This window comes from Delphinapterus leucas, unplaced genomic scaffold (genome assembly GCF_059928025.1).
Source record: "Delphinapterus leucas isolate spDelLeu-1000000601 "Yukka" unplaced genomic scaffold, BTC_Dleu_Yukka2 spDelLeu_asBTCV2_sq80, whole genome shotgun sequence".
In the NCBI taxonomy this organism is placed as follows: Eukaryota; Metazoa; Chordata; class Mammalia; order Artiodactyla; family Monodontidae; genus Delphinapterus; species Delphinapterus leucas.
Genome location: NW_028322289.1, coordinates 484769 through 556857, shown reverse-complemented (window position 1 = coordinate 556857; position 72089 = coordinate 484769). Strand labels below are relative to the sequence as shown.

Here is a 72089-nt window from a genome sequence, read left to right as displayed (position 1 = left end):
TCATGGTATAATAGTTTAATATTTAGATTGCTGAATACAATTTCACAGCATGGATACATCGCTCACTGTTTATCTGCTAATTTATGGAAGAACGTATTTGTGGCTTCCATTTTTTCTCTATTGTAAATGAAGAGACCACAATAATTCATGGGCAGTCAATGATGGAGCTCTAAGTATCAAGTCACTTATGTAAATATTACGAGCATGACCTCTGGGGTCTTACATTAAGCTCTGTCTAGGTGTGTAAGTGACTGCTCGGCCCACAGGGCCTGCACCCACTCACCCTGCTTACTCATGGGCAGCACTCCCGCCTCCCACCATCAGTCAGTGTTGGTCACAGAGAATGTGGTCATGACCAGGACCTGCAAACTCCACCCAAATGAATGAGGTTCCCCAGGGAGCTCTGTGTGGACGTGAAAACCACCCCCAAGTCGTATGTACTGTTTATGACTACAGAACTTTGACTCCAATTTGCATGCTGTTCTTCTGATCCTGGTGAGTTCAGCTGGACCCGAGCTGTTGGGTGGACTCCCTTTTGTTCTCTGTGACTTAGAAGCCTAGCCTGAAGGCAGCCAGGCTGTTTTCTTGGCCGTTTTTCTCCTGGCTCACTGCCTAACCTTTAATGCCTTACCACTCTTATGGTAAGAAAACAAAACGAAAATGAAAACAAAACACAAAAGTCAAATCCAACCAGGAAAAGATAGCTTATGAGAGAGATAACCTTGAGATCTCAGAAAGATCCAGTGTAGCCAGGCCAACCTGCTACTCATTGCTACTCACCACTACCCCCTCCCCGCCCCCCCCCCGCCTTCTGATTGCCTCTTGACCTTTGATTGGAGGCTGTTTTCATTGATTTCTTATGGTGAGGATGCTGGAGAAGAGATGCTTCTCTCACTCAGAAGGAGATCCTGGGCCCATATTTTCACTTCAGCTGCTCAAATGACAGGTTTAAATAAGGATAAAGAATCCAAAAGAGGAATTCAGGTGGGTACATTATACAGAGACAAGATTATTTTTATATCCTCTTCACTCTTCATGCTTCAGAAGTCGACCCATTAGCACTTTGGCTCAGTGTTCTCCTGCTCCTTGTCCCAAACCTGCCCCCATCTTAGGAGGGAGTGGGTGCGAGGGTGGGAAAACCCAGCTTCTTCGATAGGTACTGTAACACAAAGCCAGTGAATTGCAGGCAAAAACCACTTCATCATAATTTGCAGGAAGCTCTGTCCTGGTGTTTTTTTTTTTTTTTTGGTACGCGGGCCTCTCACTGCTGTGGCCTCTCCCGCTGCGGAGCACAGGCTCCAGACGCGCAGGCTCAGCGGCCATGGCTTACGGGCCCAGCCGCTCGGCGGCATGTGGGATCTTCCCGGACTGGGGCACGAACCCGCGTCCCCTGCATCGGCAGGCGGACTCTCAACCACTGCGCCACCAGGGAAGCCCTACCTTTGACTTTTAAATGAACACTGAAATCAGCCTCTCTGGGGTATCTCGCTATTTTCTTCTTTCAGGTGCTATGGGACACCTTCAATCCTTTTTAGAGAAGGAGGACTGGAGCAGTGCCCTGCGCCCTTCCGGCAGGAGAGAAGCTCATGCACTTTATCGTTTCTCTCTCCCATCTTTTGTCTGAGGGAATCCCAGAAATAGCTATGATGGTAAAATATGTGAACGGCTTACTATTTATATCTGGTCTTCAGGTGCCATAATAATCATAATACATATAATTAAATATGTCCAACTAAGTTGGTGGTAAGTCTTATCTCATTTCAATGTTACTGTTCGTATTTGAAAATCCAGGATAGTTTCATCTGGAACCGGCCGTTCTGTCATTCATCAGAACTGGCTTTCTGGAGAACTGTGTTGTGCCTCCGTGATCATGCTGTGCACCCCATGCTGGAAGCTTCACTCCCCTCCCAGTGGGAGCGCAGCTTCTCATTTCCTCAGCCTTCTGTTCATGATTTATGGATCAGATGGAGGATGATGTTGGCTCCATCTGGAAAGTGGGTCAGGCAGTCTTTGAGGAGACACATTGGAGGTCTTGAAATAGTGCTCTGGATACAGACTCCATAAGTAGAGAGACTGATATGGAAGAGGAGAAAGGGCTGGACTCTCCGGAAGTGAAATCAGATTTCTCCTAGAGTGGACTTCGTCAAAGACAGAGGCTCAGCACAGTTGAAGGCAGGCATTAAAAACCCTTTCTGATCTCAGATACCTCCCTCAGAGCCCTGTCTGAGCACCGAAACTGGCCACAAGTAGACTGTTGGCCATTGGGCTAAGTCAGTCAGAAAAGCTGACTGTGTTACCGAGGAGGAGTAATATCTTGGCACCTACTGGAACAGTTACACCATTTCTTTGCCAGACTTGTCAGTCCAATGAATTGTAAAGGGTGAGGGGTACCCTATCCCATGCTCATACCTCCCCCCAACCCAAGGAGGTCAGCCATCTCCCTGAATCCTGTGTTCATAATTTCCTTGTTTTTATTTTCATCTGTGTGAGGATAACACAGTTCATTCATCTGTTCTCCTGTGGACAGGCATTCAGGATTTCCAGGTTTGTGCTGTTTAAACAGTGATGTTATTAACATTCTTGTATATATTATAGGGTATACATGGGACAGAGTTTCTTAGGTGTATATATCAAGAGTGAAAGTGCTAGACCATAGAGTAGGTGAATGTTTGGCATTACTAGATAATCCAAAATTATTTTCTAAAACGATCATACTAATTTACATTTCTACCAGCAGGGCATAAGAGATTTTGTGAATCCACATCTCCTCCATCCTTCCCACAACCAGTGCCAACAACTTGGCATTATTGGACTTTTTAATTTTTGCCAATCATATAGATACAACTCATATGTCTCGTGTTTTGATTTGCATTTCCACGCTCACTAATGAGGTTGAACATTTGCTTTATGTGTTTACTGGCCATATGTGTTTCTTCTGTTTTGAAATTTCTGTTCATGTCTTGTGCTCATTTTTCAGTTGGGATATAAGTACTTTAAACTGATACATAGGAACAGTGATTTTTCTAAGCAATAGAATTAAGTTTTATTCTAAAATTAGGATTCTACTCCCAAATGAAGTTGGCACACATTATTTTATATATTAATATTATTCTTACTCTAGGAAAACCTTAATTGCATCTGAAATTCAGAGGGTATGAATGGGCAGCCACATTCACGACCTTTGGAATATTACAATCCTGAATTCAACAATTTTCAACCATCTCAACCATTATCATCCTGCTTTCCCCATCCACTTCTAGTCTAAACCACCCTTGTCTCTCACTTTGACTAATGCAACAGCTTCCTAACTGGTCTCTCTGCTTCTATTCTTGCCCTCCTCAGTCAGTCTCTATAGCAGCCCCCATGATTTTGTTACTCCTGTCAAAACCCTCCCATGACTTTCAATTGCCCTTGTAATAAAACCAAAACTCACTGCCACACTGCAAAAAGCTCTATGTGATTTGATTGTTGCCTTCTCTCTCCATCCACCTTTCCTTGACCTCTATCCACACAGAAATTTTTGCTGTTCCTGGGACAGACCAGGCTTGATACTCTCTCAGGGGTTTTATGATCATTATCTTCTGCTGGGAAAGTTGTTCTCCTGAGTCTTCCCATGTATCGGTCTTTCACACCGTTCACTCTCCTACTCAATGCCACTTAACCAGAGGTGCTTTCCCTGACCTCCAATCTTGATATATCTTCTTATCCCACTTTATTTTTCCTCACAGGACATATTACATCTGAATGTAAGTGCCACAATGGCAGAAACTTGACTTGTTTCCTGCAGCATCACTTTTATATAGAATGGTGTCTGGCACATAGTGGACCCCCCAATAGGTATTTGTTAAATAAAATAAAATAATAAATAATGTAGATGAGAATGCTACCCAAAACTTCTTCGGTTGTTCACCTAGATGTTCACAGATAGCATTAAATCAGCATAGGTAAACCATTATCATACAGAATCGTTTCTAAGAACTAAGATGATTCTAGCTAGAATCAGGCTGATTCTAGAAAATCAAGTCAATCTTGGAGAATACCTAGAGTTGGTAGTTCTTTTTTTTTTTTTAACAAACTTTATTAGGTACATTTTACATATCGCCAGTTTCTAGTGTAAAACTCAAATGATTTTAAATAACTTTACTGAAAATAACTTTACTGAGTGGTACAGCTACCATCATCAGTTTTAGAACATTTTCATCCCCCTCAGTAAGATTCCCTTGTGCCCATTTATAGGTGATTCTTTTTTTTTTTTTTTTTCCTACAGTTGATTCTCATTCCCATTTCCAGCCCCAAGCAACCACTAGTCCACCTTTTGTCTCCATACATTTACCTTTTCTGGACATCGCATCTCAATACAACGTGTGGTCTCTGGGTCCAGCTTCTCTCACTTAGCATAACGTTTCTGAGCTTTATCCGTGACACGGCATGTGCGGGCAATTTGTTCATTGCTATGGCTGACTAGGATTCTGCCATATGGCTGTACCACACTGTGTCTATCCATTCCCCAGTTGATGGGCCTTGTCCGTGGTTTCTGGGCTCCGGCTACTGTGAGTAAAGCTGCCGTGAACATTCATGTGTGTGTCTTTGTGTGGACATGCTGCTTTCATTTCTCTTGGGCAAATGCCCAGGAGTAGAGTCGTTGGGTCACACGATAGTTTATGTTCAGCTCTTTTGAGAAACTGCTAATCTGTTTTCCAAAGTGACTGTGCCACTTTACACTCCCACCAGAAGTATATGAAGGCTCCTGTTTTTCCACATCCTCACCAGCATTTGTTATCATCTGTCTTGTTTATTATAGCCCTTCTAGCGGGTACGTAATGGTATCTTGTGGTTTTGATTTTCATTTCCCTAAAGGCTAATGACGTTGAGTATCTTTTCATGCGCTTATTAGCCAATCGTATATCTTCTTTGGAGAAATGTCTATTCAAAGTGTTGGCAGTTCTTAAAGGTCTTAAAGGAGAGGAAGCGTATTTGTGGAAGTTTTCTCAATACACAGAATTAACTTCTACAAAGGCAGATATAGGATGGGAGTGTGCAAATTACTTATAAAGGAAGAGTGTAAACAGCATAGCTTTGTTAGAATGGAGTATCTCCAAAATGTAGTGGAGGACTAGTGGGATGGGCAAAAAAAGTTAGTAAATGGCCTTGAATGCCAGGTTGAGTAATGCAGTGTGAGAGGAGTGGTAGCACAAAGAGATTGGATTTTGATGCCTAAAAGAAGTACTTGGGTTAAATATGCCTGCACTAGTTTTCTTGTTTGTAGGGACATAACAGGATATATTCCTCAGTCTATTATAGGACTGTAGGAGAAGAATAGATTCCAATGACCATTTGGTTCATTTGTCTATCCAGGCAGAATTAAATATAGCTCATTTCTGATACATGGATATAGTTTCTACTGGAGATCACAAATTATTCTTCAAGGAAAGATATTCTCTTCTGCTCTTGGCTAATCCATTTCAATTAAAAACAACCCTGACATTCAGAAAAGCCTTCTTATTGCTTTCTTCTTTCTTTCTTTTACTTTTCTTTATAAATTTATTTATTTATTTGGCTGTGTTGGGTCTTCGTGGCTGCACGCAGGCTTTCTCTAGTTGCGGTGAGCGGGGGCTACTCTTTGTTGCGGTGTGCAGGCTTCTCATTGTGGTGGCTTCTCTTGTTGCGGAGCATGGGCTCTAGGTGCGCGAGCTTCGGTAGTTATGGCTCGTGGGCTCAGTAGTTGTGGCTCACAGGCTCTAGAGTGCAGGCTCAGTAGTTGTGGCGCACGGGCTTAGTTGCTCTGCGGCATGTGGGATCTTCCCGGACCAGGGGTCAAACCTGTGTCCCCTGCATTGGCAGGTGGATTCTTAACCGTGGTGCCACCAGGGAAGTCCCTCTTACTTCTTTCTTCACTTTTAGTTACATTTTAATTTTTTACTCTAAAATATCTGATTTGGGATATAAAAACGAACAATTGAGATAGCTACTTTTCGTCACATTCGGTCTTCATGATACTGCAGATTCTTGAAAACTGTTTCTCTTTTTAGCCTTTGTTCCCTAGTCTGCTTTTTCTATGCTCATGAAGAACCCATCCCTCCGCACACACTGTGATAAGTGATGGCCATATAGACTGGAAGCCAGCCCCATCACCCAAGAACATTCACTGACACAGTGAACAAAAGGAACTGAAAGCTTCCTGTGCCAAAACTTCTCTAAAATTCTCCTGTGTTTGAATAGGGAGTTGTTGGTAAAGACCAGGCAAAATTTTCCCTGAAACTATTGATTCCCAAGGGTAAATCAAAAGGACAAGTGGAAATGATTTATATATGCCACAGGACTCAGGCTTCTGCCTCAGACCTACTTAAATGCTAGTACCGAAAGCAATCAAAAGAAGACACTTCTAAGTAAACGTCAATAACTGTCTCACAGGTATGGACGTTCTCTCTTCCCTTTCCCTGGGGACAACCCAGACTTACAGCTAATCTGTCATTGAGCACTTACTGTCTGTAAGAGGAGGAGAAAGAGGAGGAAGAGGAGGAGAGACCAACTGACCACAGATTAGATAGGAAATCTTAAAGTAAATTTCTTTGCCTCCTTTTTTTTTTTTTTTTCTTTAGGGATAGCAGCAGAGGTCTGGAGGAAACTTTTTTTTTTTTTTAAGTAGGCATACATAATATTACTGTTAAAATAAAACGATAGATTTGCAGAACTGTTTTGTACCTGGATTCATATTTAGGTTTGTCATTTTCTTAGCCTGCGGCTATTCCTGAAACATGTGCAGTGATTGTCTTCTTTCACATTTTGTTGGCATATATTTCCATGTTATGTTTCTTTGTTTTCCTTTTCCATACAATCCTGATGTTAAGATGATGTCTGCAATTTCAACAATATCAACGTTACTGGATTAATTTCCTTCAAGTTTTTTAAAATAACAGCAAAAAGTTTATAAGCAGCTTACTACTCTAAACTTGTTCTTTATAAGTTTGTTTGGATTTACAAGTTTCTGCTCTTCATCAATGAGGAACTGTCATTAGTTAGTGTATCCTATGTGTGCATGATCCTGGGCACTTGAAGATCTCAACTTGCAGAAGCTCCTGTGTTCGGATGGAGAGACGAGTCCTAAACTGATCATGAAGTAAACCCCCATTATGCCCAAGGTACTATGCTGATGAAAGCTATATCATGAATTATAACAACATATGGGTACACATGGTGTGAGGGGCTTCCCTCCAGCAAGGGAAGCAGGCAAAATCGAGCAGAGACAAAATAATCCATTTCCCATCTTTTGCTATCCACAAAGTCCATATTTCGGTAAACTTTGTTTCAAATTTTTTGGTTGTTCTTATTTCTTAATAAGAAAAAGAGACGATCCTTGCGTTGAATGGAGTTGAGCTTTGAATAATTAATTTGGTGTAATTTTTTTGTGAAGGTCGTATTGGTCCTTTCCTGCACTGCTGAATGTCAGGTCAGTGTCATGGGACATTGTTTGGAGACATACTTCGCCTCAGCACATTCAGGATTCTCCTAACATAAGTGCCATTTCCTGGCGTTTTCTTCCCTTGTGATCAGGAAGTTCTTCAAGTGTCTTTAGTTTACAGAACCATTTTGTGTGCATGGGGGTAAGGGGATTAGGGAAACTAGCAATTTGGGTCAAAGCCCTAGTGACTCTATAGATGATACTGCGTTTGCACTTCACTGGGAATGCAAGAACAGCCCAAGTCATGACTTCACAGTGAAAAACAGAGGAGACGACTCTGGAAAGAGCAGGAGTGTTGTTAGAAGCGATGCTGACAGGGAGTAAGAGTTTTAAGGGTAAACTGGAGGCAGATGAGAATAAACTGCTAAGTAAAAAACATAAACATCTTGAGTAAGCTTTCTCAGTTAGAAATAGTTTTTTTTTCTTGCTAGATTTCAGGCATATTTTCATCCCTTAATTTGACTTTCTCCTCTTTCCACATTAAATGGATGGAAAAGTGTTACCAAAAAGTCAGGGGTTATAATGATGAAAAGCACATCTCAGAGCAGTGGTTCTCAAAGTGTGTTCCCTGGACCAGCAGTTTTAACATCACAGGGGAATTTGTTAGGAATGCAAATTCTCAGGCCTTATTCTAGACCTACCAAGTCAGCAGTTTGGGGGCTAAGGCCACTAATTTGTGCTTTGACAAAAGTTCTCCAGGTATATCTAGTGTGTATCAACATTTGAGAACCACTGGTGTAGTGATTAAGGGTATGACATCTGGAGCCAGATAGCTGTAGTACTTAGGGCAATTCATTTGTTTGTTTGTTTCCCATCTGTAAAATGGTAGCTGTACCAAACTCACAGTGTGGTAATGGAGACTAAATGAGCTAAAGTGTGTAAAATCCTTAGAGCAATGCCTGGCCACTGTAAGTGCTATATAAATGATTAGGTGATGATGATAATCTCTTTATAGGTGTTATTTTCATTTTTTCCCCCCACAGGGTACATTTCACAATTTACAGCACAGCTTTTTGTTTACCAGGAGAGCTTCTCCCCTATTATCTTAGAGTTATTTTCCATGGCTCAAAGCAGCATTTCTCAGCATGTGCTCCATGGCTTATTTGCATCAAAACCACCTGTGGTGCTTATTAAAATGCAGATTCTTAACTTCCCCCCAGACCTACAGCAGTGATCAGAATTCTCTAGTGACTCTTCTTCACCCAGAAATTTCAAAACCACCACCCTTGGATAACAAAGACTATGATCTTCATTTTGCAAATGGGAACGTGAGGCACGGGGGGTAGCATAAGCTCAGGGAAATCCAGAATCTCAGTAAGACCACGAATAAGAACTGGATTTCTGATTTTGTGTTATATTGACAGATTATGCTGCTTCTTTGTGGCTTTATTTGCTTTATCAAGAATTTGATTCGGGTTGTGCCACTTTGTTTACTGAGACCTAGCATTATTTAACCTAAAAATAACATTTACATTATAAATCTAGAACTATCAAAAATGATGAGTTCCGAAAAATATACCTGGACCATTATCCATCACTCATCTAAAACTGTTTCAGTTGTGGCTGTATCTAATACATCACTATTTTATTTTTTTTAATTTAAGTATTCTTAAAAATTAATTAAATTTTTTTGGCTGCGCTGGGTCTTCGTTGCTGTGCCTGGGCTTTCTCTAGTTGCGGACAGTGGGGGCTACTCTTCGTTGCGGTGTGTGGGCTTCTCATTGCGGTGGCTTCTCTTGTTGCGGAGCATGGGCTGTAGGCGCACAGGCTTCAGTAGTTGTGCCTCGTGGGCTCTAGAGCGCAGGCTCAGTAGTTGTAGCGCACGGGCTTAGTTGCTCCGCAGCAGGTGGGATCTTCCTGGACCAGGGCTCGAACCCATGGGCCCTACGCTGGCAGGTGGATTCTTTTTTTTTTTTGCGGTATGCGGGCCTCTCACTGTTGTGGCCTCTTCCGTTGCGGAGCACAGGCTCCGGACGCGCAGGCTCAGTGGCCATGGCTCACGGGCCTAGCCGCTCGGCAGCATGTGGGATCTTCCCAGACCGGGGCACGAACCTGTGTCCCCTGCATCGGCAGGTGGACTCTCAACCACTGTGCCACCAGGGAAGCCCTGGCAGGTGGATTCTTAACCACTGCACCACCAGGGAAGTCCCTAATACATCACTCTTATGTTAAAGATGAACTAAAAGGGCTCAGAGAGGTTGAGGAAACTGTCAAAAGTCACATGACTAGACATCAGCAGTGTGGAAATCAGAGCTTGGTCTCCCAACTGCCAATCCAGTGTCCTTTCGCCATATCCCACTGTCCTAATCCTTGCTGATTTAAATGATTTAAAGGAGCACTTAAATTTTAGAAACAACTTTACCTATACTGCTCACATAAAATCTGGTCTCAGCAGTTTTTTTTAACCTCCTTTAATTCCTTTTACTTAAAGATATGCTAATATCACATCTTCCTTTTTACAGTAATGATAAATCAATAATATACTGACAACTAATAACTCAAAGCTCCACTGCATAATGCTTTTTCATCAGTGCAAATTTGACTGTTCTAAAGCAGTTAGATTGACTTTTCAGGCTGTGATGAAAACCCTTTGGGCCTTGTCACACAGGGCCTACAGGTCTTGTATACACTGACCTATTACAGTCAAGCTCCCACACAGTATTAATATGCATTTAGATAACTTAGCTCTTAACTTGAGGCTACACAGGGATATTTATCTCCTCTACAAATCACGCTCGTGTAATTGGTGGGACAGAGGTGCTATTCATGCCAGGATCACTTGATTATCCTATAAAATGATTTTCTTTTTGTCTCAATTGTTTGTATTTTTATATTATATATGAACTTCATCTTAATGCAGTCATCTTTTCCCACTTCTCTTTCCTGCTAAGTTTCTTTTCATCTTACCCTTAGCTAGTTCACTACTACTTACTACCTAGTTAACTACTCCTCATTTTTACATCTTAGCTCAACTGTTACCTCCTCATAGAAGTCTTCCTTTTCTTTCTCTCTCTCTATAAGAATCTCCCTGCCCCCATACCATGCACTCTTTGTAACTTTACAGCGTTTATTTCTTCATGGCACTGATCACAATATGTAATTTTAAAATTTATTTGTTTGCTTTTTTATTGTTTCTCTCTCTATACACTTGACTGTGAGGTCCATGTGTCCATCATGCAGGTGTCTGCCCGAGTACTAAGCATGATGCCTGATACACAGCAGAGGCTAAGCCAACATTTGTTGAATGAATATGTCTGTGAGTTGCTGTGGAATTTTGTAGTCTGCTTAGAGGGGTATGAGTATGTGTTATATCTTGGTCCCCTATGATAACTTCTTTTGGATGATCTCCTTCAGTGACAGACACTAACATAGACGTAGGGTTGTCTATCTACTCAGTTAGTTTCCTTGACTCCAGATCTATTAAATGGACAGGCCTCCTAGACCATTTGGACCATGGTACCTTATCGTGAGTAAACCTAGGTTTTCTAGATCATTCTAGACCACGATGTACTATCTTCCAGAGCTTGTATTCTATGGTAGCCTCTGGTCACAGGTGGTTATTGAGCACTTGAAATGTAGCTAGTATGAAGTTCCATATGCTGTGAGTGTAAAATACACATTGGATTCTGAGGATTTAGTATAAAAATGTAGAATATCTCATTAATACCTGTCATACTGTTTACTTATTGAATAACATTTTGGGTCTATTGGGCTAAATAAAATATATTATTACATTTAATTTCACTTTTTTTCTTTTTACTCTTAAAAAGTGCTACTGGAACATTTGAGATTATATATGTGGATCACATTTGTGACTCACATTATATTTCTATTGGGCAGTGTTGTTCTAGACCTAACTAGTTCACCTCTGTTGTTTGGCAGTGTGGACTGAAGGTGATCCCCTGAAGGGAATGCCCAAATTGCAAGAGCCTCTCATAGCCTGCTCCATTCTTGTTAGCTGTGCACTAGGGGAAGAACTGGCACTCCAGGAGAGTGGCTCAGGTGTCATTTCAGTACTCCCTCAGTGTCAAATCACGAGGCCCACATACAGTTTGCATCCCGAGACACAGAAACTTCAAATATATTGTTAGTGTCCATATATCTTGCTTAAAATAATGATAGGACCAGAACCCAGATCTTTCAATTATGCTAAGTCATTGAATTACTTATAGAAGGACTGACTAATAAAATTATATCTTCCTTTTAAAATGCAATACTAGAAAATTTTAAAGGATTGTTAATTAGTTATACAGGTTTTCTTTAAAAAAATCAATTAATGATGAAATTACACCAGTCTTTAGACAACTAAATAGAAAATCATATTGTATACTCTGATAAATTAAACAAACAGAAACTCCTATTATTGCCACGTGTGCTATAGTAGAGGATTAAACTGGGATGACCTTTATTTGGCAAAAGCATATACACTGCAAAGCAAAATTTAAACAAGTCAGATATGAACATGAACTCTACTTGTAAATAAACACAAATCTAATAACCATTCTTTGCAAAGCTATAAAAACTCCCTTGGAGACCATACACTGCAGTTTGGAAAACTGGTTGCTATGTCTTATTCCAAAAGCCCTCACCACTGACACATCAGGCAGACTTCTCTTCTTAGGTAAGGAGATGGATTCCTAAATAATTAGCTTCATCATCATTATCTTCTGGTTCATTCATTAGTTTAGCAAATATTTAGTGGGAACCAACTATGTGCCAGGCATCTGTGTGTTCTAGGTGCTCAAGATGCTACAGTGACCAATGCAGACAAACTTTTGCTCTTTGGAGCTTAAATTTTTGTGCTTAGGTATTTTCTCAACAGGAAGAATAAAATGAAAGGATAAAGCAAATCTAAGCAGTGCTACCTTAGAATGCCACAGGTAACTTTTTTTTTTTTTTTAAGTTGGGAATCGAAATGAATTTGAGACTTTCTATCCTGTGTCTTTCTTGGGGAATTTGAAAGTGGAGGTGCATATGGAAGGTGGAGGTGCATAAAACCATACCTATCCAAAGTACTAATTAGTATTTTCAGAATGAAAATGTCAGAAGACCCTATTAAAGCTTCAAATAAAACCATTAGACTGTGTTAAGGGATTTTCCAATCATTCTGGGGGGTCTTGGCATACTTATTCAGTTCTTCTTTCTTCTGCTGGGACATCCCAACCTATAGTTAACCAGATGTCTTAGTTCTTACATCCATTAATTCTAGGAACTCCCAGTCAGAATGGCTTCCCTTCCCGCCCAACAGACTCATTCTCATTCTCTCACAGTCCGAGTCCTGCCCCGGCACATATTCTCTCCCTTCCACATATTCACTTGCTTACACTTCCACAGGTTCCCCTTCATCCCTTTCAAGCAGAGAGGCTCCTTTAATATGGCATTTTCCCCTTAAAGTTCAGCCGGTAGATGTCTCCATTACTCCCTTATAGCGAAGACCTCGGCAAGTAGGGTTTAATCATTTCTTTAACCGACAACAAGGAAGAAGATTTGATAATTTGCCCAAAATGAGCAGATGCTCGGGAGGACACGTCTCCATCCTACGTCCCTTCCCTCCGATTTAAGCCACAAATGAAAACTACTTTCTCCCTCTTTACCAGGCAAAAGGAAAGGCTGATTTAACTAAGCATGCAAGATGCCAACACCCTCCTCCTCGGTACATCCAAGTTTCCTTCGCTCTGAGCCACCACAAGTCTGCTTCTCCCTTCACTCCGCCCACCCCACCTCTCACCCCCTCAGGTTCCCGAGTCATCAGGGAACGCGAGCGGGTGAAAGGACTCAGCGAAGCTGCATTCCGCGCCACCGCCTCCTCCTGCGCCTCGGGTTCAGCACTGGACAGCTCCCGCACCAGCCCAACAAAGGGCAGTCGGCTGATTGACAGAGGAGCCGGCCAAACAGGGCACAAGACGACTTGAAGCCGCCCTACCAGGGTTTGGTTGCGGCCAAGCCGCCTCTTTAAACCGGCTTTCCTCCCGAGAGCAGGGAGAGGCAGGAGTGTGGTTTGTGGCCAAACTTAAAGACTCCAATTAACCAGCTGCCTAGCCCTCGTGGTTCCGGAAAGACAAACGCCTTAAAAGAAACCCTAGCTGCTACGCTCGCGGTGCGGGTCTGGGCGCGCGCGCTCCGCGCCTCGGGGCGAAGCGGACGAGGAGGAGCCTGAGCCGGGAGGCGGGAACGACCTGCCACGGGCGAGACGATGGAGCAGTGTCTTTGGCGGCCGCGGCGGCGGCGGCAGCAGCAGCAGCAGCAGCAGCAGCAGCTCCTGAACACACCTCAATGAGAGCGGCGGTGGAAGCTGCTAAGCAGAAAGACGTAAGCAGGCCAACTATAGCTGCCGGCGGCGAGAGGGGATGTAAGGTGCCGGGCTCCAGGCTGCGAGGTGCGCAATCCCGAGCAGACCCATGGTGGAGCAGGAGCAGCCGGCGTTGCCACAGGTGATCTGATCTCCTGCGACGGTAGCTCAGTCAGCCGCGCGTATGTCAGAACATCCCTACTTTAAAGTCCTTTTGGACTGGGTGCCAGCTGAAAAGGGGGAAGGCTCCTAGAAAAAGTCTTAGTGCTGATAGATTGACGACCAAAATTTAAAAAGTGACTCCCTCCGTTACCTCCTCTCCTTGCTGCGAGGCAGATGGGAGCCATGGCTAACCCCTTACTCTGCTGCCTCCTGCTCGTTCACCTGGGATTGGGAGCTGCCGGCGCCAGCCGCGACCCTCCAAGTCGGACGGATTCCTCTCGAGAGAAGACCCTGAGGGCGAAGCAGCACGCCCAGCAGCCGGCTCGAGCCTCTGCCTCGGACCCCTCGGCTCCCTGGAGCCGCTCCACCGACGGCACCATCTTGGCGCAGAAAATCGCCGAGGAGGTGCCCATGGACGTGGCCTCTTACCTCTACACCGGGGACTCCCACCAGCTGAAGCGAGCCAACTGCTCCAGCCGCTACGAGTTGGCGGGCCTGCCGGGGAAGTCGCCTGCCCTAGCCAGCTCCCATTCCTCCTTGCACGGGGCGCTGGACACGCTGACACACGCCACCAACTTCCTCAACATGATGCTGTAGAGCAATAAGTCGCGGGAGCAGAACTCGCAGGACGACCTGGAGTGGTACCGGGCACTGGTGCGGAGCCTCCTGGAGGGTGAGCCCAGCATCTCCCGGGCGGCCATCACCTTCAGCACCGAGTCGCTGTCCGCCCCAGCCCCGCAGGTCTTCCTCCAGGCCACGCGCGAGGAGAGTCGCATCCTGCTCCAGGACCTGTCCTCCTCAGCACACCACCTGGCCAACGCCACGCTGGAGACCGAGTGGTTCCGCGGCCTCCGGTGCAAGTGGAGGACTCACTTGCACCGCCGCGGCTCCAATCAGGGGCCCCGGGGCCTGGGCCACAGCTGGCGGCGCAGGGACGGTCTTAGCGGGGACAAGAGCCACGTCAAGTGGTCTCCGCCTTATCTGGAGTGCGAGAACGGCAGTTACAAGCCCGGGTGGTTGGTCACTCTCTCCGCTGCTTTCTACGGGTTGCAGCCTAACCTGGTCCCGGAATTCAGGTAGGGAGGGAAAAAAGATCAAAGCAAAGCCTTCCTTCCGGGTTCATGGGTAGGTGCGCGTGTGGGGAAGGAACACTGTGGCTGTGACATTTAGGCCTCCCACCTTCAAAGCAGAGACCCAGGCTGAGGGACACCCCACGCAGGCGCAAGTGCTTAGGGACAAGAAGTGCCCCGCATTTGTCAGCTTCAGACACTCAGCAAAAGCTTTTCTCTCAAATCAGTTCCCCTGCAAGGGGCAAGGGACGGGAGCTCTTGGTAGAGCTGAGAGATGCCCTATGTTTCTCTCTAGCCCTCGGGAGAGCAGGGAGGGGAGTTCCCGGTCAGGGGTGATGCACTGCACCCTGGCAAGCTCAGGGCATGCCAGCCAGGCACAGAGTGGCGTGCCAACTCACAAGAGTAGGAAAGGGAGTGGGAAGAAAAGAGTTCGTTATTCCCGCTACTTCGGGATAGCCTCTACCTACTTCCTCCTACGTGTGTAGTTTGAGGCGCCAGTCTGTTGTTAGTCAGTTACCAGAGCGCCTAATGAAAACGCTGCAATCCCCTGGGCAGTTCTGTCCCTTCAGCAGTGAGTCAGTCCCAGCAGCACAGCTGTCTCTAGGATCCATACTTTGCAGTTTGACAGGTGCGCTCCTTCTACTTGTCTCCCTCCTTCCCTCAACCCATCTCCCATTCCTTGGTCCCCTCTTTCTCCTGTTTTCTGTGTTAGGCACACCTAGGGGTTCTCTGGCCCTTCACATACACACACTTTATAAATGAACCTGGTTGAGTCATCCTAGGGAGGGAGGGATCAGTTCTCACTGAATGCACTCAGGGAGCTCAGAGAAAATTTAGTAACAGTTCTGTATTTCCTGCCTCACGGTGTAGCATTTGTGGGAAGATGAGAATTTGCAGATTAGCAGGTGGTAACTTGTGCCCTGGGACGTGCCTGATTTTTGGGGTGAGGGACTTTTAGAAGTAGCCCTGTTGAGTGAACATGAGGAACAGAAAGGAAAGAGTGGAAACTCCACAGAAGGCCTGGGAGAAGGCCACAGATTGACTGGTATCCTCCCCAATTCCCAATGGGAAGAAGGTCTTGGGGGTTGAGGTTGCTTCTGTACTTTTTGGGAAACTGGGCAAAAGTGGGAAACCTGTGTGTGTTTTAATGCCCTTTTGGTACAACAAGGACAGGATGATGACCTGGTGAAAGTTACCAGGGGGAGTACTGGGTGGGCAAATGGGAGGAGTCAGAAAGCTTATTTGTCTTGGCACTGTTATTTACTGCTGAATGACCTCAAGAAAGTTGCTTAATCTCTCTGGGCCTCAACAACTTACCTATCAAGTAAGGGAGTTGAACTAGATGGTCTCTAGGGAGCCATTCAGTTATAAAACTCTGTGGCTTTTAATGCTGGCAACACTTGAGAAGGTATAAATGAAAAGTAACCTCCTTTCTCTAATTCTGTATGACCATATTAAATGTTTTTTGTGTGTGTCTATCTCTTTAAAGGATCTTGTCTTAAACCAGCGTAACTCTTTCCTACTTTAAGGATAATCTTACTTCCTCCTGACTTCTGTAGGATCCTATTAGTAAAAGCTGAGCCCAGCTTTGAGTCTTTGCTATATTATTTGCTCAGAAAAGATCTGCAGATGCCATTCACTGCTAGAAAATTGCTTTTGGCCTTCGCATAAGCCTTTTCAGGGAGTCCCAGGGCCCAGGACTGAAAGATCAGTTGATCAATCGATCGATTGATCTATCCATTCATCCAGCTTACTAACGTGTATTGATACTTTATGTTAGGCTCTGTGCTAACTGCTTTGCATGTATTATCTTGATTAAGCCTCACGACAAACCTGAGTTAGGTTTTATTAGTTTCCCCGTTTTACAGAAAAGGAACCTGAAGCACAGAGAGATTAAGCTTCTTTCCTAAGATCACGCAGCAGTTAAGCAGCAGAGTCGGGATTTGAGCTCGACTCACACTTTTAACCACTATGCTAAACTCTGTCTCATGAAGGTGTCCTAGGAATGCTGCATGTATTGCAGCTGCTGCATAAAAATATATGTATTTTCAAGGGTCAGATGTGAGACTGGGGATGAGAACCATTCATTTTCAGAAGTATTTCTCATAAGGCTCAGAAACCACAGGTCACCTACATGAACTCAGGCCTTCCGCAGGCCAAGATAAAAGGCTGAGACACCAGGGGTCATGTTGTGTAGGCTCACACGACCCGATCTAATTTTTGGACTATGTTCAGAAAATAGATTGTTTCCTCTGGCTGAGTCTCTTTAAGTGCCTTCCTAGTCATCGATGGTGTTCTTTAGCCAAGGCACGAAGCCAGGCCATTTAGTGTGTGGCTCTCTACAGAATCTGGCTCCTCCTAGCAGCACGCATGAAGAGCAGAATAAGTGCTCTCCTGTGAGTACTTTTGCCCCATGTCCCATGCTCCTCAAGTACTGTATTGAGGATTCGCACAGATGTTAATTATAGGAACTGGAAGAAATCTTAGATCAGATGGTTCTTCCTGTTTCATAAAGAAACAGATAAGAAAGGTGAAGTGACTTGTCCAAGAATCACATATCGAGCTTTTAACAACAGCAGAAATAGGATCCAGGCCTTCTGCCTCTGGTTCACACTATGCCATATATATATATAAATTTCAACGGGCCCTTTCTGTCTCTTCATACTCATAAAAGGCAAATGTTTTTGATGTTGTTGATGTTTTATCACCTAAGATGTGTATTCTAAACTTTTATAACGTAAGTGAATAATATTGTACAGGTATGGTAACAGGTAAACCTCAAATGAATTTCTGAGAAACCATGACTAGGCTCTAATCATGATTTTAAATCTATTTTGAATCTATAGAGTGTTATTTGCAAAAAGCCTTATCTGTAATAAAAAAAATTTGCTAATGATTTCCTCATGGAAGAGAAGAGGAGGATAAACTTTGTAGTTAAGACTTTCATTTAACTTCAGTTACTATTTCAGCTAATATTTCGCCAGGTCTTACTTACAAGGTTCAAGATTTAAATTATATTTTATTTTTAGAGAATTCAAATCTGAAATATGAAATTCAAAAGTAATGTGGAAAACATGGTCAACTACCTTCTTATATTAATGCTTATCACTGTAAAACACCTCTCAGAATAAATTTTATTCCCCTCTGCTTCAGAATGACACAGGTTTCTTAAATTTTAAGGCCTAGTGTAAGACTCACATGTGAAGAGAAGTTTATTGCTCTTTTTTTTCCCCCCCAAAATGGCATTAGTGTTTTACCTAAATGGCTCCTGAGTCTTGTTATAGACCTATAGTATAAACACTTAAGTTCTCATCTTCTATCCCAGCAAAAAAAAAAAGAGAGACTAACAATTTAAGGTATACTCTAAATTATTTTTATTTATCATCTTAGGTTTGTGATGTCCTTGCAGAGTTTTCTTCAAAGTTAAGTCCTTTGCTTTTGTATACTAATTTTTCTGTGTGGAACTTAAAGTACTATGGAGTTTGAGCCCATTCTAATGAACTCATAGACATATTCCTGGTGGTGGTTGGAACTGTTTAGTGCCTAGGATGAATATAAGGTACCTAAGTGTTTGTTGAATTTAAATTAAGGTAAAGGAACCTTTGGGAATTCTTACTTGATGAGCCGTAAGGGATTTTGGAATTCATTTGGTTTCTTTCCTCTTCTCATTGTACAGTGGAGGAAAGTAAGACCCAGAGGGCTAAAGGAATTTGCTAAGAGTGGCACAGCTCTTTTGTGGTGGGTTAGAATTAACGGGAACCAATATATATTGAGCATCTACTATGTGTCAGATGTTTTATAAATATCCCACTGCATGTAGTTCTTAGTATTCTCAGGTAGTTACAACTTCAGGAAAGTTGAGCAACTTGCCCAGGGCAACACAGCTAGTAAATTAGGGAGCGTGAATTAAATTTAGATCTATCTAGCTATGAGGCTTGTATTGTCTTTCTACTACCCTATGACGCTATCTCTTAATTACCAATTTTGTTTTCACCTTGTTATTAAAAATGTAACACGGTATTGGCTTGAAATAATTAATATATTTGGCCAAATACGTGACAGACACTTGTTTTTTTGGCCAATCATATAATCAAGCATGTTGTATAGAGAGAAGAGTATTAGACTTGAGTCAGAACTTTGCCCTAAGTCCCAGTTTTGTCTCTGACTGGCTGTATTACCTGTCTGAAAATCAGTTTCTGCACAATTAAAACGTGGAAAGAGACTTGGCGATATCCATATACCTTTATAACTCTTTGTTCTATGAGTTCTTAAGCGACCTATCCAACGGGCAACAAGGAGGCTTTGGAAACAGGACTGATACACATAAATGCAGTACCTTGTGGAAATGATATTGATGGGGGAGGAACGTGCAGAAGAAGAGGACACCAAATGAATGTCAGGTGTGCATTTTTCCACAATAGTGTGGAAACGCCTTTTTAGAAACTTACATAAGTAACATTGGTGTCACTGAGTCACTGACTCCTGAGGGGTTACTCCTCTCTCCTTCACAAACATGTGCCCACACACCTCCATCAGAGATTCTGGTATAGATCTCTGCAGATGGCAATTTACATAGTATTAGAGAAATGACCATCTTGCTCTAGGCCAAACATACCCTGTCTCTCTTGTGGGTACTGGTAGTGGTGAAGAGGTTACCTACAGGAACACGACAGAGCTGTCTACCTGGGTAATGGATCAGAGTTTTTAGATGGACTTCTGCTATTGAGGCTTTTGAGTCTCAATTATTTCATCTTTAAGCTGTGAATAGTAAAGTGTATCTTTGGGATTTTGTAAAGACTAAATGAAGGACTGTTATCACACAGGAAGTTCAGTAAATATTTTGTGTCACAGCGTCTGTCTTCCTAAATACTGAACACTTTTAGTTGTATTAAAGTCACATGATTTATAGTAATTTATAATTTATATAATGACTTAGTTTCATTCCTATTATTGCGAAGGCTTGTAATTACAGTGGATCACGGGGGAAATACTGGCCTTGGAGACAGGAGACATTGACCCCAGCCTGGACCACATCCTTGGCTATGGTGCTCCCATGGGCAGCAGTTGCCTTTCTAATCCTGTTTCCTCATCTGTAAGTTAAAGGGGGCTGGACTAGGTGACCTGTTGGGCTCCTTATAATCTAAAAGCCTATGATTATGTACATAACTAAATGTGTCACTTTAACTTGTGAAGTTTCGATGGTTGTGCTGAAACCAGTTAATGTATCCTCACCTGAATGCAGATCATGTTCATATATGTTCAGTGTTTAACTTTATCATGGTCATTTACTCACAGGCTATTTAGAGAAAGCCCTCTCGGTGTACACTGGATTAAGTATACATACTAAGGGAAATGAGAACTCCATTTCAAAATAAGAATAAGCATGATCTGAGTTTCTAGATCTTGAAAGATCACCTGAAATTTACTTAAAGTCAACAAGAAGCTGTTTCACAGATTTCTAAACCAAGGGCCTCAGTACACTTGTGTAATTTCCCCCAAGGTAATCAATGTTTAGGCATCCTGAAGCTCCTACTTACCGTTTAAAAACAACCTGTCTCTGACTTAACTCTGTAGTTGGTGTTAATACTTCAAAGGAGGCTATTTAGTGTGGTGTAGCAGTGGTACAGCATTATCTTGCCACCTTCTAGAACACGCATTCGGAAGCTGAAATGGGATTTCAAGACTGCTAAATAAATGACAGGAGTTTGGGCCTCCCCTCTGGGGAGAGAACTCATGCCTCACAAGACTGATTTTATGGCCTCAATTGCTGGCTAAGTCAAATTTTACTTTCAACTTCATAAAAGCATCAGTTTTTGTTCACTGTTCAGGGTTTTAAGGCTACCTTTTTCCAAGATGCACCGTGTTTTATGATTATATTGTAATATACTGGGATGCCAAGAAGTATGCTGTTGGTGTTATTTGTACTTGGTTGGTACAGAAGCATTAGGGCCTTGTTTGTCTTCTCTATTCAGCTCTGGATTGATGTTCACAGGGTTATTTAAACAGAATTACTGAAACAGTACATTGGAATTTTGATAACTTTAGCAGCTTGATGGCCACTATGTGCAAAGAGGCAGTTCAGCGGTCTTGGGACTATGTTTCGGACACTTTGCAGACAACAGCATCATTAGGCTCTTGCCCAGCACAGCTATGGCACATACGTACATTGGCTTGTTTTGCTGGTCTTTTAGTATTATTCGTTTTTCAAGTTTTAGCAAGAAACCTTTTCTGGTGTAATTTCTACTTTGGCTGGGCATTTACTCATCTAACAAGTCTTTCTTCCTAAAACTTGACCTATGAAAAGATTTAGGTGGATAGGCTGTTCTATAAAATACTTCTTCAGTTTAGGAAAAAATTAATGCTCTTGGCTAAAAGTCTTTCTCAGGTACCCACCCCCCCAGCCCCATTTTCTACAATACCAAACTTAGTGTAGGAACCATGACTGACTTTCTCTTTTACACCAAAGGATATTATAGTGTCTCAAAGCAATCACAGGAGTCACCTAGTTTTATTACCTTCATTATAGGTAGAATTTATAGAAAACAGAGATTAGCTTAAATGTGATCTGACCCCAAGATCATTTTCTCCAAAAAACAGTTTCCTTGCTTTTTATTAAAGAAGGCAGTCTCTTTCTCTTTTATAGTTAACTGATACTTATAATTAATTGAAATCCAGTTAATTTTTATTCATTATAATATCTCTTGTAACTTTCCCCCATTTAGAATAAGACAAAACAGGATTAAAAAAAAATCCTGTCCAGTTAGCAAAGTACCCAGTGCACTTATAACCTAAAAGGGAACTTAGAATTACATAAGATGTTGGTTTACTTTCTTAACCTGGTTTTCTCACCACTTATGTGTTTTCCAACGTGTATGCCTTATTACATTATCGTGGAAGGATTTTTATAGAATAACAAGACACATGGCTTTTATCTGAGAAAGAGGAAAAGGTATTGTAGTACAAAATAATGTATTTTATCAATTCTAAGATGTACCTTTTCCACATTTTGATGTCTCTCAAACTGAGATGTGTCTTAATGATTGGGGGCATGTCATTTCCAATTGGCATACACTTTTCTTTTAGTGGTACAGAATGTAATAGCATATCTTACAATTAATGGCATCTTATATTTGATGAACTGTGATATTAGAAAATGGGAAATTAAATTCCATGGTCTCTCCAACTATAAAGTTCTACTATCATCTATAAGCTATCAATATGCAGCAAAATATGCCTACATGGAAACAAAAAACGTAGACCTTACTGCTGTATATCAGATTGCTATTTGTCTTCATAATAATTTTTAAAACAAGACAAGCTATACTAAAACATGTAACCACACTGTCTTTTTAATATATGTGAAATACACAAAACATCGGGCCAGAAGCTGCAGAAACTTATTTTCAGAATAGGTGAGGTAAGGATTATCAAAATCTTTCCTACACCATCTGGCAAAGAGTTTCACTCACACTGTGGGGAGATGGATAGGACAGTGAGAATACAAGACCACTTATAAACTAAAAATAGAGGGACTAGATCTGTCTTTCCTTTCTAAAGTGCTTAGAGGTTTCAGGGTGGAAATAAAAGCTTTGTGGTGTAGCCGTGTAACTAGTTTTGGTTAAAGAGATTTAAATGGAATTGTGGAGGTATGTGTGTTTTCTCTTTCTTTTCTAGTCAGTTGCCGGGAATGGAATGAAGAGTTTGGCTGTCCCCTTATTTGATGCCTTAGACCACTGTGTAGAGCAGGGTGTCTCAACCTCAGAACTATCGACATTTGGGGCCAGATAACCCTTTTCTGTGGGGGCTTTTTTGCTGTAAGATGTTTAGCAGCACCCCTGACTCTACCCACAGGATGCCAGTAGCAACCTCCCTGCCCAGTGTGACAATCAAAAATGTCTACAAACATTGCCAAGTATCACCTAAGGGGTAAAAATGTCTCTGGTTGAAAGCAGCTGGTGTAGAGGGAACACATATAAAAATGCTATTCTGTGGCTATCCTATTTCAAGAGTTCTATATGTATCTATGTATGTGTGTGTGTGTATGTGTGTGTGTGTGTGTGTGAGAGTGTGTGTGTGTGTGTGTGTGTGTGTGAGTTTGTCAGATCACATTTCTATTTGTCTGGAACATAAGATCACTGCATATATAGAATCTGACATGAATGAGAACTAGAAAATTTTGATGAATCGATGGAATATTAATTCACATTTAGATGTCATTAAGGCTCAAAAAGAACATCTGGCCAAATTATTTCCAGAACTTGTTGCTAAGCATGGATTTGCTACTTATATAGCTAAATGTCTCATTTTTAAGATTTCCCATTAAAGGATGCATTTGGAAAAGAAAATGTGTGTGTGTCTGTGTGTGTGTGTGCGTGTGTGTGTGCGTGTGTGTGTGCGAACCTCTGTGGGGACAAAGAGGAGAGAGGGAGAAAGTAGGGGGTAGAGAGGAGTGTGGACAGGGAACAAATGGAGATGAATGAAACGAAAAACAGTTAGCAATCTATGATAGTGTTTTACTTTTTCATGAAGCTCTGTTTACCACTGAGCACTTTCATAGTTCTGATGAAACTGAATTATTCTTTTCTAGCAAGTAGTGAGGAATCAAGTTCCTGACGATTTAATCATTATAAAGATAGGTTGGCTGTGCTTGCATTTCAGAACTTTATCTCAGGAAGTCAAAGCTATAAACAGGCTGATGCAGAGCTTATCCCATTAAAGGAATATTAATACCTTACAATATATATTCTTAAAATGCTCTGGCTTTTTTAATGATTTTTTGTTTTTTGGCTGCGCTGCATGGCTTGCAGGATCTTAGTTCCCCGACCAGGGATCCAACCCAGGCCCCCTACAGTGGAAGCTCGGACCCTAACAGCTGGACCACCAGGGAATTCCCTAAAATGCTCTGTTTGCCACTTTACCTTTATTGATTCAACTAGAAGCTGTTCATAATTTGAACATATTATAAATGAAATTTCCTAGAAGAAATAATTAAAATGACATATTATATAGACATTATTTAAGGCTTTAACATGTTTAAAGACAGTTTTTAACATTACTATGTTTAGAATCCTGTCAGAAGAAACCTTAAAAAATAACAATGGCTACATGATGGAAAAGAATGTTTAGGCTTTACAAATTACCATAGCACAAACTGATGCATGCCTACTTCCTCCTGTGCCATCCATAAACATGTAGTACATGTGAGCTTCAGGGGCAAGAAACGAGGAGCGTGCTGCTGTATACTGTGTTGATTACAGAGAAATGAGAGATGATGTTGTGAATGTTAAGAGATGAGACCAAAGCTCATGAAGCGAAAGATGAAGATTACTATTTATCTGGATAAGGCACACTTCAGAAAGCTGTTTCAGGTACTAACTTAATAATTAGATTTGTGGGAAGGCCCTCATATTACAGCCCTCTGAAAGTTATTTAGAAATCTATTTGTCTTTCCACTTTTTTGAGAAAGAAGCAAATAACAACTGGGGCATTCCTGAAAGAAACAATGTTCTAGTAAACATCCTGGGAAAGCTCCTTTTTGAAGAATTAGAATTTTAGAAGTAAAAAGGATTTTAGAGATCATGTAATCCAACTTATTTTTACTTTTACACATGAGGAAATTGAGACCCAGGGAAGTGGTGACCATCACTTGCACTGGCTATGGCTGCAGTGAACTTGTAGTTTAATAACAGGCACAGATAAAAAGACGCTGAGTCATCAAGTAAACGTTAATTTACGGTCATTATTCACTGATTACAAACTTAGCTGGGTATCAGGATCACCTGAAAAGCCTGATAGTACATTCCTAGGCCCTTTCAGACCCTGTGAAGAAGACATGTGGGGACAGCTTCAGAAGTCTGTATCAAAAACAAAGTCTTGGGGCTTCCCTGGTGGCGCAGTGGTTAAGAATCCACCTGCCAATGCAGGGGACACAGGTTCGAGCCTTGGTCCGGGAAGATCCCACATGCCGCGGAGCAACTAAGCCTGTGTGCCACAACTACTGAGCTCGTGTGCCACAGCTACTGAGCTCGTGTGCCACAGCTACTGAAGCCAGCGCACCTAGAGCCCGTGCTCCACAACAAGAGAAGCCACTGCAATGAGAAGCCCGCGCACCGCAACTAAGAGTAGACCCGCTCGCCACAACTAGAGAAAGCCCACGTGCAGCAACGAAGACCCAACGCAGCCAAAAATAAATAAAGTAAATTTCAAAAAAACAAAACAAAACAAAAACCAAAGTCTCCATAATTCACAAGGAGCTGGTCCTTAAACACAAACTTGGGAAAAATTAAACAGTATCTGATAAGCTTGAAACACATAAAATTCCTTTTAAACGATTTTAAGAGTAAGAATTAAGAGTTGTAAATACTTGGCAGCTTCAGCTGTAGTCGTCCAAAAACTTTGGCTGCCGGCCATGACCCTACTGGCAAGGGCAGAATGACTAGAAGGTTATGAAGGCAGGGGGATCACAGAGACTATCATGAGAGCAGCTGCCTCTGGTTGTTATAATTTGTCTCTTTATGTAAACATAATATTTCCCCAACCAGTTCTACAGGTCCTTCAAATGCAAGGACCACATTTCATGGCTTCCCATATTCACTGCCTCTTGAAAGTGCCTTGCATATTTCAGGAAGTATGGAATAGTGTCTAAGAAGAAGGGTTTTAGGATTAAAAACCTAGATTTGAATCTATGAGCTTCCACTTTCACTTACTGTGTGATACTGGGCAAGTTATTTCCTTCTGTGACTCAATTTCTTTATCTGCAAAGAGTACAGATTACACTGTAAAGAGTAAACAATCTTACCTATGTAAAGAGCTTAGCATAATGTATGGAATGTGTTATTTAAAAAAATAACGTGGGCTTCCCTGGTGGCACAGTGGTTGAGAGTCCGCCTGCCGACGCAGGAGACACGGGTTCGTGCCCCGGTCCGGGAGGATCCCACATGCCGCGGAGCGGCTAGGCCCGTGAGCCATGGCCGCTGAGCCTGCGTGTCCGGAGCCTGTGCTCCGCAACGGGAGAGGCCACGGCAGTGAGAGGCCCGCGTACCGCAAAATAAATAAATAAATAAATAAAATAAAAATAAAATAATAACGTATATAACATGCGCCTGGCTAGGAGTATGGGTACTGAGGATATAACAGTGAAAATGACAGATAAAAATCCCTGTACCTGTGGATTTTTTTGGTGGGTGGGGGAATATAGATGACAAACAAGCAAGATAAATATAATTCTTGATACAAACAAATGCTATAAGAAAATAAATATGATGTGGTAAAGAATGGCTGAGACGTAAGGCGTGTTGCAGTAAATAGGGTGATTAAGGAAAACCTCTCTGAAGATGTGACTCTGAGTTAAGAAATGAAGGATGAGGAGACAGCCATGAAACAAGCTTAAGCTTAGGAATCATGCTTGAGATAGGGCACAGCGAGAACAAAGGCCTTGAGATAGGAATGAGCTTCAAATGCTCTAAAAGCAGAAAGAAAGTCAATGTTGCTGGAATGTAGTGGGGGGGGGTTGACATAGAAAATGAGAGTAAGGGATGTAGAAGGGGCTCAGTAAGTGGTTAAAATATAGAAACATGTTAAGGGCTTTACAAATGTCTAGCCCTGCAGTACTATGTAGATTGTGGATGTATTTTCGTTTTCTTTGCTTTCCATTTTTCTTTCCTCCTTTCTGTCTTGGCCTTCCTGCCCAGTGCCTCCCTTAGCTCTGAGAGCGTGGGCTTTCCAGCTTCTCTGATGAGATCTCAGTCAAAGAAGCTATTTACAGCTGCTCCATTCTTGGCTGTGAATGAATACACGGAAAGAGTTGAGTGGTAAGGGAGGTAGAGATTGAAAATCTAGAATTTCTTGCAAAAATCAGCTGGGTACTTTTCTTGCTCCCTGGCTTAAACCTGTACGGTGAAACCCTTTCCAAACACAAACAGCAGGAGACTAAAGGCAGAGGCACAGCAGGCAAACTCAGGGGCAAAACACTTTTCTCCCTCACCAGCATGCCTGAGATGACATGCAGCGGGTCCCCTACCTCTCTCAAGCTTGCGGCGGGCAGGTCTTGTCGTTTGGCATTTCCCGCCTCACTCTGTTGTCTTTTATGGTGAGGACTAAGATGTCTGGTTAGGGGCTGCCTCAGAAAGTGCCAGTGAGAGGCACAAGATACAGAAGTGAGACTGGAAAAGCCAGAAGGGACACCACAAACATTTGGACATGAATTTGGAGGAAGCAGACTTTGTACCATAGGAAAGGAAGTATAGGCAGAAGTACATCTCTAATGAAGAGCATTATCTATGGAAAATTGGGATTATGAATTTTGGGGATTAAAATCATCACCATGATACACTGATGATGATACGATGATCAGCTTCTCTGATACGACAAATGTGAAACTTAGCTTCTTTATATTTCACTTTTCCTTTCTCTACTCTCTCCATTGTTTTATTAATTGTATTTAAAATTTTTCTATTGGTTACCTTGACTTTTATATCCATCAATTTAAAATAGTATCTTCTATTCTTTTCTTTCTTTATGCTCCTACTCTTATTCCAGTATTTTTAGGTAATTCAAGATGGTAACATTTTCAGTCTGTCACTGCAGTAAAAAAAAAAAACCCAAAACCCACTTCTGTTTTGTCCATTAGTTGCTTCTAAAAATTAAAATCTGAATATCTGAATCTATGCCATTTTTAGAATGTTCCAAATTTCAAGGACCAATGGATTTTCTCTCCCTTTTTTTTAGATCAGTTGCACAAAACCATGTTACCTTTAGTTTGTGCATGTCTGCATGGAGACTTTTCACCTATTTTCCCTCCATGCAGCTGCCAATTGCTTTTCTCTTCACGTTAAAGAAATAAAAAGAAACCCTATGTTTTCTTATTTCTAAGATCATCCAACTTCTTAATCAATCGTTTGTTAAAGACAATTTACATTTTTGTTGAAGACATGCTTCTTGGAGTCCCATAATTTGTACAAATTGCTTTAGGTCTTCTGCAGAATAACTATCATGGAACTATTTTCAAATTATTGAAATTTTGGATCCAACTGTGTGTTGGGTGCTGGTCCTCTTATTTCAAGAATTCTTCTTTTTTCCCCACCCCCCAAAACGCAATTTCAAGTACTTTTTCAGAAAGAATCTGTGGAAGGTAAAATTTCTAAGTCTCCCCGTGTCTGAAAATGTCTTTGTCTTCATGCATGATTGATTGTCTGTATATAGAATTAGGACAAACTTAAAATTTGGCAAATGATGCATATTGTATGAAATCAATATTGTAAGGCCTGCTTTTGTAATCAAAGCTGAGAGATTGCAGAGCACTGTACCAGTAAATATTCTTCCCCTTTCTAATATCATGTATTAACTTGTTTTCATGGAGTGGCTCTTCAGAATTGGCAGGTTCCCACATTCTGTTCAATTTAACCAATACTGGCTTGCTTTTTCTAGTGAAGGATCAGTTTTAAAACATTGTGATACTGATACAGAGAACTTGATACAGTATTTGTATCTTTTAATCAGTGTAGCCTTTGCAGTTATGAGCTTCTACTGCTCAAGAGCTGTGTCAGTACAGTTTGCGTGCCATCTGTCCTCTTGACATTAAGGAGATACGGAATCGAATGTTCCATCGTTGGGGACAGTATCCCTCACTCCTCCCCACCCCTTTACATTTACATCAAGTGTTAGAACAGTGCCCAGGCAGCATAGCCACAAGCTGGGTTTATGTGGGCCTCCAAGTCTAACCAAACTCCAGACTTTGAGAGTCATTTTGGAGGAAGCCTGTGTGCCGTGTTTTAATCTAATAAATTTGATGAGAGCAGAGGGGAAAGAAACTATCATAAAGCAGGTAAACGTAGAAGCTTCTTTTGTATCCCAGGTGTGGCTTCTTCAATGGACCAAGCTGCTGCAACGCAGTATTGATTTGACAGAGCCTCTGCTTCAATGATGTCTGTCTCACAATGGCTCCAGATGATTTCTGTACTGCAAAATAAAGCCAAACTCTGGAAACCAGCTCCCTCTTGTTGGTCTTTTGTGTCCTGACAATTCAGAGCTAGTAAGTATTGTACTGGCCTTGACACAGCTGCTCATTTCCTTCACTAGAGCTGAAAACGGATGCTGGGGAAGAGTGCTGAAGACCCTAGTGGTTGGTGGAGTGCTGCCATCTGGCTTCACTGTGAGTAGGCCCCGAATTACTTCTTGGTACAATATAATTATTAGACTCTCTTAGATATCCTTAGTAGTGGTGTAGAACAAGGATTCGTTCCCATCAGGGAGTAAGTGACATCCGGTGGAATGGGTGCGTTAATATATTTATTTATTTAATAAGTTAATTAATTTTATTTTTGGCTGTGTTGGGTCTTCCTTGCTGTTCACGGGCTTTCTCTCGTTGTGGTGAGTGGGGGCTACTCTTCGTTGTGGTGTCTGGGCTTCTTGTTGCGGAGCATGGACCCTAGGCACGTGGTCTTCAGTAGTTGTGGCACGTGGGCTCAGTAGTTGTGGCACACGGGCTTAGTTGCTCTGTGGCATGTGGGATCTTCCCGGACCAGGGATCGAACCCGTGTCCCCTGCATTGGCAGGTGGATTCTTAACCACTCTGCCACGAGGGAAGTCCCAGTATTTTCATTTAATTCAGATTGTAGACAGACAGTTTTTAGTGGTAACTCCTTTCCCCTTGATTGTTACAAGCCTCACTGTATGTGCTGTCATTTACATCGAAGACATTGTATTCTCTTTTATAGTTGAGTCTGTCATTTATGTCGGAGGAATGAGGACATTGTAACTGTATTCTCTTTTAAAGTTGAGTCTGAAGGACATAGACTAAGGTAGGCAATCTGTTAAAGGATTTAGGGTAATAATAACTTCGATTATCCAAGTGATTACTTTAGCTTTCTCAATCTCATACTGTCCATTTTTGGCCAAAGAATTTTTTGTTGTAGGTGGGCTGTCCCACACATTGTATGCACCTCCCTGGCGTGACAACCCCAGATCACCCCGGTTGAAAACAACTGCTTCCTTTTCATAAGATTATCTAAAATTCCAGCAGGCCTTTCCCCTCTTTTCCTGCAATATTTCACATTGTGAGCCGTTAACGCAGGTGGAGGCACAAGCTGGGTTAGTAGTACGAAGGAAGTACCAGGATGCCTTCATATTCTGCATTCGGCATATTTATGGGAACAACCAACATTTCTGTGCCAGGCCAACGGGGCACAAAGGTGATGAGGGCAGAGTCTCTGCAGAAGCTCAGTCTGGAGGCGCCTGCTCCTCTGTGGCCTGGCTAAGCCTTCAGTTACAGAACGGGCGGCCTCGTGGGTGCTGGAAGGTCCTTCAGGGGAGGAGCACGGCTGGCAGGTGCGCTGTACTTTCCTTTTCCGTAGTAATTTCAGATTAATTCAGTGTACCAAATACAGTTATGGTCCTATTAGATTCTTATCCCTGGGGTAAAGATCAGCTGAGTGGGTCTCTAAGCAAGAGCTAGGGTAAGAATTAAAACTCAGTCATTCTTCCTCCTCCTAAGAACATACCGAGGGGAAAGGAACACTTTCGGTTCTGTAGGGGGAGTTTAAAAGCAGATAAATGGCTTTTGAGGGAAGTTCCTGTGCAGGCTGACATGACCCCCTGGAAGGGCCAATTGGAGAGTTGTGAGGTGTCCTCTTGCTGGAGCCTGCTGCTCGGCACCGCACGAGGGAGGGGAAAGCACCGGGCAGGCCTGCGGGGATGAGGCTTGACAGATGGCGGCCAAAGTGAGGTAAGTGGTAGGATTCTTTTGGAAGCTACTTATTCTGCTAAATGGCCTAAAAAATTTAAAGTGCTGTAAAACATTCTCTTACAAATTTAATATTTGCTATAAAATCATTGCAGAAGCAGTTGAATGATTTTTAGTTGTCTTTATTAAAATGAAACAAATTAGGTACAAAAACCTTTGTTCCAAATAGATACTATGTATCTTACCAATGTTTTTGCTTGGTTTTGAGTTTTAAAGATTGGTGTAGAAATTATTTCTAATATAAACAAATGATTATTTCTTCCTCAGAGGGTTGATTTTTGTAGTACGCTGTTTACAAAAACTGAGTAAGTGAAAATGACAGTTTATAAATTTGTACCATTTAGGAAAAAAATGTTTATGTAGTGTAGCATGAATAACAGCAGATAAAACCATTGAAGATGTTAGTTTTTACACAGGTGGTAAAACCTTTAAAACAGACTCCAACATGCATTACATGTGCATTTCTGACCTTAACGTGCAAAAACAAAGCTACTGGTTAAAATAGACTTATTTTTGCTACAACTGAGCACACTTGTAAAATCCTTATTTTTATCATTAATTTCAATGAATAGCTTTGAAGCTATTCTGCTTAAAATGAGAATAATTTAAAACAATAATATTGAACACTGTAACCCAAAACTAATGGAAAACTACAGTGCTGCTGTGAACAAAGCCAGACAACAAAGTCAGACATTCTGGCAATGTGTAAAACACGAAGAAAAATGTTCCCCCAAGTTGTAGAACACTGAGGTACACAGAACAGTCTTCTCATATAAATCAAAGGTTTTCAAAGAAAAGGGAAAATACTCATTTGTTGTTGGCATCACCGATGTCTAGGTAAGCTGTAGTTAAATCACCCGGACAAATACAAAATTGATAATTCCGTCTTTAAAATAAAATAACCAAGAACTATTCCATAAATAGGATGCTACCTACTGGGGAAAATGTCTATGCATGTAGGCTACATTGTCTTCCGTCCTGGCAGCAGATGGACTGACTGCAGGTGAAAACACTCATAGAATGGAGGTTAGTTATTTCATTAGTGATACTTGAGAAAGTCCCATTTATGCCAAACCAGCAGCGCCCCTAAATAAACAAAACTTTCACAAGAAAATTCCTAAGTCACTTCCTCCATGTGGCCTTCCTCCGATCAACCCCAAAGATCTGTGAGACCTCCTTTATTCTGTATCCCATCATCATCTAAATCCCAAAATTTAATTAAGGATTTTCCAGACTTCTTCTTTAGAATCTTTTCTGAAACAAATGGATTTGTGAGGATCTGGAAGTCATATATAAGCTTTCCTACAGTTATAGACTTTAAATGAAGTTTGGCTTCTATATTATATTGACACCTGTGAATCTGTTGCTTAATATCAATAAAAGCTCCCCAGACTCTCTGAGTGTGATGCTTTTCTTTCCAAAGGCACAGACCTAGGCTTCCTGGTGTCATCCTTCTGTATATAGCTGTGCTCAGGTCAGCGGTGATGGTCAGCAGCCTGCCCGGGGTGAGAGTCTCCCTAAAAGGGACCCCAGAAATTGATCTACCTTTCAAGAGGCTCCATCAGCATCCAGAAACACTGTACCCTATCTCGAAAGGCATCGGTCCTGCTGCTCTGCAAATCAATGTTCTCCAGGCCTCATTTTGGCAGCGTGGGCCCTGGAAGTCTTTCTGTGCTGTACTTCTGTAGCCTTCCTTCTTGTGCACCCGCACTGCAACCTCTGCAACTTCCCCTTACTTGGCGCTGGGATTTCAGGACCTAGGAATTTTCCACGATGTCCTTCTACATGCTTTTCATCGGCACGCCTGGGCTGGCATGTCACACAAGGCTAGCTCCTTCGGCCAACCCCCTCTGCTTAGTCAGTGGCAGCTCCGCAAATGCTGGAGGCATGACTCAATGCACGGGAGTGTGTCCTAAATACTGCATTTGAAAGTGATAGTTTTCCTGAGCTTCTCATGACAATGACTAACCTCTCTGAATGTTTCTTTATGCCTGTGAATAGCTTATCGAAACGGATTAAGCATCCTTTTATGCATGTTCTTAGTAATACTGGCAATATAGTTCTTTTTGTTTGTTATGGAAATAACCCAAATTGGGAAAGGTAGCTTTAAAACTCCCCCGCTAACCAAAGCATGATCAATTGGGGAAAAAATTTTGAATTCTTTTCTTTTTCTTGTGAGAGGCATGGGAAATAATAGGAAAGGGAAAGTGGGGAGCACCACTCATCAAAAACATATTTTAAGAAATGTGCTGGCTTCTATTTCAGGAAGGTTTACATCAACACTGTTAACAGACAAATGAAGGAAAAGGAAATGTGGATCATTGGTATTGGTACTTTTCAGAAAGGCTGATTGATAATATTTTCTTGTATTTGAGATAATCAAGGACAGAAAGCAATGTCACAGGATGTGAATTACTCCTCGTGACGGTGAGGAAGGTGCCTATTTTCTGTCTGTTGTACAGTATGTCTGGGAAGTCCCTCCCACACTGAGTCCTTGGTCTTTCTTCCTCTGACCCTTTCACATGACTTTGACTCCTTATTGGCAGGGCCTTTTCCTAAGATTCTTTTGCTGATAATCCAGTCATGCTGTTCTCACACAAAGGCGAGTACTAGAAATAGGCATGTCAGGCTATGACACAGCCTTCCTCCTCCTTTGAAGGGGTAATGACCTTATTCAAGATGCTTTTATTAGGTCTCCTCTGCAAGTTACCGGAGAAAAGTCATTGCATTTCATTCACACAACCATGCTGCCACTGCCAGTCTGGGTGGTTCTTCCAAGTCTCGGTCAACCCCCGTTTTACATGGCTGAGGCGAGGTAAGAAGTTGGACAATGAATTGTAATAACCTGGCTGATTTCTTACTTTGATTTAAAAAAAAACAAAACTAAGCATTATTATTTTTTTCTGCCTGTAAAAGTAGTCATTCCGACCGTAGAAAATACAGGGAAAACATAAAGAATAAAATTAAAATCCCACAAAATATCATCGTTATTAAATTTTGGTATTTTTCCTTCTATATCTGAGTTACGTTATCTTGTCCCACTGGATGGGTGGGACCAACAAAAGAATTTTCTTTTTCTGTTATGGCCAAATCTACTGTTTCAACCTGGGAGGATCTGTCAGTTTTCTCACTAGTGTGCATCACAGAGTTTAAAACTACTTGGAAATACAGCCCAAGCTGGCTGTGCTTCTTCACCTGGTACCTGGCAGTCAGGACTAGAAGCTGGTGACACTTCTTTAATTAAAGAACTGAAGGAGGGGAAAAACAAAAACAAAAACAAAAACAAACAAAAAACAAACAAACAAAAAAAAACAACTGAAGGAGAAGTCTGAACCAACTTGAACTTCCTCTGCAACCTCAAGGGCACAGGTTTCTTTCGAAAGTATGAAAGCCACTGTCTGTAAGTTATCACCTTTTCTCTCACTTTCTCGTGGTTTCATTGACGTGTGATCAGCAGAGTTCACATCAGGCACCTCTTCAGGCTCAATTATTTCTTCCGCTGTCTCCTGAAGCTCTAAGCAGGGTAACGGGGCCTCCTGCTGCTGCTCCATCTCACCAGCGGATGCTTCTTCCCAGGGACTCGTGGGCGGTGATATGGTGAGAGTGAGGTCAAGGTCAGAATCCTCCTCTGATAACTCGAGGCTGACTTCCTCTCTATTCACAGATAGGCTGGTTTGTTTGGTAAATGCAGAATTAAATGTTTCAAAACTCATGTGTTCACTGTTTAGACCACTCTTGTCATTCTTTAGTTCTGAAGAGCCATCCGAAGCATTCCTCACTGATGGGATGCAGTCAAGTGAATCTTTTTCTTCCAAGGGATCAGAAGCTGACGATGAGACTACTTCTTCAAGCTGGGACGACTCTACAGTGTCTTCCGAAGAGATGCTGAAGAGACTCTGGCTCGACAGAAAACATTCTTGAGAGAGCTTCATTTCTTCTCTGGGTAACAAATAACTAGAACTTTTAACTAGTGATAATGCCTCTGTTACAAGGCAATTATCAGACGGCGATGGTGAGCCTGCAGCAGCCTGCCCTTTCTGTAATGAACACATTTCTTTAGCAAGTATCTCTCTACTCACTGAGAAGGCACAAAGGTACTTAGCGCCTTGTTGTCCTGACATTGCCAGAGAGGGAACGTCCCTAAGACCCTGTGTCTTTTCAAATGCGGACACAGGATGTCTAAGGCTTGTAGCAGGTGATACTTGTTTAATCAACTCCACATTAAAGGGTGTAGGTTTATCAGCTCTGTTTACAACTTCTGTCTGTATCGGTGCATAGGCATTTTTTTCAAAACTGAATGTAACTCGTTCCAGATTAATCACTACATATTCCGTATCATCCTCCCCTTCCAAGGATGACTGACATTCTTTGATTATAAGGCTGCTATGCTGGATAAAGCCCTGCAAAGCACCTGTTTTTGTTTGCATTTTTGCATGAAAAACATCAACTTTGCTTTCAAGGGTGCTGTACACAGACTTTTGAAAAATCATTGACGGATTGCTGATCCCATCGTAAGTCCTGGCGAATGTGGACTGTGTGACAGTATCATTATAAGATGTCACCTGTGTGCCATCAAGTGGCTCAAAGGTTTTATCTTCAGCAGGAATAGAAGATCCATTAGTTTGGGTACTTCCAATGCTAGAAAGCACCAGATTAGAGGTCTCTAGTTTATCTGATGACTCTTGTTCGGCTTTCCCCCCAATTATCTGAAATGATAAAAGCAAAAGAAATAAATTAATTTAAAAAATCAGGGGCCAAATAGATCTTTTTTTCAAGCATTTACATATGTGAAGAACAGAACAGACAAAGATCAATTTTAGTTTGCTCTGTTCTTTTGAATCTTCATAGGGTAGAGATCAAGCAAATCCCTCTCTTCTTAGGCTTAAAATACCCCCCAAATAGGAATTTGTTTTATCTAAATACACACACACGAGAACTCCAAAACTTTCTTAGTTGCACAGCCTTGTTTTTTTTGTTTTTTTTTTAATGGACTTTTGGGAAGAAAAGTGGCTAGACCACTGGCAATTTAAAGACTTGAAAATGCAGACTGTTTGCTAAATAGCATCACTTAATTCAGAAATGCAGCAGTAGAGGAAAAAGTGCTCAATTAATTTAAATTATTTTTAGTAAGATTAAAAGATAATCTTTAAAGCAAAGAATAACTTATTTTAAACACCAGCTTTCAATTAGACTATAAATGCACTGTCATCTGGAATGTTCCCATGAGGAAACACTAATTATTATCTCTTGTACTCAGAATACACTGATAAGCAGCTTTCCCAAGGTATCAATCTCTATCCTGTTAAATAAAAGTCCCTTACCCCTTAGCTGTCTTCTTAGCTTATAACTGGACATAATCTCTCTCTCAGTTTAATACCTCCCTATTCAACAAAGCAGCAGAAAACACAGTGCAGCTTGCATTAATAAACTCAACTAAAAGGACTGATTTAAACAGTACCAGAAAGGATTTAGCATAAACAGTAACAGAAATACCTCTGGACAATTTTGATAACCTCATAAAAAGGCTGTTTCTTTTCTTCTTTTTTTTAAAGGCTGAAGAATGGTCTTGTTCAGAATATGGTAAAGTGGATTGACCATACAGTTGACCTACACCTGTAGCTCTGGAACACTACGGCCACAGATTTCCTGCCAGATTTTGAAGCAGTCGTGTTGTAAGTCAGGACCTGTGTTTCAAATCTCTTGTTAAAAACATTTCTGCCTTAGTCAAAGAAAGACACTGACCTGAGCAATTGGCAGGGAGGAGCTGAGACTTGGTTTTAAGGGGACACGACTGGCCAGATACAAAGCGTAGAAAACTCTTGATGGCACACTCATTCTGAGAACAGTTCTATGACCCTCCCAATCGTACTGTGGCTGATAATGTTGGGCCATAGTCGTGAATCTCACCATGCCTGTGCTCTTAGTGAAATGAAAACTTTGATAATCCTAGTTTGCCCTAGAATAGGGAGTGGTACAGGATTTAAAGGTGTGTGCACCTTTAAAGTATGGGTACAGTATTCAAGAAGATGACGGAAACATATTTCTAAGTATATGCTATAGAAAGTGTTAGGAATCGTTAATTTTAACATTCTACTTTCTACTTAATACTCTTTCATGTTTGCAAGAAAATCATTCCTAATTGGACATTACTAAAGTAAGTTAATATATATTACCACGACCGAAAATACTTTATAAGAAACTAGTGTGTGTATAAATATATATGTAATAATTAAAATCTGCCTGACTAAACATAAATACTTTCTTATTCTAAGGTAGTGATTTTATGTATCTCTTTGAGAATAAGATGAAATTTATGAACCCCATCCTCAGAAAAAGAACGCATACACACGTAACATATATTTTATGTGTACACATATAAACACACACATATGTGCATATATATACATAAATACATCCACAGAATTAGACACTGAGAAACAGCTAGAGTGTCCAGATCTGAGTCTTGGCCGGACAATTTACTATGTGCCTCCAGGCCATTCTGTACTTCTCCATCCTCAGTCTTCTCACCTATAAGATGGGTGGCACGGTCCTTACCTCACCCGGCCGTGTGAGAATTAACTGAGCTAATGCGAGTGAAGGGCTCAGACCAGTCTCTGGCCCACAGCGTTCCGCCAGTCTTCATTCTGATGAAGATGAGCATCTGCAGACACTCACAGACCCTCTGAGGCTCACCCCTGGACCTGCAAATCCCCACGGAAGCCCAGGTACAGAAACTCAATGTTAACACAGGCACTGAAGGTGCCCAAACCCATGTAAAATTATTCTGTAATAAATCTGCTCTGAAAGCTTAAAAAGGCAGGTATTTTGTCAATCCATTTACTTAGAACCTTGATACAACTTTTTAATTTGCTCCAATTAAAATTCGATTATCAGGCTTCTCTGGTGGCGCAGTGGTTAAGAGCCTGCCTGCCGATGCAGGGAATACAGGTTCGTGCCCCAGTACGGGAAGATCCCACATGCCACGGAGCAGCTGGGCCCGTGAGCCGTGGCCGCTGAACCCGCGCATCTGGAGCCTGTGCTCCGCAAAGGAAGAGGCCACAACAGTGAGAGGCCCGCGTACCGAAAAAAAAAAAAAAAAAAATTCGATTATCTGTCCTATCAGTTGAGAACAGTGAAATGAAACAAAGTGTATTTTTCATATTTACAAACAGTTATCTGCAGACTATGAGAGGTCTGGCATTTTATTTACTGTCTCAGGATTTGTTTTCTGTTTTGGTGGTACGCGGGCCTGTCGCTGTTGTGGCCTCTCCCGTTGCAGAGCACAGGCTCCGGACGCGCAGCCTCAGCGGCCACGGCTCACGGGCCCAGCCGCTCCGCGGCATGTGGGATCTTCCCAGACCGGGGCACGAACCCGTGTCCCCTGCATCGGCAGGCGGACTCTCAACCACTGCGCCACCAGGGAAGCCCTCAGGATTTGTTTTTAAAAATATTCTTTAATATATTCAATTTTAGTTTCCTTTAAGGTTTATCAAAGATTTTTTATATTTATTATTACTGCATTTGATCCATAAACACTATTATAGGTAAACAGAATAAGTATTATTCACCTCTTTTAAAAGATAATAAGCTCAGAGAACAAGTAATTTGCCCCAAATCATACAACTAAAAAGCTACATAATTATGGTTGGCTCCCAGATCATCTGAGGCCTACGATTTTTTTCCTCCTTTTGTTTCTTCAATCAGGATGGTAGATAAGCTCCACCTGCAGACAATCCAGACTTTGTAAACTAAGTTTCTGGCATTCTAATCCTTTACATAGCTAGAGAATCCACTTTCCTAAAAGAAACCAATGCCTTGTTATGAATGTGATTTTACGTACAAAAAATATTTCTTCAAAAATAACACCAGCATTTACAGTATTCAGCTTTACCTACCTCATTATTACAGGAATAGATGAAATTCTGGCTTTCTGGGGTCTCTGGATGACCTGCTGTTGCAAACATTTCTTTCTGTTCATTCTGCACCCAAAGCTCCAAGCCTCTCACAGGCGGTGGTTTCATGAAAGGAAGCAGGGGGTCAGTGATTGGGAAGGACACTTTGGCAGTAGGACCTCTGGGAGCCTCATTAGTCTCCAACAGAGGGTCTACGGAGCACCTTTCCACACCGGAGGACTCTTCAATTTCACTGAATTCAAACGATTCTAACGTGCTATTTATGCACACGTATTTTGCTGGGTTGCTGTGTTCTACTACTTTTCGGGATGATTGTATGACTTTGTTTTGATTGCTATAAAACAGAGCTACCCACATATGAAGTAAAAGCTTCACTTCTTCCATGGTATCTGGTAAATCAGTATTCCAAGGCCTGAGATTTTAAAGAAAGAAGAAACCAAAATCATTGAAAATGACTATTTTAGTTGATTATCTTATAAGTAAGTGCCTTAATTATTAACCTTAGTTTTTGTGTTCATTTTTATTTTAAAAATTACATGAACATGAAACAATGAGTAAGATAAAAACGAAGTTGATATAACAAATGATTACAGTGAATCTGCTTGGTATTATTCCCAAGTTACTGGATCTTACACACTTCCTTCTCCCTCCCCAGAGTTTAGCACAAGTATCCCTTCTCGCTACATTTATCTCAACAGAAAAGTCCATCCACTTTCATCCAGGGTCACTCCCACTCACCCGTGTAGTGCTCTGACTACAGTCTTCTCCAGGGGGTTGTTGCTATACTTACTTGCCGTCTAAGCTGAACACGTAATCTGCTTCCCATGTGAAAGTGACCTTAAAGGAGCCGTCACAGCTGAATACGGCACGAGAGCGGCAGAAGTCCTGCAGGCTGGAGGGCAGCACCCCGCTCCTGCGCCTGAGCGCTGGGGCCTCGGAAAGCTGCTGCAGTGGGGAGGTGACCTGCTGATGCCGAAATGGCATCACTTTCCCCACTGGGGTTCCCGCTTCAGGGCCTTTTGTGCCATTCTTGGCAAACGCAGGGCCTGGGGCCCCTCTCTGCTGTAGATGCTTCTTTGAATGTTCTGCAAGGAGCAGGGCATAGGAACGCTCCACAGCAACGACAGAGCTTTGGCTTGCGTCGGAACTTTCTAGGGTTTCCTCGGGCAGTGCTGACTGGGCTTCTGCAGGGGCCTGAATGCCAGCAACCAAGCTTTCTTCCTCCTGGCTGACCGTGGGGTCTGATGTCAGATTACTCTTATCAGAGGAGGGCTTGGATAACGGTCCACCTTTTTGACTTTTAACTCCTCTGTGATATTCATGGTCTGATGTACCACGCAAAGAATGTTCTTTAGAAAGCAAAACATCGTTCTGTGGCAATTCAGAGGAGCAGGGCAAGTTTCTGGGCTCAGAAGATGGTGTGGTAGAGGTAGCAGCGCTTAATGCAAGATCAGCCAACATATTTAGGGCCTGGGAGTCACAGTTGACAATGGAGTTTTCAGGTGGGTCTTCTGGAGCCACTGTGATATTTTCTGGTTGAGCTGTACTTATGCTAATAACATCTTCTTGACCATCTGAAATTTCTGATTGAAGCTGTGAAGAAGTTTCTCCTTTGGCTTCAGCATAAAAGAAAAAAAGACACATAACACTTGATTTCCATAGAATTAATTCTTTGTCATATTCCTATGGTTCAGTGAAAATCAACAGTTAAGTCAACATATTCAAGAAAAACCTCTTGATATGTTGCATAAATTGTATGTTAAATTTTTATTACCAGAGTGAGGTCTTGTCCAACTTCCTGATGTATTATAATGTATTTACCAAGGAACAAGTCTTAAGGAATGTGCATATTAATTTAAAAAGAAATCACCCTTCAAAACTGCATGTACTCAGGCTTCCCTGGTGGCGCAGTGGTTAAGGGTCTGCCTGCCGATGCAGGGCATACGGGTTCGTGCCCCGGTCCAGGAAGATCCCACATGCCACGGAGCGGCTGGGCCCGTGAGCCGTGGCCACTGAGCCTGCGCGTCCGGAGCCTGTGCTCCGCAACGGAAGAGGCCACAACAGTGAGAGGCCCGCGTACCGCAAAAAAACAAAAACAAACAAACAAAAAAAAACCTGCATGTACTGACCTACACACAAGGCATACTGCTCAGCTAAAGAAATATACAAAGAGAAAAAAACAAAAACAAGAAAACAAGACTCCTGCCCTCAGAGAGCTTACAATCTAGTGAGAATCTAAGAATTTCTAAGTTTAAAGTGTATATTATAGAAGGTTAATGTACTTTCTTAGAAATCATTTCCCTTGGCAAGTTATTAGAGAAACCACCTAAGTTCAAAATAGAGATGATTTTTAACCGTACTGATGTTTAATTATAATACGTTACGATACAAATAAAAAATGAGAAAAGTAAGAATATTCAGAATCGCCAATTAATTTCAAGTTTTAAAACTTCAGTTTCTGCATTAAAAACATTTCCTCTCTATTCTATCTGCAAAAAAGCAAATCTCCTCATCTACTGATAATTCTCCTTACAGCAGGTACTCAAATCTACCCACTGGCATTCGGTCAGAAAACTAACATTCTCAGGTGGTTTACTTGCCTTCTCAGGACTTTGATTCAGCCTTTTAAAATGTGATTATCATGAAGGACAAAGTTCTCAACAATACTGGGCAGTGAGTCCCTGTAGCAGGTGGCTGGATGGACAGAAAAGCCAACTGTGCTCCTCTTTATAATTAGCAGTAGCAGGTCTGAAATAAATTACTAACCTGTCTGCAAAGCCCAATGACAGTACATTTACAGAGAAAACTCTGGCCTATGAGGTCATCAAACAGAATGACAAGAGTGTGTGTATGGTGAGGAGGGTAAAATTAATCAACCACTGCCCAGTTTTTATTTAAAATATCAAAGCCCAACGGGGTGAGGTACGAGAAAGTGGCCCAAAGAGGGCTGTCTCGTGAACCCTCCGGGTGTACTGGAAACACATTCATTTTAGGATCTGATGTGTTTACTGACACTAAGTTCATTCTGTCCTTAAATACTATGGTTCTTACACTGAGTATCACTATGAGGAAGGTCGAATCTAGAGAACACTGTATTGAGTCAAGAAAAAGGGTTCATTTTCATATGTGTCATTTCAGGTAAATCATTTAATAACTGACTTGCTAGAGGTTTTCAATTAATTAAAAATACAATACTGATCATCTATCTCTTTTAAGAAATATAGATAAAATGATGCCAAATAAATTATAAAAAATTAAAGAGTTCAGTAAATAAAAACTATATTGAAAACTTTAAAAAGGACAGAAAACCATTAGTTTCAGTAACAAAATGATTGAGCCTTCTTAAACTCTGATATTTCAAGTAAAAGAAATGAAGTGGATTAGCATGGGTGATTAAGAAATAAAAGAAAAAATTAACACATTATTTAAAAGGTGGTAATCTTAAAATTTTAACTTGGAATGTGGCTGCACAATATATACAGACACTTGCAATACAAATCGCCCTATTTCTGAATACCCATTCTGGAAACTTTTCATTTTCTGGGCTCACTTTTCTGCCAATGCCCAGTTGCACACCTCCTCCCACTAATCGATTAGCCTACAAGTATATAGAAGCCAATTCAGCACAAGGAATTCTAATGACAAGGCTGGGAATACAATGCATTATGTATGTATCTATACTCATCCTGTTTACAAACTAATTGGAAAGACAGGACCAAGACACACCAGATGATTGGAAAATAGTATGAATTAACTCTTTAACGTTCTCAAAAACCCAAAAAAGAAATGGAAAAAAAAGGAGAAATGAGTGCAGATCAGAGCATCAGGAAATGACTCCGGGTGGACTTAGCTGAGCAGAGGGGACTGCACAGGAGTGACAACAGGCGTGGTTCGTGTGGGTGGCACCATGTGCCTGGCAGGGAAGGCACGCATTGGGAAACGGCAGGAGAGAAATGTGCACCCGTGGGTAAGACCACCTCGTAACTGCCTGGGGAGACAAGCAGAGAGTCTGTGTTGGGTATGACTCTCTACAGGCTGTACGGTGATATGACTGAGGAGCTTTCAGAAAAATCTTCAGCCATAAACAACATTAACGAAACTGAGGAAAGGGACTTCCCTGTGGTCCAGTGGTCAAGACTCTGCGCTTCCAATGCAGGCAGTGTGGGTTCGACCCCTGGTCAGGGAACCGAGATCCCACATGCTGCAAGGTGTGGCCGAAAAAATTTTTTTAAACAATGAGGAAAGAAAAAACCAAGCTCATCCATAATACCATCACCCCAACAAAACAAGAGTCTTTCCCTGAATTCCACTAAATTTGAGGCTTTTAAAAAACCTAAAGGTAGATGAGAGAAAGTAGAATCATGAGATTAGACAGAAAACTGATGGAAATACAGAGATATGAGGAAATGAAGGTTTTTCTAAACAAAAAACACCACCACACATACAACACAGTAGGACTCAATACCGAAGATACTGTAAAATGTATAGATTTTGCAGCTTGGTGGAGCTGCACTCTACTCAGAGAGACGGGTGTGAAGAGGGACATGGAGCTGGGAGAAAAGTGAGGTCCGCGGTGATGAGGGAACGTGCCAGCAACGAGGAGGTTCCAGCAGGTGGAACACGGAACCAGCAGTCAGCTGCTGGCTCACAGAAGGAGACTTGGTTATTCACTTCCGCACAAGTAGAAGTAGAAAAGTAAAACTGCTTTTAAAATTAATTTAATGCCTTTTGAAACCAAATGCAGGGGCTTCCCTGGTGGCGCAGTGGCTGAGAGTCCGCCTGCCGATGCAGGGGACACGGGTTCGTGACCCGGTCCGGGAAGATCCCACATGCCGCGGAGCGGCTGGGCCCGTGAGCCACGGCTGCTGAGCCTGCGCGTCTGGAGCCTGTGCTCCGCAACGGGAGAGGCCACAGCAGTGAGAGGCCCACGTACCGAAAAAAAACAAGAAAAAATACAAGTGAAATACAGGATTCGAGATTACTGACTGCTTTGAACCATGTCTTTACAGTTCCCTCTGGACAAACTTATAATATCTTATATAACTGATTATGGTCCAGAAAAATACTGCCAGATGCTACTTGCTTGTGAATTTAGTCATTAAAAAAGGCCATTTATACTTTAACTCTGCTAAACAGTTCATGTTCAGGCTTTCTGCAGAATGAAAAGTAGGGTCTATTTAGTGAAGGTATGAATCTTGGCACTTTCTTATTTATTCACAATGGGAAACCAAGTTACTTGTCCTGTCAGTGTCTGAACTAAAGAAGACCACAAGAACGTGACAGATTTCAACTGATCTTATACTGTTTCAATATACTACTTTATAATCTCGATTAGTCTGTATTACGGTGCTGAAATTTACAGGAAGAGGACTTCTTACCAGGTTGTGGCTGCTTTCTGATTCTGGGATTCTGATTGCCTTTTACTATATTTTCCCTCTGTTTTTGTGGAGAATTCTTCACAGGTGGCTCAGCCCTTGGAACAGTTTTGACTGGAGATGTCTCTCGTTTCCTTGCCCTTTTAGCATTCGTTGACCCTGGAACAGCTTTAGAAATAGGAGCTTCTTGGTTTTTCCAATCCAATTTGGTTGTCTGTACAAACTGTGCAGTCAGCACTTCAGCACCTTATGCAGAAAAGACACCGTTTTCTAAGGGGTAGGGGGTGCACATATTTATCAGCATAGCTTTCCTTTGATTTGTTTTGGGGGGAAACTTTAATAATGGGGAATAAAATATAAAATTTGGGGTATTTCATTAAAAGATTTTTGAACTTGCTAAGTGTTGGTCTATATCCCTAATTAGGATTAGGAGAAAAATATCAGAGTAATAACTTTATAGAAACAAGGCATGACTTAATTTTTAAAAAAGATTCCATAATCTTTGCTGACTGATGTGGCAGGTAAGGCTGAACATGCTAGTTCACAGCACAGGGTGACGGATAATTCAATTTACACAAAAGCGACACAGCTCCCATAAAGCCATATGGTTAAAACCATGATCACACTGTAGAGAAGAGACTGTAGGTTCACAAAGAGCCATCTTACATATTTTCCTTCACTACACCTAAATATCAAAGCTTTAACACTGCCTGAAAAATCATCTCTTAAGAGAAGACAGAGGAAGGTACATTGAAGAAAGTCCTCTTCTGATTTAACTTCCTATAAATCTATTATAATTGCTCATTTCTCTAACAAAATGCTCAGCTTTACTTCTCGCAGGGAAGGAAGGAAAGAACTAAAGGTGGGGGCACATGAGGAGAAAAAACTATTAACAACCTGCTTGTATCACACGCAGAAAGTGTTTCAATCCTTTAAGAGTTAAAAAAATATGTTAATAAATGTTCCCTGTGAAAACGTTTTCCCCATTGACTATATAAAATAATCACACATGTGAATGTTTGCAAATATTTTAAAATCACGTTATATGGAAAATACTATTTCTAATTGATTGAGAACAGAAAACATATTAAACAGTTTCAGAATGTGATGGTTATTAGTGAAATGTAGAAAAGAGACCAGTTTCATTTTATTCTTTTGAAGGTTAGAAAAATAAACGGTTTTTTAAAAAAGCTTTTAGACTCTCTTAATGTTGTACATTTCCCTGGGTCTAATTATTTTCTTCCCTACTAAACTATCAAAGGCAATAAAGCAGCAGTTTTGTTTTTAGAGTAAGACTTCTGATTTTATACTGGTTACAATTTCTAAAATTTTTAGCATAAAAAAAGGCAAAATATAAGTCAAGCAGGAAAACTGTTAAGACTAAATTAAGAAGAGAAAGAAAATAAGATGAGATGATCAAGACTAGGGGAAGCGTAACATCTGCATGGGCAGGAGGGGAACATCTCTCACAACCTAGGTCCTGCGAGGAAAAGGAGAAACACGAAACAGGTGACCCTGCACGGACTGCCCTGCTTATTTGCATCACTCAATGACATGTTTCTCAAGCTGCATGCAATAACCCATGGGTGTATTATAAAATAAACTTAATGGGCTGCAACCAGAATTCTTTGTTAAATGAAACAGAAGATATCAGATTGTATTACACATAGTTAGGGTAAATGCTTCCTGAAATTTCTGTTTCAGTAATGTATGAATTTGTGTGTACTGGACTACAATATACAATGTATTTCTTTTCTATTTTTTTTTGAGCTTTTGTGGTATTATATTTAGTCATCTTGGCTGGTTTAATCACATCGTTGTTGTTGTTCATTTTTTGGCCACACTCTGTGGCATGTTGTGTCTTAGTTCCCTGACCAGGGATCAAACCCGTGCCCTGTGCACTGGAAGTGTGGAGTTGTAACCACTGTACTGCCAGGGACATCCCTAAAACATATTTCTTATAGTGGATGAAATTAGCACACTTGAGAAACAGTGACAACATATATGTTGAATTATAGGTAATTTATTTAATACCTTTAAAATGGTTCATATAGAGAGAAACCCAATATGGTTGGCCTGGAATTTGTGAGGAAATGTAGAGTGTGAGTTGCTGCTTCATACTGCCGTTCTCTCTACCACCCTCCTAAACACACACACACACACACAATTTCTCAAACTATAATTGGCCAGAAATAACTACTTGTTAAACCACAGGGTAAAATCTTAATTATCTAGGATCCTGGGGATCCACACACCTCCAGTGTTTCTTCTTTAGGCATCAGAATTTTAAAATTCAAAATACTATAGATAGGGTTGGCAAATTTTTTCTGTGAAGGGCCAGACCTCAGTCACAGCCGCCCACCTGTGCCAGCACAGTGAAGTACAGAGACAACAGGTAATGCCTGAGGGACCCTTTGGCCCAAGTCTGCTCACCTCTTCGCTAAGGGGTCATAGAGCATAAGTTCCCTAGTTTTAAACAAAATACACCACACATAATCTGAGATGACTCTAAGCCAAAATTGTGTTATTTGTCGTGCTCTGTTCACTGAAGTGCATTTGACTAACATTAAATGGCTCTGGACGCTGATTCTCCCTCAGTTTTCAGGGGGCAACAAAACCACTTGAGGAACTGTTTCAATATATATGTCTCGAGGCCACTGGACCTTGTTTCAGTAGGTCGGTAGTAGGATCCAGACGACCACTTTTAAAACACACAAAGGATTAGAAATTCTGCCCCAGGATGCTCTAGTTCTGGGAGAGTCCAGGCACTTTCCCCCCTCTTTAAACATGTTCAGGCTATCACTTATCAGTTTTTGCCATCTGTTCTTAGTGTGCCTGATTTTAGCAGATCCTCTTCTTCCACTCGAATTTGTCCGAGGACAGTTCAGAAACTGAATGACCTTATTTCTTAGACAGGTAAGTAAATAACTGAGTGATGATTTGAGCAGTTTTACAAGTGAAATACAAGCTTTTGGTGGGTGGGCTTTTGTCCTATTTCTTGATTTTCATGTCATCTAGATTAGCGCTTCTCCAACTTTAGCATGCACACAGATCACCTGGAGAGAGCTAACGGACACTGTCAAGCTACAGTCCAGGATGGTCACACAGGAACAGGGTTAACACACAACAGTTATTACTAATTGCTCATCTGAAAATCCATACAGACCATGCTTACCGTTTTCTCTTTTCTGACGGAACTTGAGAGCTGTGCGAGAGTCTGGACGCTTCTTTGCTCCACCACGAGTTCTTCTGGGAAAGGGACGGCACAACTTCACCCTTTTACTCTGTACCACGGGCAGCGTGCCTGCTTTTCTCTTACGCTGAACTCTCAGATTTGATGCGGGACTTAATGGGACCAGAGTTCCCTGCCTTGTTTTAAACATCTCTTCAGAATTCTTTTGTGTTTCTGTTTCTTTTCTTACTTCTGCCGCTGAGTTGTGAAATTCAGCACCTGGAGTCATAACTAAAGAAAATCCAGCATCACAAATTCCATCTGAAATACCTTATTTCTTGGACAGGTAAGTAAATAACTGAGTGATGATTTGAGCAGTTTTACAAGTGAAATACAAGCTTTTGGTGGGTGGGCTTTTGTCCTATTTCTTGATTTTCATGTCATCTAGATTAGCGCTTCTCCAACTTTAGCATGCACACAGATCACCTGGAGAGAGCTAATGGACACTGTCAAGCTACAGTCCAGGATGGTCACACAGGAACAGGGTTAACACACAACAGTTATTACTAATTGCTCATCTGAAAATCCATACAGACCATGCTTACCGTTTTCTCTTTTCTGACGGAACTTGAGAGTTGTGCGAGAGTCTGGACGCTTCTTTGCTCCACCACGAGTTCTTCTGGGAAAGGGACGGCACAACTTCACCCTTTTACTCTGTACCACGGGCAGCGTGCCTGCTTTTCTCTTACGCTGAACTCTCAGATTTGATGCGGGACTTAATGGGACCAGAGTTCCCTGCCTTGTTTTAAACATCTCTTCAGAATTCTTTTGTGTTTCTGTTTCTTTTCTTACTTCTGCCGCTGAGTTGTGAAATTCAGCACCTGGAGTCATAACTAAAGAAAATCCAGCATCACAAATTCCATCTGAAATACCTTATTTCTTGGACAGGTAAGTAAATAACTGAGTGATGATCTGAGCAGTTTTACAAGTGAAATACAAGCTTTTGGTGGGTGGGCTTTTGTCCTATTTCTTGATTTTCATGTTATCTAGATTAGCGCTTCTCCAGCTTTAGCATGCACACAGATCACCTGGAGAGAGCTAACGGACACTGTCAAGCTACAGTCCAGGATGGTCACACAGGAACAGGGTTAACACACAACAGTTATTACTAATTGCTCATCTGAAAATCCATACAGACCATGCTTACCGTTTTCTCTTTTCTGACGGAACTTGAGAGTTGTGCGAGAGTCTGGACGCTTCTTTGCTCCACCACGAGTTCTTCTGGGAAAGGGACGGCACAACTTCACCCTTTTACTCTGTACCACGGGCAGCGTGCCTGCTTTTCTCTTACGCTGAACTCTCAGATTTGATGCCGGACTTAATGGGACCAGAGCTCCCTGCCTTGCTTTAAACATCTCTTCAGAATTCTTTTGTGTTTCTGTTTCTTTTCTTACTTCTGCCGCTGAGTCGTGAAATTCAGCACCTGGAGTCATAACTAAAGAAAATCCAGCATCAATAAATTCCATCTGAAATACCGTACTTCTTAGACAGGTAAGTAAATAACTGAGTGATGATTTGAGCAGTTTTACAAGTGAAATACAAGCTTTTGGTGGGTGGGCTTTTGTCCTATTTCTTGATTTTCATGTTATCTAGATTAGCGCTTCTCCAACTTTAGCATGCACACAGATCACCTGGAGAGAGCTAACGGACACTGTCAAGCTACAGTCCAGGATGGTCACACAGGAACAGGGTTAACACACAACAGTTATTACTAATTGCTCATCTGAAAATCCATACAGACCATGCTTACCGTTTTCTCTTTTCTGACGGAACTTGAGAGTTGTGCGAGAGTCTGGACGCTTCTTTGCTCCACCACGAGTTCTTCTGGGAAAGGGATGGCACAACTTCACCCTTTTACTCTGTACCACGGGCAGCGTGCCTGCTTTTCTCTTACGCTGAACTCTCAGATTTGATGCGGGACTTAATGGGACCAGAGCTCCCTGCCTTGCTTTAAACATCTCTTCAGAATTCTTTTGTGTTTCTGTTTCTTTTCTTACTTCTGTCGCTGAGTCGTGAAATTCAGCATTTGGAGTCATAACTAAAGAAAATCCAGCGTCACAAATTCCATCTGAAATACATGGAGACTGAGGACAGTCTGCCAATAAGTCTAGTGCAGTAGATACTTCCAAAATGTACCCATTAGGATTTGAAGAATAAGATCTCAACTGAGTTAAAGACTGTAAAGGGCACTTTTCAGCTGGAGGAGTCAAGTCAAAACCACTGGACACTTTGCCAAAGAATGCAGTCTCTTTAATTCCATCCTGAGAAGCAGCAGTCAATGAAGGACTTTTGTCCACCTTGTACAGTTCTTGGAGATTATGCTTTACTAATGTGTTTGGACAGATTCCTTTTTCAGAAAATGATTTCTTTGCTTCCAGCAGGGCACAATTAAGGGCAGGTAAAATAGGTACCACCTTCAATGAGATGTCATCTTCAACTTTCAAGTCTTTCAGCCCTAAAATATATACACATGTATTAAAAACCCAAAGTTCTTGTTTTTTCAAAAACATGCAGGAAAAAACGCTTTAGATTACAAAATTACAGGATGGTTAAATATGATACAGTGTTTCAAATGGTAATCTAAATAGCAATTAATAGAAGACTTATGGATGCACTTAATGAACATATATTATCTCCATATATATGAAAACACGCACACACAGAACCAAAAAAGAGTCACTCAGATGGGATCACCAGGTGAGAATGAAGAAGGCAGGCCCGCCTGCAGCTCCATCTCATCTGACCAGGAGCCCAGCGTGGGCTCAATGCACCGGCATTTAGAGTTGGCAGAATTACTTTTCTATTCTCATCTTCTGCTTTTAAAATGTATCTAATCTGTACCTTATATGACCTACTTCAAATTCTCTTAAGAAGGTAGTCACAGGTGCAAACTTTCAGTTATAGGATAAATAAGTACTAAAGATGTAATGTACAACATAATAAAAAATAATTAACACTGCTGACGTTACATATGAAAGTTAAGAAAGTAAATACTGGGACTTCCCTGGTGGCGCAGTGGTTGAGAATCCACCTGCCTTTGCAGGGTACACGGGTTCGAGCTCTGGTCTGGGAAGATCCCACATGCCATGGAGCAACAAAGCCCGTGCACCACAACTACTGAGCCTGCGCTCTAGAGACTGCGAGCCACAACTACTGAGCTTGCATGCCACAACTACCGAAGCCCGCGTGCCTAGAGCCAGTGCTCTGCAACAATAGAAGCTACCACAATGAGAAGCACGTGCACTGCAATGAAGAGTAGCCCCCGCTAGCCGCAACTAGAGAAAGCCTGCAGCAACGAGGACCCAACGCAGCCAAAGAAGGAAAAAGAAGGGAAATACTAATAGTTCTCATCACAAGGGAAACAATGTTTTTTCTATTTTCTTTAATTTTGTATCTATATGATATGATGGATGTTCACTAGAATTACTGTGGTAGTTGTTTCATAATGTATGTAAGTCAAATCTTTATGCTGGTAAACCCTAAACTTATATAGTGCTGTATGTCAATTATATAATATCTCAATAAAACTGGAAGAAACTAGAGTTACAACACAAACCAGTTGAACTAAAAGAAAGTAAACCCTAAGTAACCCCCAACTCTCATGGTAACTACTGGTATATATTTCATCACCTTCTCTAGCAAATGCAATTTTTTAATATTATGTAACTAGACTGACTAGTCTGTATTTTACTTCCTCTCCCTGGTTCACTCTCTGACTGAAATGCTAATTTTTCAGCAACTCAATAACCTAAAGGAAAAGAGTACAGGAAAAAAGAGAAAAGGTCAGGTCACTGAGAAATAGGTAATAAAATCCTAGAAAATGTAATTTATCAGTAATAAAAAACCCACAGATAATAAAGACCTTTGGTGCCTACTAAACTGAAGTATACCATTCTTTTTAACGAAAAAGTAACTGCAAAATTAAGAAACACCTAGCTGAATACGTTTATACTTGAGCAGGTATCAGGAAAAGAATGGCAAATAAAAATAAATGGGAAAATGTGGCTAGCCATTAAAATAAAAATTCCTTTCTCTGCAGTTCATTTAGATAGTAAAAGGAAAAATAAAACATGACAAAGTTCTTATGTACTGCTAACAGTTCACGATAAAGCAGCAGTTTTCTAGACAACTTCATTATTTCAAGAATTTGGAAAGGCAGAAGTCAGAACGATTTGTAACAGGCTATTATGAAATCTAAGAAAAAGAACTTTTTAAGTCTGCTAAGCGAAGAGTCACTCAATTTAAAACAAATAACCACAGCACTGAACATTTCTGAGTGACCAGAAATAGAAAAGTGTCTTAACGAACTAGAGGAGGCTGTGAGCATTGAACACAACAATCCAATGTTTACTCAAAAAGAAATCCTGTGCTGTTCAGCCCCAAATGGTACAGGAACTAATGTTTCTTATTCAGGTGGTAGTGTACACCTAAAAATAAGAATAAAGGCAGAGCTCCTGCATACGGAGGGAGGCAGTGTGGGAACAGAGCTGGAAGCCAGCTCAGACTCAGCTGTTTGACCTTGGGCAAGTTTAAGTTTCAGTTTCCTCATCTTTGAAATGGTCACAATAAAAATACCTATTAAGGGCTGTGAAATCAATTGTGCCTAGCAGAATATCAATGTAGTAAATGCTTGAAAAATGCAAGCAGCTATCGCCATTATGTTATTATAACTGGTAATATTTTGCTTATTCCAAACAGGTAATGCCAGTAGTTCTCTGCTTTGAGTAGCTGAATACAATTTAAAAACATCAATTAAAAAATTTTTTTGGATTGGTTGTAGCTTTATAAATACTATATACAAATCATGTTTAAACATACACAGTGTGATTATAAAACAATGAGGAAAATTTCCTCATGTGACAAAAAGAAATGACTCATTTACTTTAATTTATTTATTTGCTCAGCAAGCATTTATTATTTTTTAGGTGCCTGACATTGCTAAGCAGTAGGGATGCAGTAGAATACAAGAAAGGCAGGCATTAAATAATTATAAAAATAAATATTTAAATTATATTGGTGAAAAGCCTAGGGGTCCTCATTGAAGGAAGAAGAGTGGTGATGGGAATAAATAAAGTGATATTTAAACTGACACCTGACAGCTATGGGTAAGTGGCTAGACCAGCACTTCTCCTCCAATTTTATTCATTATCTACCCCCACCAAAGACAGCCTTTCTAGACTTTGTTTCCTAACTGCCCTCTGAAATTCTAATACCACAGATATACTGTATATCTATTTACAGACTGCAGGAGCAATATTTTTTGCCCCTAGCAGGCAATTCCTGGTTCTGGCTTGGGGGGCGATCAACATCATCTGATCAGGGGGAAGGAGACAAGTAGTCCAGACAGAGGGAAGTGCTTCTGTGAGGACCTTAAGTCCTACTGACGGGGAGACTATGATAAAACCAACTCCCAGCTCTTGTTGTTCCATAACAAATGAATCCAGTTTTGGACATGCTGAATGTGAGGACCATCTGAGACATTTAAGTAGAAAGAAATGTCCATAGGCAGGTGGATATCTGAGCATGGAGCAGACAGGAAAGGATAAGCCTACAAAGAAAGGAGATGAAGGATTAACCAGGGAGAGTAAAGGAAGAAAGTTATTTAAGAGAAGAAAAGAGTTACCAGGGTCATATGCTGCTGAGAGTTTAAGATGAGGACTGAAAAATGGCCCACAGGTGCAGTGAACTGCCAGTCCTGGTCCTTACCTGCTGACGGGGATGAATGGAATAAATGCAACCCGTGAAGACCCATCTGCTCCTCTCCAAAACCTACACAGAATGAGAATCAGAAGAAACGTGAGGTTGCTGATCTTATACAATAAAAGTAAACATACTGAAAAACATTTATTCAAAAAGTTGTTCTTACTTGTTTCTGACATTAAGGCTGACGACGTAAGTAAAATGAAAAATTCTCGATCTTCTAAGCATTTGACGATTGCCTTAAACATAAAAGAGCAAGAAAGAAGATTCAATTCCTCTCTCCTTCTCCCTCTACCACATTCTTCAGTGATTTTTAAGCTCATGAAAAGTTAAAGAAAAAAATTCTTGAAATGTCAGTATTTATGGGAATCAGGACAATTTTGTCCCCAGTATCAGAAACTGCAAGCTCCTTAGCATTCAAGTAATCTTGGCCTTGTTATGGCTACATATAATAAATAACTAGAACATCATGGGTTAGTTTTAGGATAGTGTTCAATTACATAACAAATCAATCAGAAACAACGTCTTTCATTTTTTTTCATTGACATGTTGGACATTTCATACTGCTAAGTAGCCGCTCTGTTCCCATTTAGCCACTACAAATTCAAGGTCAATCAGACCTATGATTAACATGTTAAGCTCATTTTAATACAAAACATATCACAGAATCCTGGGACTAGAAAAACTGGAAGATACCATCCATTAAAAGAATCCTTTCTACAGCTTCCTAAGAGATGAGTAATAAAAGGAAATAACATCATTAGGTCCCCTGGTTATAAGAAATGCAGATGAAAATAAATACTTCTATTTTCCCTCTACCACAGTCTTCAGTGGCATCTTCTGTCATTCTAAATCACAGAGATAACAGCTCTTCTTCCCCATTAGTCACCATTTCAAAAGCCTATATACCCTTAACAAAGATAAAATTCAATGTCATACAATAATTTCTCAGTTAAAAAAACAGAATAAAAGATACCACTTTATAAAGTGATAAAACATACTTCAAAAATTGACAGGTCATAAGCCTACAAATATGATAAATCAATAAATTATTCAACAACTCAAGTATGAAAAAAAGACTTCTTTTCTAATTATTTATTGGAACTAATTATGAGACTGAAACTTCACCCACAGGAACAATCACTATTGTGAGTCTCCAAACATTTCTATCACAGCCCCTATGCATTGGTTGGTTTACATTTTTGTCTCCTATAGTCTTGTAAGTTCCTTGATGGCAGGGACAATTTGTCTTTTTGCTTCTGGCACACAGTAAGCACTCAAGAAAGAATTACTGAATAAATGTATCAACAGTTATATATACCCATATCTTTGGTATTTATCAGCAAACAGATGTAATTCTTGTTTTATCTTTTTATCGGTGTAAAGAGTAAAAGTGACAATAATTAGCTACATTATTCTGAATTTTAGTTTTGTAATATAGATGAAAGTAAAATCCTATATCTGCTTAAAACTGTACATTTCTTTATTCCAAAATATGTGCACGTAAAACAAATATGTAGTGTATCTTATTAGTCTCTCAAATTATGCGCTGAAAGGGCTATATAAAATTCCTATTTTAACCTCTGTGGGGAAAAAAATCATAGAATCTTTGAAATATCTACTTCTAGCCTTTTCCATTCACACACAGAAAAATCCAGCCATACATGTCTTTACCACCTTTTAAAGAAGAGACCTTCCTCAGTACTGTTCTTGAAGTCCAGTGTTGTAGGTACAAGGGACATTTACTGCTCGTCCACTATACACCAGGCACCAAGGTGTCAAAGATGCTTAAGACATGATACCTACCCTCAAGGAGCTCGATGTCTAGGTAGGGAGACCGATATGTAAAGATTATTCATTATAAAATGAGGCAGGAAAAGCAGCCTGGAGCACTGAGAGCGAAGGACCTTATGTGATAAGTAATTTCTGTTAAGTAATTAACACACAAACTGTGAAGTAAAGCTGGGCACCGAGTCTCCTGAGTTCAATACCAGAAGCACTCACAAGTAGACCCTTCACTAATGCATTTTCTCAAAGTATCTTTGACCTTCCTTCCTTTGAATTTCCAAATATAAAATGAACTACACTACTTCGAAAACACATAGCCTGTAGCCCCCGTCGATACTCAGTGGTCACCTGCTCAGCATCCTGTGTCAGCCACTGCACCTCCTTACTGCAGAATGGGGGCCCTGACCTCGCACCCAGCTCTGGAAGGTGGGCTCTGAGTGGCCTGAACTAATCAGTGCGGGCCATTCCCTTTCTAGTTGCTGCTGAGAGACATGCAGATGATGGAACTGGTCTAAGGACAGAAGCCATGGTTTGGAGGACGGGTTCTCTCTGGATGCAAAAAGGAAGCACGCAGCCCTGACTGGCAGCCTAGGACAGAACTATTGCACAGAGGAGGGAGAAGCTGAAAGAAAAAGAGTCCTGAGCAAACAGCACTTGAACTTGCTTTACCATCTAAAACTCAAAAGTAAGCCTATCAAAACTCTTTATTGTTTAAGCCAGTCTGAATTTCTGTTACATGCAACTCAAGCATCTTACCTGACACTTCCCCCAAGGCAGCTCACCTATCTATTCTGTTAATTTACCGGTTTCATACTGTCTACTATGGGGATAAGTCTGTTGTGCCACTAAAGGGCTGAGCAGACTTGTTTGCTCACTTCCACCATGCACACTGTTTCCTTTGGGATGTTTGGGAATCACTCACTGTAAGGTCAGCATCTACTCCTATCCTCAGACCGAGGAGCCCTGGTTAACACAGTGGAGAGGTCTTTGGATGTTACATATTTCTCAGTAGAATCGTGCTTTTCTACGCTATGAAAGCAATAGAAGCAGCAACTTTTTCTTCTTTATACACCTATGTGTTGACAAGGGTCACTTTTAAAGAAATATCCCACAAATCAATCTCCTTTGATTAATGCAGAAATACTAGGGATCTACTCAATTCTTCCATCATAAAACAAAAACAACAACAAAAAAGGATTTGAGAAAAACTGTCCTCCTATACTTAAAACCAGGAGTATGAACTGACTAGTGAGACACAGAAAAAGTAAACTAAGATACAAAGGGGATGAACATGTTAGCCAATACATATCATGTCAATAAATATTAAATGATAAATATCCTCTTAAGGGAATTTCCTGGCGGTCCAGTGGTTAGGACTTGGCACTTTCATTGTTGTGGGCCCGGGTTTGACCCCTGGTCAGGGAACTAAGATCCTACAAGCTGTGTGGCGTGACCAAAAAAAAAAAAAAAAAAAAAATCCTTTTGAGCAAGCTAAAACAATTCAATCTAGGCAGAGCCAACTAATAAACAGATATCAATTTCTCAATTTAAGGAAAACATAATAATAATATTTTAAACTGATGATTCTTACCAATTGCTCCCTTTTAATGTACTCTGTTAGTTTATCTACTTTTTCCCCTTGTTTGTTGGACAGTTTCACCTCATACATATTGAAGCACATATCTTGGCAACAGACTGTGGAGAAAATCAGAAACACAGAACATTTCCTATTTTAAAATGCTATAGTGAAAAATCCCGTTTCTCCCTAGACCCACCGTGTGGCTGACATGGTTGGTCTTGGTGCTCCGGCCTGGTGTCAGGCCTGAGCCTCTGAGGTGGGAGAGCCGAGTTCAGGACACTGGACCACCAGAGACCACCCGGCTCCATGTAACATCAACCGGCAAGAGCTCTCCCAGAGATCTCTGTCTCAACGCTAAGATCCAGCTCCACCCAATGGCCAGCAAACTCCAGGGCTGGACGCCCCACGCCAAACAACCAGCAAGACAGGAACACAACCCCACCCATTAGCAGAGAGGCTACCTAAAATCATACTAAATTCAGAGACACCCCAAAACACACCACTGGACGCAGCCCTGCCCACCAGAAAGACAAGATCCAGCCCCACCCACCAGAACACAGGCATCAGTCCTCTCCGCCAGGAAGGCTACACAAGCCACTGAACCAACCTTACCCACTGGGGGCAGACACCAAAAACAAAGGGAACTACGAACCTGCAGCCTGCGAAAAGGAGATCCCAAACACAGTAAGTTAAGCACAATGGGAAAACAGAGAAATATGTAGCAGATGAAGGAGCAAGGTAACAAACCATCAGACCAAACGAAGAGGAAATAGGCAGTCTACCTGAAAAAGAATTCAGAGTAATGATAGGAAAGATGATCCAAAATCTTGGAAATAGGATGGAGAAAATACAAGAAACGTTTAACAAGGACCTAGAAGAACTAAAGAGCAAACAAACAATGACGAACAACACAATAAATGAAAATAAAAATTCTCAGGAAGGAAGCAATAGCAGAATAACTGAGGCAGAAGAATGGATAAGTGACCGGGAAGATAAAACAGTGGAAGTAACTACCGCAGAGCAAAATAGAGAAAAAAGAATGAAAAGAACTGAGGACAGTCTCAGAGGCCTCTGGGACAACATTAAAAGCACCAATGTTTGAATTATAAGGATCCCAGAAGAAGAAGAGAAAAAGAAAGGGTCTGAGAAAATATTTGAAGAGATTATAGTTGAAAACTTCCCTAACATGGGAAAAGAAACAGCCAGTCAGGTCCAGGAAGTGCAGAGAGTCCCATACAGGATAAATCCAAGGAGAAACATGCCAAGACACATATTACTCAAACTATCAAAAATTAAATACAAAGAAAAAAATCCTAAAAGCAGCAAGGGAAAAGCAACAAATAACACACAAGGGAATCCCCGTAAGGTTAACAGCTGATCATTCAGCAGAAACTCTGCAGGCCAGAAGGGAGTGGCAGGACATATCTAAAGTGATGAAAGGGAAAAACCTACAACCAAGATTACTCTACCAGCAAGGATCTCATTCAGGTTCGATGGAGAAATTAAAACCTTTACAGACAAGCAAAAGCTAAGAGAATTCAGCACCACCAAACCAGCTTTACAACAAATGCTAAAGGAACTTCTCTAGGCAGGGAACACAAGAGAAGGAAAACACCTACAAAAACAAACCCAAAACAATTAAGAAAATGGTACTAGGAACATACATAGCGATAATTACCTTAACTGTAAATGGATTAAATGCTCCAACAAAAAGACATGGCCTGGCTGAAGGGATACAAAAACAAGACCTGTGTACATGCTGTCTACAAGAGACCCACTTCAGACCCAGGGACACATACAGACTGAAAGTGAGGGGATGGAAAAAGATACTCCATGCAAATGGAAATTGAAAGAAAGCTGGAGCAGCAATTCTCATATCAGACAAAATAAACTTTAAAACAAAGACTATTACAAGAGACAAAGAAGGACACCACATAATGATCAAGGGATCAATCCAAGAAGATATAACAACTGTAAATATTATGCATCTGACATAGGAGCACCTCAGTACACAAGACAAATGCTAACAGCCATAAAAGGGGAAATCCATAGTAACACAATAATAGTAGGGGACTTTAACACTCCACTTTCACCAACAGACAAATCATCTAAAATGAAAATAAATGAGGAAACACAAGCTTTAAATAACACCTTAAACAAGATGGACTTCACTGATATTTATAGGACATTCCATCCAACAACAACAGAATACACTTTCTTCTCAAGTGCTCACGGAACATTCCCCAGGATACATCATATCTTGGGTCACAAATCAAGCCTTGGGAAATTGAAGAAAATTGAAATCGTATCCAGTATCTTTTCTGACCACAACTTTATGAGACTAGATATCAATTACAGGGAAAAAAACTGTAAAAAATACAAACACATGGAGGCTAAACAACACGCTACTAAATAACCAAGAAATCACTGAAGAAATCAAAGAGGAAATAAAACAATACCTAGAGACAAATGACAATGAAAACACGACCCAAAACCTATGGGATGCAGCAAAAGTTCTAAGAGGGAAGTTTACAGCACTACAATCCTACCTCAAGAGACAAGACAAATCTCAAATAAACAACCTAACCTTACACCTAAAGCAATTAGAGAAAGAAGAACAAAAAAACCCCCAAAGTTAGCAGGTGGAAAGAAATCATAAAGATCAGATCAGAAATAAATGAAAAAGAAATGAAGGAAACAATAGCAAAGATCAATCAAACTAAAAGCTGGTTCTTTGAGAAGATAAACAAAATTGATAAACCATTAGCCAGACTCATCAAGAAAAAAAGGGAGAAGACTCAAATCAACAGAATTAGAAATGAAAGAAGGAGAAGTAACAACTGACACTGCAGAAATACAAAGGATCATAAGAGACTACTGCAAGCAACTATATGCCAATAAAATGGACAACCTGGAAGAAATGGACAAGTTCTCAGAAAAGCACAACCTTCCGAGACTGAACCAGGAAGAAACAGAAAATATAAACAGACCAATCACAAGCAGTGAAATTGAAACTGTGATTAAAATTCTTCCAACAAACAAAAGGCCAGGACCGGATGGCTTCACAGGCAAATTCTATCAAACATTTAGAGAAGAGCTAACACCTATCCTTCTCAAACTCTTCCAAATTATAGCAGAGGGAGGAACACTGCCAACCTCATTCTACGAGGCCACCGCCATCCTGATACCAAAACCAGACAAAGATGCCACAAAGAAAGAAAACCACAGGCCAATATCACTAATGAACATAGATGCAAAAATCCTCAACAAAATACTAGCAAACAGAATCCAAGAACACATTAAAAGGATCATACACCATGATCAAGTGGGGTTTATCCCAGGAATGCAAGGATTCTTCAATATACGCAAATCAATCAATGTGATACACCATATTAACAAATTGGAGGATAAAAACCATATGATGATCTCAATGGATGCAGAAAAAGCTTTTGAGAAAATTCAGCACCCATTTACGATATAAACTCTCCAGAAAGTAGGTAGAGGCGGAACCTCCCAAGAACTGAATCACAGAGCTACTCTACACCTTTCACAAAAGACCCTTTTAAGAAGTACTTAAGGGAAAACAGAAGTAAGAGGGCGAGAGAGAGAGTGCACATGCACGCGTGCATGTGTGTATGAAAGAGAGGGTGGAAAAGAACTGGAACAGAGTTCAGGACATGCAGTGTACCATGACATCTGAACAGACCTTTGTGCTCCACGTAATTCTGTTTTCTAAAAGCAGCTTCTGGTAGTCTGTTTTTCAAAGACGACACTTTCATTACATACTTAAACTCTAGTTCGTGTGGTCTAAGAAACAAAATAACAATATCATGTAATGTAATAAACACTGAAACTACAGCTTCATAAGTTTTGGCTTTCGAATATAAAGCAAACAAAAATATTATAACCACAAAAAATTCTTAAATCTATAAACGCCAGATCAAATAATGTACATATTCATAAATATTATAGATTTTTGAGTATGTGACCTCATAAACCATGGTCTGCAAATGTGTTCCCATTTTCTGAATGCATGCATTTCTGTTATAACCAAAATATCCAGACATGTGGAAGAATTATGCATATTGGAACGAGAATCTTCTAGAAATTACACTACGTAAGAACTTTTGATAATATGGGACTGCTGACCATGCAGTGCCACAGGATGAACCGCAGCCAGACTTGCATCATTTCCCCTGACTACCTTTTCCTTCTTTAAAACTCATTTTTAAATACTTGCAGACTTACAGATGCCTCCTTTCCCCCCAAATACTTCTTAATGTGTACCCTTAAGAAAAATATTTCCTTATATAACCACAAAACAATTAGCAAAAATCAACAAATTAACAATGATACAGGACAATTTTTTAACCTACAGACCTCATTCAAATGTTGCCAACTGTCTCACTAAGGTCCCTTGTAACAAAAGAAGGTACTTTTTTCTGGTTCAGGATCCAATCCAGGATGCCACATTGCATTTACGTATGTCTCTTTAGTCTCCTTCAGTCTGCAACAATCTCTGAGTCTTTATCTTCAGTGACCTTGATATTTTTGAATAATATAGACCATTTATTTTGCAGAATGTCCCTCAATCTGGGCATGTCTAACCTTTCTTCCTGATTAGATTGGCAGGAGCACCACAGACTGATATCGTGTTATTCTCTGTGCATCGTATCAGGAAGCACATGATGTTTATTCCTCTCCTGGTGACATTAACTTAACCACTTAGTTAAGATGGTCTCTGTAGCTTCTTCCATTGTAAAGTCTTTATTTTTTCCTTTGCGAGATATGTAAATACCATCAAACTTTCACCTACTACATCAAGCCTCCACTGATTATTATGATGTTGCCAAAATGTGATTTCCAAATTCCATCGCTCTTTCTATACCTATTAGTTGCACTCTACAGTGAGAAAGAACTTTCCCTTCTCTCCCATTTATTTATTCACAGAATCCTTAATTTATTCTATGGGCTATAAATTCCCTCTCTCTTCTTAAAAAAGGCCAGTAGAAAGTAAATGATTTCTAATAGCACGCCAGTTTTCATTTTATTTTTCAATTAAAGCATGTCTAACTTTCAACAGTTTTGGGTGCAAACTAAGAATAGATTAAACAAAAAGATATCACAAGATGCCCTTCACAGTTCTCTCTGCAGAAGCAAGTACTGTAATTCATCATAATGTAAATACATGTAAAGGCTACTCTAATACTAGTCTAGGAAAATCGTGTGAAAATTAAAAAGCTAGATACTGCAAACCTTATAAAGATTCTAATAGAATTCAGTGGCTAGAATCTGTTGCATCTGTTATCTAGGCAAGTCCAAGTTGTTTCTTGGGGAAAGTCAAACTTCTAGCATCAAGTAAATTAATTTAGCCTGAGAGATCATTTTCCCATAAATGGATTAAGATACTAAAATATAAAAAGTGATTTGTCAAAGATTATAAAACTAACTTATTTCAAGGCAACGGTCAGATTTATATCTGAATTTAGGTCTCCTGTGTCATGGCCCTGTGCTCTATACATCTCCCCAGGAGTAATCTAAAACCAAGTACAGTTGCTGTATTTCACACCAGTGCCAACAAGCAAGACCTCACCTCAAAATGAGAATCAAAAAATTATACAAGCATCAGTAAAGGCACTTATTCAATACTTACAGTTGTTTTGGAACCAATGTGCCGTAAGAGGACCAAAGGGTTATATCACACATCAGACAGCCTTGAATAATTAATTTCCCTTTCCATGGATAGATGAGAACTGTGAGAAATGAGGGTAAGAAAGAAACTGATTATTTTATTTATGAACAAAACATTTACTTAAAGAAACAGCTAAAAGAACCAATTAAATAATTTCTTACCATCTTCTTTGAGTTCAAGTCTAGGGGGAAAAAAAAGAAGCATATTTTATAAGAGCAAAGGAAAGAAATCCAGTAAAACAAAGTATGTACATAATTACTTACTTGCTTTTATGATTATGAGCTGGTGCTGCCATCTTTTTAGGTTCCCTGTACTGAAAAGCTACAATCACATAAGGACAGATCTGTCTGGGTCGCTCAATAACAGTGCTGCCTGAAAGTTCATAGAGGTAATACTGAAAGAAGCAAAATAAGTATTATCAGGGTAATACTACAGAATTCCACGTGCATCAAGTTTATTTCAACCCTACCCAACCCCAAAATTTAACTCCTTAGATTTAGAAATGATTTATTCCCAGGTGACTATACCTGATTCAGTTCAAAGGTGCGAAACTGACTTGTCTTGTGAGAAAACTTGTTAGTACTTACAGCCACGTGGCAATCATAGCCAGAAGATGGGCTGGTATAGTTAGTTGTATAATTCTCAGACACAAACTTGACTCTTCCCTAGAATGAAAATATTAAGACTAATCAAATGTTTTCAAATAGCAATAATCTGACTCTAGGATTTATTTAAAAGTAGCCTAATAAAGAACATATACACATGTTTGCTGTCAAGGTCCCGCCTCTTCATCAACAGGACCACCAAAGGCAATACTAAGAAGACAAATAATATAAATGGTACTTCAGTGAGCAATCAAAACCTGTATTCTCTCCCCATCAAACAGCTTATGATGTTGGGCAGGGCTGGCTTCTAAGCAGTAAAGTAAGGAAGACTGAGAGCACATAGGCAAAAACTAAACAGCAGTATCCACCAGACAGGGTGGGATATGGGGGCACGAAACCAATGGCGAGGCACAATCTGACATAAGAAAAAATGTTTGTTACCTGAGCTGACAGGCACGTTGTCTGCGGCAGAACTACAGCACTTATCACAGAGCAGGAGAGGGAAGAGTAAGGGAGGGAAGCAGTGACTATGAGCCAATGCAATGCTACTTTCCCTCCAGTTCTTGGGGACAAGTTTTGGAATATGAAGAGTTCACACTCTTAAAAAAATCAGTAGTGTTACGTTTATAACCAAAGAACTTAAGATAGTAGGAAAGCTAAAACAAAAGCAAAACCAAAACGAGACCACAGAATATGTCCTCAAAAAGCCCCCCAACCTCTAAAATTAGAGTTTTCCTACTATTTGGGTGAAAATTCTAATTGCGTGATTCATTTATACTGGACTATTTAAGGGCATTTAAAAATTTCTGAGATCATCAGTTGCAGGTGCCCCATGAAACTGTGAACAAGGTCTCAATGTTTTAGGGGTTAAAAAAATATATAAAGGTTTCTCATTTTGACAACTTAAATCAATGAATGTTGCTTTCTAAATTCATCTCTTATAACTGAAATCACACTGCTTTATAAGCAGCTACTCGTTTTCTGTTATTTACTATTTAAAAAGTGGCATTGTGGGACAGGGTGAGAGGAAAGCTTTTCACTGAATACCTGTTGTATTATTTTGAAGCTTTTTAAAAAAAAACATATTCATAGATCATCTATAAAATGAATTTAAAAAAAGCTTTGTCCGTAAAGGAAAGCAAAAAGCAGTTATTTTCTCTGACTTTAGATAGCTGTCTTTGGCAAGGACTATGTGTAGCAAATGATCTGCAAAGAACATTATCACAGACTGATAATCTTTCATTTTTAAAAGAAAAATTACATAGAAGCACATTTAGTCTTTACCTTAATTAGATTAAAAATTACAACATAACCAGACTTCCCATGATACCAAGGTCTTGCATGAAGATAGTCTGAGTATTTGGAAATGTATACACCTATAAAAGTATAAAAATAGATTAATTTACACTTTAAAAAGATTATTTACACATGGGTTACCTTTAACTGAACAAGACAACACAAAAGACAAATAAATGCTAACATTAAAAAACTATTTTGAAACTGCTTACCTTTTAAAAACTATTTGAGATATTCTAAAGGTATGGAAACATTAGAGCTAAGATACAATACATCTGTTCGACAACCAATTTTCTATTTGGGTATGGTAAGTGAAAAGGGATAAGAGTATCACATGTTTGGAAAAGTCTTCGTGAGTCTGTTTTTTCTCCATGCAATCATTCAGTGAAAAGGCCTATAGTAATCTGATTCTCAAGTTATTTTTTGCAAAACATCTCAGTAAGTACTCATATTTAAGAATGTGTGCTGAGGTCTACTACACTGCAGCTGTGTGCCAGGCAGCAGTGCCACAAAGGGAAATACAACGAGGTCCTGCCTTCAAGCAGCTTATTCTGCTGGGCTGTGAATTCCAGGGAGGCGGGGGTTATATCTGTTTTGTTCACCACTGTAGCCACATCACAGCCCACTGCAGCTTAATAGAGAAGTGAGTCTCAAGAGGGGAGAGACTCCTTTAAGTTACGACAGGAGAAGAGGATCCCCACCCGGCAGCAGCAGTGAGAATAAGGAGGAAAGGACACATTTCAGAGATATTCCTGAAGTATCTCTTTTGAAACATAAAAGACAATGGTGAGGACATGGATATAGCAGACAGAGCAATAAACTTGTGGCCAGAAGATTGGGTTCCAGTTCCAGGTTTTTCACTTACTGCTAATAATAACCATGTGACTGAGGAGTATGTCACTTAAGCGGGCAAGGTGGGCATGAGTATAGATACATAAATCACAGGGTTCTCAGGAAAATTTAAAAAGATCCATAAACTTTTAAAACTATAATACACTACAGTAATATAAAGGATTACTTTCATACACAGAACTATCCATTTCTATTTGAGCCCAAAACTATAGAACACACACAGGCAGTAGTGCTATTTTATTATTACCCCCAGTACATGTGATGAAGAAGATTGTGTATTTATAGGAGCAATCCAGCCTCTATCTACTCCACCACCCTACTGAAGCCAGCCTCTCAAACATCAACAATAAACTCATGTGACTGCAGTAAAGCACAAAAATGGCCTTAATTTTTAGAGATGTAAGCTGAGGTGTTTGCTTGTAATTCACTTTCACAATTTTCAGAAAAAAAAACTTTTTTAAACAAATGAAGAGAATAATGCAAAACATTATCTGTTAAACGTAGGTGATAGGTATATTATACTATGCTCTCTACTTTTTCTATGTTAGCATTTTTCATAATGAAAAGAAGGGGGGGTTAAAAAGAGTAGGGGAGAAGGAAAAAAAGGTTTTAGGTAAACTGTTATTGGGGTTATGAACTTATCCCCTTTCATGTCCTTTAGAAGAGCTGAATATAAGTTTAAAAAAACATTTGTTTTACACAGAGTTACCATATGAGCCAGCAATTCCACTCCTAGGTATAAACCCAACAGAAATGAAAAAACATGTCCACATAAAGACCTGGACAAGAACGTACATAGTACCATTTTTTTATAATAGCCAAAAAGTAGAAACAACCAAATGTCCATCAAGTGCTGAATGGATAAAGAAAATGCGGTACAGTGGAATATTATTCAGTCAAAAAAGGAATGAAGTATATGCTACAACATGGATGAATCTCAAAAACACTAAGCTAAGTAAAAAAGTTAGTCACAAAAGGTCATATACGATCCCATCTACATGGAATGTCTGGAATAGGCCAATCCATAGGGGCAAAAAGTAGAGTATTGGTTGCTTAGGCTGGTGGGAGTGGGGAGTGACTGATGAAAATGGTCTAAAATTGATTGTGCTGATGGCTGCATATTCATTTTAGTGAATATGCTAAAAAAAAATTGTATACTTTAAACAGGTGAAACGAATGGTATGTGAATGTTATCTCAATAAAGTTGTTATTTAAAAGAAATGGTCAGCAGGAATGTAGCCATGGAGCCCAGTAATCCTTCCCAGTGCTGATCTCCAACTTCTGTAGCATCTGACACTGCTAACACCCCTCCTTACAGCCTTCTGTTCTCTGTGAAACTCCACCTCCTGATTCTTCATCCCCTGGACTGCTCTCAACTCCCTCTTCCTAGCCTTGCCCCGTGGCCCCATCCCTTGCTCCCATAACCACCTGAAAGTTCTGCTCTTGCCATCTTTGCTGCCCCATGTAACAATGTTTTTGGCTTCAGCTAACACCCACCCGCTGCCACCTTGAACCCCAACCTCCAGTTCTAATCCCTTTTCCAACTATTCTTACCACCAGCAGGACAGCTTTCAGAAACACTTATGACCACCTCATTATTTCTCAAATTTAGCTCACTGAAGTAGTAGTGTTCATTTAGGTGTAAGCTCCAAGCTAAGCACTTGACACAGTCTCATGTAATCCTCACAGCAAATCTAGATGATAGTTTCATCTATTTTACAGATGAGGAAAGTGAAGCTTAAAGAAATTAGTGCTAATCCACATTCTTGACAGTAAGATTACCTTTCTCTTTTAACTCAACAGCTTCCCTACAATTTCCTCTCCTCCGTGTCTCTCTTCTACTGACAATATCAGTGCAGTGTAAGTTACCTTACATTTGATTCTTTGTTACTCCTCACATTCCACAGTTGCCAAGGTGCGTCAGTTCCCTCTATTATGTGTTCCTACTGCCATTATGATAATTCAGAAGAAATCCTCACTAGCCCCAGATGACTGCACTGAACTCTTGGCACTGAAAGATACCTTCAGTACCTTTTCTATTCCAACCATCCTTTTAAAAAAGATAACTCCTATTAGAAAACCTTAAGTCTTAGACTCAAAGCTCATTTATATGTTTAAAGGTCTGCTTCCAAAGATCACTATTTATCATCAATGAAACTAGCATTTAACATAGGTATCTTATGTAACTAACTAAACCCCACTTCACCTTGTAAAAGAGATTCCTTTTCCTTACAGACGTACCTTTCCCTGGGTCACCCAGAGTGCTGATAGCACTGCTGCCAACACAGAGTCCACGCTGACATACCAACTTTGCCTTAAACAAAAGATCGTACTTTGCTTATCATATCGTTCTTGGGAGGGTCCATGAAATAACTCTATAATCTATATACAGACTTTCAATACAGAATCTGTACGTTGTATGCATTCATGGCACAAAGCAAGCTTACGTAAGGCAATTGTGTTTTAGTTAATATTAACAGTTCAAACTTTTTCGTGAAATTTTATTATTTCTGTTAACAAAAATGTCACCAGCAAAACCAAATTAAACAAGCTCACAGATAAGTCCTCTCCTGAAGATTTCTTTTTCAATTACAGCTTGGGAATCACTAAATTTGAAAATGTCTCCTCCGCAAATGCTTTTTTTTTTTTTTTTTTTTTAGTATGAATCCATAACATATCTTATTTGGAAGTTAAACAAACTCTCTAGTATTACTATATAATCCATAAGTTATATGGTAATGTTAATTATTCTTTAGCAAATCTATCCCTGTTCTTTAAAAATCATGACCTCAACCGAAATACTACCTTGGAATTACTTTAAGTTGGATTATAGATCTCTAGCATTGCTGAACTGTATCTAGAAGCCACACACATCTCTGGAGACATACCTGCACACAGTAGTTTCCTTCTCCACAATTTAGGTACAACCAACAATATGGATGTTCAATTTTCAAAATAAGGCATGAAACAATTCCAAGTAACTAGAATGCTGAACGTGTTCATCTTGTCCCCAAAATCATGTAATTTAAACTTGAAAAACCTCCACAAGAAATAGAAAATATCTATCTAAACAATGATCGAGAATAGAAAATATCCATTCACTCCATTAAAAGTCATTATTAATACTTAAGGAATCTGTATTAATCAAAATCTCACCACGAGCTTACAAATGTATTCAAGATAAAACTAAAGAAAACCTATGGAAAGTTGTAGAAATCCAATCTCTTTCATGACAAGCTTTCACTGTCATTTACATTGCCACCAAACTAACAAAAAAGACTGATGAACTGGTAATCTTACAAACTTTATAGACTTAAAATACCAATATTTAACTTTAATGATATAATTAATTTTGTACATTAACATCACAAAATTACTTTTCTACGATCGAATTCCCTTACCTGATTTTCAGTTTCAAACAGAAGAAACCCGTAAGTTTCTTGAAGTTCTTCGTGAGTACAGTTACTTGCTTTTTTTTCTTGGTAAAGAGTTTTGTACCGTATAAGGAGAGAATAATCAAATGTTATAAACATGTTATTTTGCCTTGAAAATTAACTTTTAAAAATGCATCATCTGAATTCCTCCTGCTAAAAGACTAATGAAATTTATTATTTTTCTATTCCCTAGAATATATTATAATTACCTTTCAAGTGACTATTTCCAAGGATCTTTTATTTCAGCTGAAATGGGATAGCTAAAAAGAACTAGGCTTATATATCAAAAATAATGGGTCTCTTTCTTTAAAACTAAAATAAAACAGACACAGTGTGTACCAAGCACCTCACGTCATTTAAGAAAATGTCATTTTTCACCAGTCACTTGACTGTACTGAAAACCATGCTCAGATGCAGAGTCCAAGTAAGAAGTATGGAGAATTGAAACTGCCCTCTGGAAGAGAGAGTCTGAACTCAAGGACACTGTCTCAAAAACTGCAAAACACAAACAAAAATAATGCAACTGTTTAAGATAACCAAAGGATGGGGAAAAGTGGCACACTAAATATCACTGAATACTGATACAGGAAATATATCATCTATGATAATAGGAAATAATCATCTATTTCCTTCCTGTATAATTAAGACATTTACAATGTGTTTTGGCTACCATATCTGGACTATCTTAAAAGATCTCACATGTGAAAATAACCTAAATGGATTATAACTGAGGGTGAATGACTTTTAATGCAAGAATAAATCCCTTTTGGTTTCAAGCTGGGCGCTGTAGCCACACTGGGTAAAAGCAGATGCAACTGTAGTGTCAAGTTGGTGGTCAGCAACTGCTTAGACCAATGCTTCTCATTCTTAAATTTTTTTAAACCTAAGCCACATTTTGATAAACTTACCCTTCCTGTCTTCTCACCAAATCCCCAAGGAAGTCTGTTAGGTTCCTTGGAAGGAGCCTACTACTGCACACTCAGCAAACACATTAGAAATCATGTTTCTTTGGGGCTTCCTCACCAGCCTGTACATGTCTATTAAAATTTACTTCTTATGGGCTGTATTATAAAATCATCATTTTACAAAAATAAAACTTCATTACTTTTCTTGAAAGTGCTTTCTTCAAACCATACCCATGTGTTATCCCAAAGATGCTGGTATACCCCTCCCATGAGAGGCATGCTTCCTAATTGAGAACTACTGACTCAATCCAGTAATTCTCTTGATTGAGCCCTTGTGTCTTTTGATTTTACCAGTCCTCACTTAGCAAGAACTGAGCCTAATGAGTTCTCATAACATTTAGCTATTTGATTTGTTTACTCCTTTCTATTTACATCCTCTCTATTCTCTTTAACAAGGTTGGGGGGCGGATACACACTGATTATTTGTAAATAATAGAGAGAATAATTTATGTAAGACTGGAAGTTTGGGCCTTACAGTATAAATAAGTACATTAATCTGGCTTCCTACTTATACCAGGACTCTGCCAATTACACTAAAGTTCAAAAGGTAAAGAAAACATAAGCTTTTTAATTAAAATTAATTTATGAACAACAGATTAAAAAACCCTAGACTATTACAGAAATCAAAACAAACATTTCAGTAAAATTCATTTGGACTAAACTGTCCTAATGCTTCAATTCCCAAGGTAATTTAAAAATGATTTTGATAATAATACTTCATCGTATCAAAAATAAAAGATTATAAATAGCAAGGAAAGAAAGAAAAGAGGATGAAACACTTAAGAATATTCTGAAGTTGGCACATCTGATCTATATCGATTGTATCTGACTTTGATTTTTCCTCAGTTTCACCTTCTCTCTTTCAATATCGGTATACCAGTGCTGTGAAAAATATGGATATTCTAAAGAGATTCAAACAGCAAAACACCAGTGATAACAATTAAAAAATTATGGCTTTCTTTAGCTACTTCCTCAAAACAAACTGGGAAGCCTATGCACTTGCAAACTCCTTTTACAAATAATCTGTACAGCTAGCTCAAATGCAAATCAGGATTCCTTTAAAAATTATAATTTTGGAAACCTAGTATTTAAATTTTTTAAAAGGCAATATAATATTTAAAGAATCTAATTATACTATGAGGCTCAATATTTGTGAAAGATGTTGCTTACAAGTGAAAGAAATAAAAGTTGTCATAGCTTCGGAAATGACCAATCTATGATTATCAACTTCCCTAAATTCTGCAAGATGTTAATAGATTATAAGTTTCACAAGTACTGAATACTACATATATCCCCAATTTTGAGCATCAACGCACAATAATAAACTGAAACCTGTGAGAAATAATGCAATTTAAAAGACCCCATCTAATACAATGTGGGGAGTACTGCTCCCAATAAAGCTAGGACTAATGGTAATGATTTAAAATAAACAAGGAGGAACAAGTAAGAAATGACTTATTTTGTACTTTTATACTGTAACTTCTAAAACCATTTATTTATGGTTAAAAATGCTTCCTTTTTATGTCAGCACTCTCCAAATAGCCATATGTTAGAAAAGTAATAATTTTACAGTTGGCAGAAGGAAAAGCATATCAAAAGAGAAGTTAATGGAAAACCACAGTAAACCCTGAATCTTTCATGACTTCATAATAAATGACCTCAATTATACTCTCAAGAAAGCACAAGTTTCCTGCTCTATAATTAAGGACATAATGAGAATTTTACTGATAAATCATTTGACGTTGTCTCTTCCCACACAATGCGCTTTCATTTAACCGCCTAAAACAAGCGTACAAAACGAGGAGCATTAAATAAATGGATAGTTTCATTTTTTGCTGAGCAATGCACATGCTCTAGTTTAACATTCAAGATGATCAGAATATTAAGAGAAAGAAGAGGGGGCTATTCCACAAAGAAATCTAAAGCAACATCTAAGAAGGTAACTTGAAAAGTACCTGTCTGTAAAGCATAAAGAGTGTCCCTTACGGTTTAAGTGATCAACAAAGAGCACATGGAAAAAACTGAAGTTGAATCAAAATGGCTCTGAAAACTGAGTTAATATTCTTTCCTGTAGCACCTGGCTTTGGGCACGTTTTTCTGCCATTTGTGGATTGGATCTTAAAAGTCAGGTCAAGCTTGGGTTTCCCTGGTGGCACAGTGGTTGAGAGTCCGCCTGCCGATGCAGGGGACACGGGTTCGTGTCCCGGTCCGGGAAGATCCCACATGCCGCGGAGCGGCTGGGCCCGTGAGCCATGGCCACTGCGCCTGTGCGTCCGGAGCCTGTGCTCCACAATGGGAGAGGCCACAACAGTGAGAGGCCTGCGTACTGCAAAAAAAAAAAAAAAAAAAAAGTTAGGTCAAGCTTGACACAACAAGTTGGATTCTGCTCAAAGCGCCCTGCATCAATCTCCCCCATCTCAAAATCCATGACAGGGATACTGAGTGTCTGATTTCGGGACACTTTTTTCTCTCTTTATAACTTCTAATAAGAGAGATAAAAAAATTATAAACCAGCTTCTGATGCTATACCACAGGTATCTATTTTCCATTCTATAAGCATCTGGTCTGAAAGCAAATAATGAGATGAACAAACGTCAACAACTTAGGTGTCACAGTAATCTAACAGAATCTAGCCACTTCTACATCTCCCCCAGACTTACATGACCACAACTCCTGTTTGTGAATTAAGCAATAGCACTTATCAAAGACAGAAACACTAAGGACCCAACAATATGTGCCATTAAAGGCCCTTATTAGTAGAAGGCAACCTACACCTTTTAATACTCTCCATGCCTATATACTGTATCTCCTCTAAATAGGTCGTTTGACAGTTGTTGAAGGAACAGCCCATTCTTTAATCACCTAATCCTAAAATGTACTACCCTTACCTTTAAGATATCAAAGGACTGCCAGTTTAAGATATATACAGCTTTTTTAGA

The 72089-nt window shown here is 40.2% G+C and overlaps 1 protein-coding gene, 1 long non-coding RNA gene and 1 pseudogene across 3 annotated transcripts; 1 reads left to right on the top strand and 2 right to left on the bottom strand.

The window, feature by feature from the left end:
• Nucleotides 1–13725: 13725 nt before the first annotated feature.
• On the top strand, nucleotides 13726–17625 carry LOC149743789 (metabotropic glycine receptor pseudogene; annotated as a pseudogene).
• Nucleotides 17626–39403: 21778 nt separating this feature from the next.
• LOC149743788 (protein TASOR 2-like) lies at nucleotides 39404–48067 on the bottom strand. Of its 2 annotated transcripts, none has more exons than XM_089906159.1 (3): nucleotides 47785–48067; nucleotides 44011–44175; nucleotides 39404–40248 (listed from the first exon to the last, which is right to left on the bottom strand). In XM_089906159.1, the coding sequence occupies exons 1-3, from the start codon at nucleotides 47990–47992 to the stop codon at nucleotides 39419–39421; spliced, it is 1203 nt and encodes a 400-aa protein (XP_089762285.1). In that variant the 5' UTR covers nucleotides 47993–48067; the 3' UTR covers nucleotides 39404–39418. The 2 variants fall into 2 exon arrangements, with proteins under 2 accessions (XP_089762285.1, XP_089762284.1); XM_089906158.1 differs by lacking the exon at nucleotides 47785–48067 and adding an exon at nucleotides 47183–47465.
• A 13898-nt stretch (nucleotides 48068–61965) lies between these two features.
• Nucleotides 61966–63274, bottom strand: LOC149743787 (uncharacterized). Its single transcript, XR_016391789.1, has 4 exons — nucleotides 62526–63274; nucleotides 62262–62392; nucleotides 62160–62179; nucleotides 61966–62059 (listed from the first exon to the last, which is right to left on the bottom strand). It is a non-coding gene; the product is annotated as an uncharacterized LOC149743787 (long non-coding RNA).
• Nucleotides 63275–72089: the final 8815 nt, after the last annotated feature.

Coding starts and splice junctions, on each gene's coding strand:
- LOC149743788 (XM_089906159.1), bottom strand. CDS start 47,992: ATGTTTAAAACAAGGCAGGGAACTCTGGTCCCATTAAGTCCCGCATCA. Junction 44,176..47,784: donor CCGTCAGAAAAGAGAAAACG/GTAAGCATGGTC, acceptor CTATTTCTAAAG/CTGTTCCAGGGTCAACGAAT. Junction 40,249..44,010: donor CAGAAAGCAGCCACAACCTG/GTAAGAAGTCCT, acceptor TTTATGCTGAAG/CCAAAGGAGAAACTTCTTCA.